Source organism: Aegilops tauschii, chromosome 5, assembly GCF_002575655.3.
Source record: "Aegilops tauschii subsp. strangulata cultivar AL8/78 chromosome 5, Aet v6.0, whole genome shotgun sequence".
Classification (NCBI taxonomy): Eukaryota; Viridiplantae; Streptophyta; class Magnoliopsida; order Poales; family Poaceae; genus Aegilops; species Aegilops tauschii.
The window spans coordinates 384,873,805-384,945,893 of record NC_053039.3 but is presented as its reverse complement, the minus strand read 5'-3'; the positions used below and the strand labels follow the sequence as shown (position 1 = coordinate 384,945,893).

The window sequence follows — 72,089 nt, the reverse complement described above, 5'->3', positions numbered from 1 at the left end:
CCATGTGTCGCCGCAATCTTTAGCCCTAGTCGTCTCTCCCTTTCTCTCCTCCACGCGGCTCTTAGATCCACCACCATCTCGCATGTTTCAAACTATAGCTGCCCTGCTACAGCTCACCGATAGGCGAAAAAAGAGGCGGCTGAGTTCCCTTGTCTCACCACTAGAAGGCCATAGGTCCTATCTTGCTCCGTCGGATGCTCTAGGAATGAGAGGGTGGGGGAACCCCGGATATGTGATTTTGGCGTGTAGATTGTAGGTTTCGGTTTTGCTTGGCAGCGCTATGGTGGCGGACGCACCGCCTTGTAGAATATAATTATGTCTCATCTTCTTTCTCACCCCAAAGTTGCTCCTCTAAAACGGCGTCAATGAGCTAGTAGCATTGTGTCCCAGTCGGTTCTTCATATCGACGATATTAGTGTTTGTTCCTCGGCATCGTTGCTTTGGGGAGGTGGCCACAACTTGGGATGACCTTTCGGTTCTCCAGGTACACCTCCTACCAGCGAGTCGCCGAGGAGCTTTACGAACTTGTGTTTCCTGGATCTAGGAGTCGAAATCTGGGGAGTTTTGTGGTGACATTCATCTTCGAATATAGCATCGCCGTCTTCTCCAAGCCATTGGTCCGTCTAATTGATGTCGTCGGTGTTTCCTGACAGAGTTCAATGACCTCGTGGCCACGTGTGTGGAAAAGACTCTTGTTCCAGTGTTGGGGTGAAACTCCAATCGCAACAACTATCGATGCACCATCTACATATGTAAGTTGGAGAAGGCGGGAGTTTCTCCATGTACCAGGATCTGATTTTTATTTCTTTCAAGTTCTCTTGTAATCTCGCCACCATTAGGTCAGGGTAGTACCGCGCCTAGGTCTTCCTATAAGACTATCGGGATGTTCATTATCCATGGGAAGCCTAGTTCAGCCTCAACACTGCCATCTTCAAGCTAGCTATCGTCACCTTTGTCATCATCGACCTCACTAGTCAGTCCGTCTCCTATCTCTGCCTTCTTTCTATGCTCCTTCCTCCACATCTCCTTCTCCTTGAGGCAATAAAGATCTAGTACAGGCAATTAAATTCAATTAAGCTACTTATGATTCTCAAAGGTTTTTAATGCCTCAAAAAATCATTTGTATAAATTATGTCGCAATACAAAACATAGGGTGTGACACCTTTCCACTGTTCTTAGATAAGTGACTGCCTCTTTTGTCGTGGTACAAAACATAAGGTGTGCCCCGATGAGACCTCCATCTAAGCCCATTGAACGCTCATTACTTGTCAACCGCCTGAGTGACCTTACCACAGTCGTCGTTGAGCAACCCCATGTTCACCATTATCTTTGTCGACCTGCCTGATCACCACTCCCCCCCCCCCCCCCCCCCCCCAACTCCTCGGCCCTTCCCTTTTCCTTTCCTTCTCTTCCGATTGCCGGTGCAAGCTCCTCATCTTGTCCTTTGATTACCATGACTTAGGTCACAAGTCCTTGTAAAACATGTGTCGAAATGTTCATTTTTTGCAAGAAATATTTTTCTTTGTGTTTACTAAGAGGCCACGAGTGATTCATCTTGCTCACTAGTTTGCATTGATGAGTAGTTCTTGCCAGAAACAACATGCCCAAGATGAGTTGTGATTAACTGAAAGACTCATGACTCATACTCAGGGAGTTGATTTTGAGCTGGGGTCTTATTAATTGCATTCGGTATGTGCATACAAACAATATGATTAGTAGGAGCTTCCATGTGCAACGAGCATGGTTTCTTGTTCTCCTCACATGCCATTTTATTTTCATGTGTGCAGAATCAAGAGGATTCCGTTTTACATCAATGTAAAGTGTGTGAGATCTTCGGCTTGGCTGTATCTTAATCGGTTCTCCACTTGACTCGCGTATAAATGTATAATATTTTCAACATGTGTGCGGTTTCCTACTGGAGCGGGCATACCTCATGCATCGTCGTAGCAACAAGCCTACACAGGCACCCAATCAAAAATAGTGTTCAAAGTCAACTTTACACTTAATCTGGCCGGGGACACTAGCATTTTCCTATTCCCATGTAATCAATGCACGCATTTTGGCTTCTCTCTCTAAAAGGTGTTGATTATTATTACGTACTCCTCCGTTCCATAATGTAGCGCATACGGACCAGGAACACCGCCCGACCCCCGCGTCGCTCCTATCGGGCGACTCGGGGGAGACCTAGCCCGCAGCCGCCAGCTACCCCTGTCGGCACACTCCTCTCCGCCGCTGCCGCAGGCTACGCAGCGGTGGTGGCGACCCCCATCTCCAAAGGTGGCTGGGGGGGATCTGCGGTGGACGCAGGTGGCCGCAGGTGACGGCGGCGTCGTCGTCGTTGGCGGCGATGCAGGAGTGCAGGGGAGGTGGCCCCTGCAGGTGGTGGTGGGGGCGCTGCCTCGCGGTGAAGCACCGGAGGCTGTCTTGCGCTGCTATCGCAGTTCGGTCGGCGGCTCGGTTCTGGCTGGATCCGACGCCCACGGGATCGGCGGCTGGCAGGCTGGTGGCACGGGCGGCGCCGATGTGGTCGCGCGGCATGCGGTGGTGGATGAGCAGGCGCGGGGAGGAGTGGTTGCTCTCATGGCTGTGGTCGCTGCTCGGTCTGCGGAGTCAGGTACGCCTGGATCTGGCCTTCCCGGGTAGCGGCGACTCGGCTCGATCTGCGGTGCCTGGTCTCTGCTTGAGGGGATGGGAGGTTGGGTGGTGGCGCAGGCTCCAGGTGGTCGGCAGAGGCCTTTCCTGGGCGTTGCGGGGACTTCCTGCTACCTCCGTTGTCGCCGGTGCTCGTGGTGGGTGGTGGTGTCGGCTGTGAGTGCAGGCTGGGAGTTGGCTGTAAGTGGTGACCGTGGCTGCAGGTTGCTGGTGGTGGTTTGGGGATGTGGTCGGTGGTGACTGCTTCGGCCAACGAAGGTGAATCGGGCCTTCTTCGGCGGCTCTGATTCGTCTGGTTTGGTTGGGGCATGGTGGCTGCAGCCTTTCAGCAGCGGGGTGGTAGCTCGCTTCTTCGTGCTCGGCTGTGCGCGGTAGAGGAGCAACCAAGTCACGCAACTGCTTCTTCGAGAGGTGTCCGATCAAGTGGGGCGAAAGCCTTGCTTCATCCGGAGCCGGGGACAGTGGCGCTCGTGGGCGTCGCTAACCTTCTCGGAGGCGTCGCTGTCATGTTGTTTAATCCTCCTCGTCGGCACCCCGGGGGAAACCCCTATTCCAGGTCTTCCTGGTACGAATGATGGCAGCGTAACCGGCGTCGTGGCCCTTCTAGAAGGCTTCATCTTTGGAGTTGCATGGTCGATGAGTGTTTGTTGCTCACTGCGGTGAAGGTGGTGGTGGTGCGGCCGCTTGGGGTCGACGGTGGTTGTTCGGTGGTGTTCATTGGGGTTCGGCGGCGGTGCTTTTGCCGTCGCAAGGCGGCCATCTGTTTCCCCTCGTGAAGGTGTCTCCCTGTGACGCCCCCGATTTGACCGTACACTAATCATGCACGCAAATGTGTACGATCAAGGTCAGGGACTCACGGGAAGATATCACAACACAACTCTACAACATAAATAAGTCATACAAGCATCATAATACAAGCCAGGGGCCTCGAGGGCTCGAATACAAGTGCTCGATCACAGACGAGTCAGCGGAAGCAACAATATCTGAGTACAGACATAAGTTAAACAAGTTTGCCTTAAGAAGGCTAGCACAAACTGGGATACAGATCGAACGAGGCGCAGGCCTCCTGCCTGGGATCCTCCTAACAACTCCAGGTCGTCGTCAGCGGGCTGCACGTAGTAGTAGGCACCTCCAGTGTCGTAGGTGTCTTCGTCGACGGTGGCGTCTGGCTCCTGGACTCCAACATCTGGTTGCGGCAACCAGATAGAAAGGAAAAGGGGGAAAAGAGGGAGAGAAGCAACCGTGAATACTCATCCAAAGTACTCGCAAGCAAGGAGCTAGACTACGTATGCATGGGTATATGTGTAAAAGGGCATATCAGTGGACTGAACTGCAGAATGCCAGAATAAGAGGGGGATAGCTAGTCCTGTCGAAGACTACGCTTCTGGTAGCCTCCATCTTGCAGCATGTAGAAGAGAGTAGATTGAAGTCCTCCAAGTAGCATCGTATAGCATAAACCTACCCGGCGATCCCCTCCTCGTCGCCCTGTTAGAGAGCGATCACCGGGTTATATCTGGCACTTGGAAGGGTGTGTTTTATTAAGTATCCATTTCTAGTTGTCATAAGGTCAAGGTACAACTCCGGGTCGTCCTTTTACCGAGGGACACGGCTATTCGAATAGATAAACTTCCCTGCAGGGGTGCACCACATAACCCAACACGCTCGATCCCATTTGGCCGGACACACTTTCCTGGGTCATGCCCGGCCTCGTAAGATCAACACGTCGCAGCCCCACCTAGGCTCAACAGAGAGGTCAGCACGCCGGTCTAAACCTATGCACGCAGGGGTCTGGGCCCATCGCCCTATGCACACCTGCACGTTGCGTACGCGGCCGGAAGCAGACCTAGCCTAGTGGCGTTCCAGTCCAATCCGGCGCGCGCCACTCAGTCGCTGACGTCACGAAGGCTTCGGCTGATACCACGACGCCGGGATACCCATAACTACTCCCGCGTAGATGGTTAGTGCGTATAGACCAAATGGCCAGACTCAGATCAAATACCAAGAACTCGTTAAGCGTGTTATGTATCCGCGAACGCCGACCAGGGCCAGGCCCACCTCTCTCCTAGGTGGTCTCAACCTGCCCTGTCGCTCCGCCATAAAGTAACAGTCGGGGGCCGTCAGGAACCCAGGCCCACCTCTACCGGGGTGGAGCCACCTGTCCTTTCAGCCCCCTCATCAGAATCACTTGCGGGTACTCCTCGAGCCGACCCGACTTTAGTCACCACATGTGTCATGTATAAATGTATATAGTATATACCCGTGATCACCTCCCAAAGTGATCACGGCCCAGTAGTATAGCATGGCAGACGGACAAGAGTGTAGGGCCACTGATGGAACACTAGCATCCTATACTAAGCAGTAGGATAGCAGGTAAGGGTAACAACTGTAGCAACAATGGCAGGCTATGCATCAGGATAGGATTAACGGAAAGCAGTAACATGCTACACTACTCTAATGCAAGCAGTATAGAGAAGAATAGGCGATATCTGGTGATCAAGGGGGGGGCTTGCCTGGTTGCTCAGACAAGAAGGAGGGGTCATCGGTGACGTAGTCGACCACAGGGGCATCAGCATCGTCACGGGGTCTACCGAAGAGAAGAGGGGGGAGAAACAGTAAATACATAGCAAGCAAGTGCATAACAGGACAACAGGCAGAGCTAGACGTGTTCTAACGCGGTATGAGGTGATACCGGTGAAGGGGGGAAACATCCGGGAAAATATCCCCGGTGTTTCACGTTTTCGGACAGACGAATCGGAGGTGAAATGTTGCAGGTTCAATAGGTTAGGGATGTGTGGTGGATGAACGGGCTGCGTATCCGGATTCGTCTCGTCGTTCTGAGCAACTTTCATGTATAAAACTTTTTCATCCGAGTTACGGTTTATTTTCTATGATTTTTCAAAGATTTAAACAAATCCTGGGATTCTGCATTTAATTTAATTCGAAATAATAAAAAGACAAATTGCTATGGGTACACAGGAGTGTACCCAGCAATGTGTGCATCTGTATGACATGTGGGGCCAGGGGCTGGGTTGACCCAGTCAATATTTTGACTAGTCCAATGTGAACAGCGTATGTGGGTCCCAATTGTCATTGACTCATTTTAATTAACAGGTTTTTGACTAAGTTTACTTAGCTTAATTAGGGGGTTTGGGGCTAAACTAATTAGGGCCTCCCTAATTAACAGGGGGTCGGGCCCATGTGCCAGTGGCCCAAATCGGCCTCTGGTGTGGCTGTGCCTGTACGTACGTACTCGTAGAGTACGACGCCGGCGGCCATGGTGTTGGCCGTGGGAAGGCTCGGCACAGGGGGCGCGAGCAGGCCCGGGCGGAGGTGGGCGCCGCCGGCTGAGGCGGGCGACTGGGGGCGCGGCCACATGCGTAGGGGGTGAGCGTGGGCGAGGAGGCGTGCAGGCAAGGGCGGTCTCCGGCGGGCGCGGCGAGGCGCGCACGCAGACGTCGTCGGCAGTGGAAGGGGGACTGGGCCTGGCGCGAGGCAGTAGCAGCAGCAGGCACACGGGAGGGAGGCAAGGCGCGGGCGGCGGGTTGGCCGGAGGTGGGTGACGGGCAGGGGAAGAGGTGGTCGGCGGATGGGGCAGCGGGAGCCCGCGCGGGGAGCGCGATGACGGCGGACGCGCACACGTACAGAGGAGGAGAGGGAGGAGGAGGGAGGTGGCGGCTCACGACGAATGTAGGGTACAGGCAACGTGTGCGGGGAGGAGGACGGGGAGGCATTCCGGCGAGGTGGAGCCGAGGAAGGAGCGGCGACGATGACGGGGTCCGGCAAGTCGGAGTGACGGTGGTGGTGCTCCGGTGACGGGGTGGTGGTCGGCAACGGCGTAGGGCGCTCGGGGCGGCGAGCACGGCGTCCTGCGAGGCGGGCGACAGGGGGGAGCGGCGCCGACGTCGGGGCCTCAGGCGGCGGTGGTCGGAGACGGGGGACAGGGGCGACGGGGCGCCGGCGGTGGGCACAGGGGCAAGGCGCCCCGATCCAGATCGCGGGGGGCGGCGGGGGGGAGGAGCGAGGGAGAGAGGGGAGTGGGGTAGTGGGGGCGACGGGGTGGATAGGGTTGCGGGGGTGAGGGTGGGCCGGCAGGCCGCTCGGCCACACGGCCAACTGGGCCAAGGCCCAGTCGGGGGGGCAGTTGTTTTTCTTTTCCTTTTTTGTTTGTTTTAGTTTTAGTTCTTTTTCCTTTTCTGTTTTATTTTAGTTACACTTTATTCTTAGTTCAGTAAAATATGACAATAGCTCCAAATTAGTGTGCCAAAACAACCCACTACCCTAAAAAGTTTTACCTCAAGATAAAATAGTTTATGATTTTATAAAATATCAAAGGCATTTATTTAATAGTTTTACCTACTGTTTTAATCATTTAAGTGCATTTAAACTTTTTATAAAAATGTTGTTTCTTCACCATAACTACCTACGCAATATTTGTCACGATCCGAACATTTTAGTTTTAACATCTGAAAACTTTTGTTGTTTGCTTTTATTTAAATTTTGAATTTGTTTCGGTTCTAAACCATCGAGAGTTTATCAATAGTAACGGGGTGACGTGGCATCGTTAACGAGGGATTACTGTAGCTTAATTATCCGGGCGTCACAATTCTCCTCCACTACAAGAAATCTCGTCCCGAGATTTAGGAGGTGAGGTAAGGGGGAAAGTTCTGGTTACGAAATTATAACGGATCTTCTCGAAGAAGTTAATCCCTTTCATTGATGTCTTCAATTCTTTATTCCTATGCATCATGATGATGTTGTCGTCCTTCCTTCGGGGAACTCCATCGTACTTACGAATAGGTAAGGGGCAGCTCTTCAACGATAGGATGTTATAAGGGAAAATCATCTGGGGGTTATCCCAAGAATGAACATATGAGTATCTCTCGAGTTGAACAAATGAAACACATCGAGAGCAGAGTAGGACAGTGCAATAAGAAGTTTCGAGCGGATAGGCAATCGTTCATTGCCTGAAACAGAGTGAAAAGGGGTTCAGAGCAACGGGAATAAGTATTGTGTCTGATGCCAGTATAGATCAGTAGGACGATGGTCCGTGAATTACATACGAGGCCACGCGCGATGAATAAATTTGGGAACAGGGGGTGCACAGGAGAGTCAGGTTTCGATCCTGTGGAACAGTGGGTTATGGGCCCACCATGTGGGTTAAAAGTAGGAAGGGCGGTGATAACTGCACGATCATGATAGCAAGGCATGGCAGAGGGTAGCCTGTCAGTTATATGTCAGCAACATCGTCGGTACCAAGGGCGAGGGACGAAGAGAACCATTTTCCTGCTCGTTGAAACGAGGCGGACCATTAGGCAAAGTTCTCGTCCATCGGTGGTTACCGAAATGTCACCAACAATAATAACAAGGTCTTACTGACAGAGTTGTACACCGAGGTGTTTACATAAGCAGGAGAATATTACTGCTTAGATCATATAGTTCACCAGAAAGGTTAAACCACACAATGGAAAGGAAAATATGATTATCAGATTAAACAGAAGAATGGAAAGGAAAATGTGTTTAAACACATATTTCAAGGTTATATCCTTCCCAAGGACAAGCTGAGCATGATATTCATGACAGGATATAATGTAGAAAACTCTTTAGGTAGGGGAGAGAAATTTCATGACATTACCCATACAACGGTGTTTGGATAATTGAGCAGGAAACATTTAGCATTGGGCTTCAAATGTTCCTGTTGAAAATCGGAGTACCATAGACATGCTTCGAGATAGCATTGACATGGTCAACAGGTGAAGATCAGACTTTGGAAACAAAAAGGATCCATCAGGAACAACTTATAGAATAAGTCTTACAATTTCCTCATGGAAGAACAGCTAACCTTGCTAAAAGGGAAAACTTATAACAATAGGTCCTCCCGCCAGGTGTGCTGGGTATCATCACCTTACCGGGTCATAAATAGGCCAATGTTATAACTCTTGGAAATATGTCCCAACCATCATATCTTACCGAGATTCAGATCTGATTGGTGTCAGGATAACTCAGACATAGGAGGCCTGAGAAGAAAGGTGCAACACAAATTGATGGGATGACATTGTAAGATTCTCGGGAAATGAACCATGGAAGCGAGTTCCGAACAAGGGTTCATAATTAAATCAAGGAGAGGTGAGGAGGTGACTGCTTGACTCAGCGACAATCCATTGAGATTACCAAAAGATGGATTTCCACCACTATGTGAACAAGGAGATAACATTTGCTAGATCGAATGACTTAATGATGTATGCTCGAGGAAAACATACACAGTTAAACATTGGTTGAAATGTGCACCCGAAATATGGGCTAGGTAGCACGATCAATGTCCGAATGATGATTCATTAAGCCATAGATGTAGAATGAAACTATAGACCAATAACTTCAAAGCAATAGGGTTGCTAGAAGTTTAGAATCTACACATCACAGACCATTTGTCGGTATTTCGTTTAGAAACAACACGGGGACCAAGAAAGAATGGTGATGGTGAGAAGTATCACTGTACCAAGAATTCTTAAGAGGTGGAGTAATGTTCACGACATTCTTGACATCAAAGATGGTAATACTCCACGGTAGAACATAACATAAGTTGGATAGTAGGGGAAATCAAGATACAACACAAAATATGAACAAGTTCGTGTTGGGGGGAGGTAAGGATGTTGTCGATGATAACATAATTCATCGAGGGGCAAGGATGGTATTTCTCATCCTGAATTTTCGACACACAACTTGGAAGAAGTCAAATTTGTTGACAATGATCACGACAAATTTGTCGAGAGGTTTTCAAGAAGATGTAATTGATCGACGATGACATTAAGTCAAAGGAATGATGAAAGCGAAAGGTTATTGGAACCACGGGTAGCACACAAACTCGGGGTCAAGTTTGTTGTTCGAGGTGAAACGATATGACGAGGAAAATCGACGTAAGCTTAGCATTATCGTCGAAAGTGGTGCTCCGGGAATAAGGACCAGGTAGCACAGTTAAAATCATCAAGATAATGATATAGCCAAACAGGCTAGGAATGACGCGATCGGGTACAAACTCGTAGGTAAGGAACATTACTAAAAGTTGTTGAACCGTAGTGCGGACTCGATTCAATTATCAGGGTACTCGAGTGATTAACCACTCAAAACTCAGGAAGAATAGTAACCCGTGAGAATGTAGTACTTGATGAAGAACTCATAAGAAGTTATGCGGTTCCGTGATAATCTCGAGATACCAGGGGGTAATGCTCGACGACAGATCAAAGTAGAGGTTGGACTAGGGTATTGCTCTGCAGAAGACAAGTGCTTAAACTTGCACGAGAAATGGTATTTAAAGGAGAACATGGTCGGAACCACGATTGCAAAAGGCCAGATCCCAGATATAAGATGAACTTATACCAAGGGAATAATTAATTTAAGAGAAGCTTTTAATGATAAGATCTACATCGTGTCCATGGGCATGAACACAAAGTTCAAGGTCGACTCCCACTTCTCCAATGCATATCCTTTTCATTTACTTCTCGCGTTCGATGAAGTTGTAGTGTTGAAATTTTATATGGCAAAATACCAGGAGAGTATGACTCGTGAAAACTTTCGAGTTCACACATATTAAGGAAGGCATAGGTTCAACCCATCAAGGCATCTTAGGAACATATACCACAAACTTCAGAGTAAATATTACAAGCTCGAAAGAAGAGCATTGTTCAAAAACAGATGATACAATTTACCAAATGCATTATATACCCATGGAAAGGCTCACAAGGTTATTCAATATGAAGGACACTGTCGGATAAAATCCAACAAAGGAACCGATGGTCCACTAGGGATCTGATGTGAGCATCGGTACTCAACCAGAGTAAGAAGAATGCAAGGAGATCTGATTATAGAAACAACTGACTAACTCAAAGTTCAAATGCAAAAGAATTATGATTTCCAAATCATGGGGTCAGAAGCAACGCTCTGATCAAGGATGGATAAGTTGAGTAGGCTTAGGGGTACAATCGATGGCAATTTGGTAGGTCGAGATCCAGCTCACGTTTAACATGACGTCTGAGCCGGAAGAATGAATTCTAGGATATGATTGAGGATTGCGAGCATTCGCAACAAATTGAATCAACGGACTCAAAATGATAATGACAAGAGATGCCAATAAGATTACGAGAATTTTGGGATTAACCATAATGCAAGCAAACAAGAATTTCAAGAGCAATAGGCTCCTAAGGATTTTCGGAAGATCGAATAGTATTTTGAAGACTATTGTGGAATACTTGAATCAACTGGGGATGACCGGATACTCGGTAAGTGCGAGAATTATTCGTAGGGGTATTCAGGTGACAAAGAACAGCAAGGCAGTAAGCTCATAGGATTCTCGGAACAACAAAGAGAATTTCGGGGTATCTTGTAATAACAAGATCAACTGGGAAACATTGTATGAATGGCGAGTATACGTGGTTATTCATAGGAGTTCATCGATGAAAGGGAATTGCAAAAGCGATGAACACAAGTCCTCGGGTTATCATCAGAGAGTATCTTCGGGGTCTTCACGTGCAGCCGACGATCATCAGTAACAAGGGGCTCTCCGGGTGAAAGTGATAACGAGATCCTAATGTTAGATTTAGTAAAATTCACTTAACCCGAATAGAAGAGAGATCAGAGTCCCAGAGTATAGGCAAGGAGTAAAGATACTAATACCACCCAATGGCAACGTGGGCCCGTAAGCCACACAGCCATGTTAGTAAAACAGTTTTCACTGACTAGACTCGACTTCGGCCAAGGAGTAAGGAAGGGGGATTCCTACAGGCAGTCGGCTCTGATACCAACTTGTGACGCCCCCGATTTGACCGTACACTAATCATGCACGCAAATGTGTACGATCAAGGTCAGGGACTCACGGGAAGATATCACAACACAACTCTACAACATAAATAAGTCATACAAGCATCATAATACAAGCCAGGGGCCTCGAGGGCTCGAATACAAGTGCTCGATCACAGACGAGTCAGCGGAAGCAACAATATCTGAGTACAGACATAAGTTAAACAAGTTTGCCTTAAGAAGGCTAGCACAAACTGGGATACAGATCGAACGAGGCGCAGGCCTCCTGCCTGGGATCCTCCTAACAACTCCAGGTCGTCGTCAGCGGGCTGCACGTAGTAGTAGGCACCTCCAGTGTCGTAGGTGTCTTCGTCGACGGTGGCGTCTGGCTCCTGGACTCCAACATCTGGTTGCGGCAACCAGATAGAAAGGAAAAGGGGGAAAAGAGGGAGAGAAGCAACCGTGAATACTCATCCAAAGTACTCGCAAGCAAGGAGCTAGACTACGTATGCATGGGTATATGTGTAAAAGGGCATATCAGTGGACTGAACTGCAGAATGCCAGAATAAGAGGGGGATAGCTAGTCCTGTCGAAGACTACGCTTCTGGTAGCCTCCATCTTGCAGCATGTAGAAGAGAGTAGATTGAAGTCCTCCAAGTAGCATCGTATAGCATAAACCTACCCGGCGATCCCCTCCTCGTCGCCCTGTTAGAGAGCGATCACCGGGTTATATCTGGCACTTGGAAGGGTGTGTTTTATTAAGTATCCATTTCTAGTTGTCATAAGGTCAAGGTACAACTCCGGGTCGTCCTTTTACCGAGGGACACGGCTATTCGAATAGATAAACTTCCCTGCAGGGGTGCACCACATAACCCAACACGCTCGATCCCATTTGGCCGGACACACTTTCCTGGGTCATGCCCGGCCTCGTAAGATCAACACGTCGCAGCCCCACCTAGGCTCAACAGAGAGGTCAGCACGCCGGTCTAAACCTATGCACGCAGGGGTCTGGGCCCATCGCCCTATGCACACCTGCACGTTGCGTACGCGGCCGGAAGCAGACCTAGCCTAGTGGCGTTCCAGTCCAATCCGGCGCGCGCCACTCAGTCGCTGACGTCACGAAGGCTTCGGCTGATACCACGACGCCGGGATACCCATAACTACTCCCGCGTAGATGGTTAGTGCGTATAGACCAAATGGCCAGACTCAGATCAAATACCAAGAACTCGTTAAGCGTGTTATGTATCCGCGAACGCCGACCAGGGCCAGGCCCACCTCTCTCCTAGGTGGTCTCAACCTGCCCTGTCGCTCCGCCATAAAGTAACAGTCGGGGGCCGTCAGGAACCCAGGCCCACCTCTACCGGGGTGGAGCCACCTGTCCTTTCATCCCCCTCATCAGAATCACTTGCGGGTACTCCTCGAGCCGACCCGACTTTAGTCACCACATGTGTCATGTATAAATGTATATAGTATATACCCGTGATCACCTCCCAAAGTGATCACGGCCCAGTAGTATAGCATGGCAGACGGACAAGAGTGTAGGGCCACTGATGGAACACTAGCATCCTATACTAAGCAGTAGGATAGCAGGTAAGGGTAACAACTGTAGCAACAATGGCAGGCTATGCATCAGGATAGGATTAACGGAAAGCAGTAACATGCTACACTACTCTAATGCAAGCAGTATAGAGAAGAATAGGCGATATCTGGTGATCAAGGGGGGGGCTTGCCTGGTTGCTCAGACAAGAAGGAGGGGTCATCGGTGACGTAGTCGACCACAGGGGCATCAGCATCGTCACGGGGTCTACCGAAGAGAAGAGGGGGGAGAAACAGTAAATACATAGCAAGCAAGTGCATAACAGGACAATAGGCAGAGCTAGACGTGTTCTAACGCGGTATGAGGTGATACCGGTGAAGGGGGGAAACATCCGGGAAAATATCCTCGGTGTTTCACGTTTTCGGAAAGACGAACCGGAGGTGAAATGTTGCAGGTTCAATAGGTTAGGGATGTGTGGTGGACGAACGGGCTGCGTATCCGGATTCGTCTCGTCGTTCTGAGCAACTTTCATGTACAAAACTTTTTCATCCGAGTTACGGTTTATTTTCTGTGATTTTTCAAAGATTTAAACAAATCCTGGGATTTCTGCATTTAATTTAATTCGAAATAATAAAAAGACAAATTGCTATGGGTACACAGGAGTGTACCCAGCAATGTGTGCATCTGTATGACATGTGGGGCCAGGGGCTGGGTTGACCCAGTCAATATTTTGACTAGTCCAATGTGAACAGCGTATGTGGGTCCCAATTGTCATTGACTCATTTTAATTAACAGGTTTTTGACTAAGTTTACTTAGCTTAATTAGGGGGTTTGGGGCTAAACTAATTAGGGCCTCCCTAATTAACAGGGGGGTCGGGCCCATGTGCCAGTGGCCCAAATCGGCCTCTGGTGTGGCTGTGCCCGTACGTACGTACTCGTAGAGTACGACGCCGGCAGCCATGGTGTTGGCCGTGGGAAGGCTCGGCACAGGGGGCGCGAGCAGGCCCGGGCGGAGGTGGGCGCCGCCGGCTGAGGCGGGCGACTGGGGGCGTGGCCACATGCGTAGGGGGTGAGCGTGGGCGAGGAGGCGTGCAGGCAAGGGCGGTCTCCGGCGGGCGCGGCGAGGCGCGCACGCAGACGTCGTCGGCAGTGGAAGGGGGACTGGGCCTGGCGCGAGGTAGTAGCAGCAGCAGGCACACGGGAGGGAGGCAAGGCGCGGGCGGCGGGTTGGCCGGAGGTGGGTGACGGGCAGGGGAAGAGGTGTTCGGCGGATGGGGCAGCGGGAGCCCGCGCGGGGAGCGCGATGACGGTGGACGCGCACACGTACAGAGGAGGAGAGGGAGGAGGAGGGAGGTGGCGGCTCACGACGAATGTAGGGTACAGGCAACGTGTGCGGGGAGGAGGACGGGGAGGCGTTCCGGCGAGGTGGAGCCGAGGAAGGAGCGGCAACGATGACGGGGTCCGGCAAGTCGGAGTGACGGTGGTGGTGCTCCGGTGACGGGGTGGTGGTCGGCAACGGCGTAGGGCGCTCGGGGCGGCGAGCACGGCGTCCTGCGAGGCGGGCGACAGGGGGGAGCGGCGCCGACGTCGGGGCCTCAGGCGGCGGTGGTCGGATACGGGGGACAGGGGCGACGGGGCACCGGCGGTGGGCACAGGGGCAAGGCGCCCCGATCCAGATCGCGGGGGCGGCGGGGGGGGGGGGGAGGAGCGAGGGAGAGAGGGGAGTGGGGTAGTGGGGGCGACGGGGTGGATAGGGTTGCGGGGGTGAGGGTGGGCCGGCAGGCCGCTCGGCCACACGGCCAACTGGGCCAAGGCCCAGTCAGGGGGGCAGTTGTTTTTCTTTTCCTTTTTTGTTTGTTTTAGTTTTAGTTCTTTTTCCTTTTCTGTTTTATTTTAGTTACACTTTATTCTTAGTTCAGTAAAATATGACAATAGCTCCAAATTAGTGTGCCAAAACAACCCACTACCCTAAAAAGTTTTACCTCAAGATAAAATAGTTTATGATTTTATAAATATCAAAGGCATTTATTTAATAGTTTTACCTACTGTTTTAATCATTTAAGTGCATTTAAACTTTTTATAAAAATGTTGTTTCTTCACCATAACTACCTACGCAATATTTGTCACGATCCGAACATTTTAGTTTTAACATCTGAAAACTTTTGTTGTTTGCTTTTATTTAAATTTTGAATTTGTTTCGGTTCTGAACCATCGAGAGTTTATCAATAGTAACGGGGTGACGTGGCATCGTTAACGAGGGATTACTGTAGCTTAATTATCCGGGCGTCACACTCCCCCTGGTGTTGTGCTCAAGACCCTCCCACGGTTGCCGATGTGTTGCGGCGAGCTTCGTGCTCTTGGTGATATCCAGGTTCATCTTTGCCCATTGATGGCGCAAGATGCCTCCCAAGCTTGCTAATCGTTCCGATTTCCCATAGCGGAGCACCCAGTCAAGGTTTGTGTTTAGTGCACTCGGTTGTTGTGGATGCTCCTGAGTTGTGTTGTGGGGCTTGGCAAAGTCCCGGTATTGTGATCCCTCGACGACACCCCACATATACTTGTGTCTTTCGTGGTGATGGTCTTTCTGTCTGTTAGCCAGGCGTGCCTTGTCTTGGGCGTCCTTTTTCTTTCTTCTTCCTTTACACTTGTTCTACGTGTACGGTTTTCGGTCCGGTTTTCCTCATAAACGGGACCAACTTGTTCAGGTTTTCGATCCCGTTTCCCTTATAAACTGGATCAGCCGCTTAAGGGGTGACTCTTGGCTTTGGTAGCTTTTTGAGCAATATATTCATGTGGGGATCCCTCCCCCCGGTGACCGTTCAAAAAAAAGGTGCGCATACAGATTTTTTAAAAGTCAAACCTCGCAAACTTTGACCAAGTTTGTGGAGGAAAATAGTTACATATAAAATGTCAAACGTTTATAATTAGATTCGCTTTCATATTTTAGATATTTGATATTGTAGATATAAATAGTTTTATCTATAAACTTTGAAAATTTGACTCAAAAAAATATATAAGCACTACATTATACAACGGGGGATATGTGTGTGTGGGGGGGGGGGGGTATTTGCTATCCATCAATTGGCTGAAAATCCGCTTCATGTCAATTGATTTTGCGCGAGGCCGAGTTAGGAGCGATTCGGAGCTAGGGATGATGCGACAATGGTGTCGCTGGTGGAGGCAGGTCGAAGGCTAGTGGTTTCAGGTGCGGAAAAGTCACCAGCAGGGAAATAGTGGCAGGGTTTAGAGGGGTGGCCGAAGCTCGGCGGTGGCATGGTGGACGAGGTGGCTTGGGCAGGGTGGCGTGATGAGACATGCGCGGTAGCGGGTGGTGGAGGCTAGAGGCACGAGACAGGGGTCGTGAGCAGGGAAAAGATATAGCTGCAGGAGGAAGAGGCACTCCAGCCGTTAGATTTCATTCAAATCCTAGGCCTGGAAAAATTTGACCGAGTTTAAATAAAAAATGAGATAAGAGCATCTACAGCTAGGTGCCCCAAACCCTCCTCAAACGTCCGAGTGACCCACTTGGTCACTGACCGGTCACGAATTTTTGACCCAGACGGACGCCTCAAACGAGCCTCAAACGCCCGGGCTGACCGACACCCTTCATATCCAGCCCAAATATGGGGCGGATATGGGGGCACTCGCGACGTCCGACCCAGCCCACGCTGGCCCACCCGACCCCACATATATTCGCCCCCATCCGCTCGCCGGACCAAACCCTAGCCACGTCACACTCCTCTCCCTCCACTCCCTTCGCCACCCAAGCTCACCTCCGGTGATTTCCGACCGTCTCCGGCATGGCGGGCAGCGGATCTGACTCCGACCAGTCCGGATCCGTCGACTGGGGTGTCATCCCGTGCGGGTTGGAGGAGGCAATGGCGGTACGTATTGCACTCCGTCGCTCCCCGGAGGACAGCGTCTGGCCGACGGACGGATCTGTCCGGCGCGACTCCATAGCGTCGGCTCAACGGGCGCTCGGGTCCTCTGGGTCTAGATCATCGCATTCCTGGCAGTTAGAAAATATCTCCTTCCTCATCACCGGTCGGGCAGATTATGAGCCCCACCGGGAACGGGCAGCCCGCCGTGGGAATGAGAGGATAAGGGCCGGCGAGCCCATATCGCGGCGGAAACGCCGGCGGCTGAGGCGGCTGATGCGCCAGCGTGGGCGGTCGTAGAGGAGGAAGCCATCTGCGCACGCATTGTGAAGAAACGGCAGCGGAGGAACGCGCACGCCCTCGCCCGAGAGCAGAATCGTGTTGTCCGTGCCATGGTCGGACTGCCACCGAAGGAGGAGAAGGAGGACAGCTCCGGTGACGACAGCTCCGGCGACGAGCAGATCTGGCTCGATCCGTACTGCGTCGTCCACCGGTACTTCCGTGAGAAAGACAACAAGGGCGACGGGAAGGGAAAGGGCAGCCGTGGATGATCTCTACCATAGCCAAACATGTCAAATTTTGGTAGTCCGGTGGCATGTTAGCAGTGATGAATTAGCCAGACGATGTGTGTAATACATCAACATAGTTGCATGAGTTTGTATGAATTTGAGATATGATAATTGAGGTGTCCGGATGTGGATTGCATTATTTAAGGCGTGACCGGTCAGTGTTGGGCGTTTGAGGGGGTTCAATTTGCACCTCACGATTGTAGATGCTCTAACTTGTGAATAGGTGGTCCTTTATTATTTGTGTGTGGATGCTTCTACGCAACACACGCACACGCAAAAACAATGTCAAAAGCTCGTTCCAAATGCCTCTGGTTTGGTGGTTCGAAACGTGTGTTGGCCGCGCGCTAGTCTGATGATCTGACGTGCGGCTGCTCTCTGAATGCTGCAACGATGCCTAATTTCTCACGGGGAACCCGGTGCGGCGTGACCTTTTGACTACGATCTGATGCGTTAGTTTCAGCAGGTGCGCACGGGAGAGGCTGTTCGCCCGTCGTTGTGCCGTGGGCATGTTTTTTCTTCGCTTTGAGCGCAACAATCGCTAATCCTCCTTCTTTTTTTAATTCATTCAACCGTCAATCCTCGTGGAGCCATCCGCATCCCTTCTCTCTTCCCCTTCACGAGCATCACCAATCCCACAAAATCACTAATTAAAAAGTACTCATTGCAAAGATCACTCTCACCTTTCCAGGTTACAACAAGTGGCGCGCTGTGCGTCACTTATCGCAATTTGGGAGTTTTTTTTTTTTTCGTAGATCCGTTTATTCAAAATGTTTTATCTCATAAACCGTGCGTCCAAATCTCGAATCGTTTTCACCGTTGGAATCCTTGTGTCAAGATCTTCAAAACTAGATGTCATATTGATAGGTTTTGACCAACTTTTTTTCATAAAAAAACCGCACGAAAAGACCAAACCGGAAGCACAGATTTTTTTCCTTTTCGAAAGAGGCACGCCCGTGCCTCTCGCGAAATCACAACCATGCCTCTCGCGGAAGAAAAAAGAAGAAGAGAAAACGCGTTTTTTTAGCATTTCCGAGAGGCACGGCCATGCCTCTCGCGAAAGAAAAAACAATAAAAAACGCATTTTTTTTCGTTTGCGAGAGGCACGGCTGTGACTCTCGCGAAAGAACAACTGGGCCTCTCGCGGAAGCAAAATCGTGACTCTCGCGAAAGAAGAAAAAAACAGAAAACACATTTTTTCCGTTCCGTGAGGCACGACCGTGACTTTCAAGGAAGCACAACTGTGCCTCCTTGCGGAAGTAAAATCATGACTCTCGGAAGAAAAAAAATAGAAAACGTGTTTTTTTTGTTTCCGAAAGGCACAGCCGTGACTCTCGTGAAAACAAAACCGTGACTCTCGCGAAAGAAATAAAAAAAACACGTTTTTCCGTGCAAAATTTTTTTCAATCTTTTTAATCCAAAAGTTAAGGAAGACCGGTGAAAAACCGAAACATAAAAAAAAATAAAAAGCCGAAAAAGTGTGCGAAAAAAAAAACAAATCCGGAGGGAGCGCCTAGAGCGCGACACGTGGCAGGCGGCTGAGAGCACGCCAAGTGGCGCTGATCGTTGTGAGGCTTTCGAAGGAGGGCTCGTTAACTAGTTGCTCTAATCCCATATATTATGTTTTTTTCTCGAGTGGAAGGGGCCCGAGCCCATAGCGCCGAGTCTCGCCGTGCCGCCGGGCCGTTATGTGGATCGTGCAACTGAATCGTGGTGGGCTTAAGTTGCTCCCTCTGCTTGGGCCGTGTGCGTGCCGTCGCGGCTGCTGAACTGCCGCGCCGTGCCGTGGGCACAGCCGGTACCGCGGGCCGACAGCCGCGCGCGCACTAGAGCGGGCGGGATCTGTCAACCCACCCGTTACATCACACGTCACCTGCGAAGGAAGACAGATTCCCTCCCCTGCGACGCTCCTTCCCCACCCCATGCTTAGTCTACGGAAAACTCATTCCCTTTCCTCCCACTTAAAATAAGATGATGATTAGCACCCCTCCTCTCACCGTTGCCGCGTTGCACAGCCCGTATGCTCGCTCCTCCTAGTCGAGTCGACCGCATGGGATCAAAAGAGGGGAGGGCATCGATGCGGGCGCGGCGGTGAAGTCCGGTCGAGGGAGGGGAGGGAATGGAAGCTACGCTGCGGACGGGGCCTCGGAGCAAGAGCCGGCCCGGTGTTGCGGGGATCCGGTCCCGGTACCCTACGACCAGCCCGGCCCGGGCGCCGAGACCCGCACGTGAGGCGCAGCCTGACGACTGTGTATGTATGCGGCGAGCTGGAGCTCTGTGACTGCGAGGCACCGCACCACACAACACCGGCTCCGGCCCACCACGGACGCTGGCCGGGCGGACCCACGTACATGGCATGTGACGCGCGCCAGGGCTGAACATCGAATCGAAGTGGGGTGGTCCATGCATGCATGCGGCGTCCAGGCGGTACGCACGCACCTTGGTGCGGTGCGGTGCGGTGCACGGTGGACCATGCAAGGCCATCCCGCCCGGTCCACCGCCCACATATTTTGCACCGCTAAATCACACTGACCTCTGCTTTCTTTTCAGGCTCCGTTCCACGGCGTCAAGGAGGAAGCATGATGGCGCCTTTGAATACCGTCACTAGTAACGGTTTCAGCTGGATTCCTCATTATGTTAGCCGAGTGTTGTGTGTTCATTGTACGTGGCACAAGTTGGTTAATGAGTCCATGTCCATGCGTGCATCCACCGGGAGGAGCTAGTAGCGTGGATCAAGAAGCAAGCAACAGAGTTTAAAGCAAGCAGCACGATCATGATGACCTAGCTAGTGGTCGCAAGGCAACCCACTTGCACTGGCGAGGGTCGAGGTACGGCGTCAGCCCATGGCTTGCTGCTCCACGCTTTCCAGGACAAAGATTTGAGGCGCGCAGCGAAAGTCATCCACCACCTCGACCTCGATCCATCCAACTGTTGGTTGAGTTCACCACTGGTGTAGATAACCCACCGGCACAAGGTGCCCCTACTTTCACACGCACGCACGCACGCACTTGCGTGCATACATACGTACCCCTCTCGCGTCAAACCTTAGCGGCAAAACCGAAGCAACAGTAGCGTACGTGGTCGACCGAGGACGGCCAGCTCGTGTGCAATCTGCTCGTGTACGCAGTGGCTACCGAATGCATGCATGCATGCACGGTTCAGTGCTAGCCTAGACCGTCACGCCAAGGAAGCGGTAGGGTACGCAGCGCACGGATCTGGAGCGGCTTAAGCTAGTCTGGAGCATAGCCTAACATGCATGCATGTTTTGGGCTTGGCATAATTACATGCATGCAATTAACCCAACGTCCCAGCCCCGGTCCATGCATGCACGGGCCGATGCACATGCACTCATCTGCTCTGCAAGCACTCCACTCCACATTGATTAGCCTAGCTTAAGTACGTACTACTACTCGCTTGCTTGAATCCTTGCTAGCGTAGCTTACTATTACTAGCGCTTGGCGCGCGCGGGTCACGACGCGGGGAAGGGGCCAAGGAGGACAAGGCCCGTACGTGCGCGCGCGCGCGGCCGTGTCATCTAATGTGACAAAGACACGCCGCGCAGACGATCGAGAGCGCGCGGCCGTGTGATCTAATGTGACAAAGACACGCCGCGCAGACGATCGATCGAGGGCGCGCGTCGAGACGGAGCGAGCGCGGCCTCCTGAGCCGGCGCCTCTTCGGCTTTCCTGTCTTTAAAGGCCTCCCAAAATATTCCGATCGAGGGTCAGCACCCCCCACAGAAAAGGAGAAGCCACCTCCTCTCCTGCTTCTTCGTCTTCCCCCCGACGCTCCTCTCAGTCTCGCCTCCAATCTGCTGCTTTGATAGTGTCTCTGAGCTCGTTCGTAGCTTGCCCGGCCGGCGGCGAGCTACATGGGCACGCGCGAGGAGGAGGCGCGTCCCTCGTAACGGCGGCGTCGGGGCGCGCGTTCGGCTCGGCGGTGATGCGTCCGGCCTCTTGCCCGGCCGGTGCATGTGGTAGCAGGATGCGGCGGGGGAGCTGGACGGGCGGCCATGGCCAAGAAGCGGAGGGGTGCAGCAGCAAGAAGAAGAAGCTGTTACTAGTGGTGTAGAGGTCGGTCGGCGGCGGCATACACGGGAAAGCCAGGCATTCATTTTCTCTCAAGTTCAACCACCTTTCTTTAGCTTCCCTCTCCATGGCAATGGCCAATGGCTGCCCTTACTACTTGTTATCTTCTCTCCCTCTCTCTCTCTCTCTCTCTCTCTCTCTCTCTCTCTCTCTCTCTCTCTCTCTCTCTGAGATTCTTTTAAGTTTAATTTGTAGCTAGTTCTTAATCTGGTAAAAGTTGGAAGAACAAAATGCACGGGCATCTGTATATCTGTATCCGTTTTCCTGATGTATCTCAGATCTCTCCGGCTAATTAACATGTTTCATTGGAATAGTTACTAACAGCAGCGACCAGGTACTGTACTATAGTACTGACTGGGCACCCAGCTATTGGAGTAGTAGTAATCTAGAGCTGCTGCCGCAAAATCAATTAATGTCGGGAACACTCCATTTCAAGAGGCAAATGACAGAAATGCGCATGGCCTGTACTCCACCTGCTGTTGGCATTTTGTTAATTTCAAGCTACTAGTTATACATGTACTCTCATTTGACAATGCATGTTAATCTTTTTGTGTCTTCGGTTAATGTCCTGCCGCCACAGTATTAGCAGCACAGTGCCGCCACAGTATTAGCACAGTGCTGCGTTGCTCGTTAGAGAGCCCTACGAGGATCCACGCACGCACGGCGTCAAGGATGAAACTGTTGTGACCAGATTTTGTGTGGCGCATTTTATCGCCGCTGCTTCGTCCTTGGAAGAATCATTTATGGTGCAACATAGTGCCCCTTTTTCTTTTTTTGGTGTCTCTGGTTTGGCCTCTGACGTGCCTTTAACGTGCGGCCTTCACTCTTGACTGTTCATCCATCAACCGATCGAGCACGTACCAGGCACGTACGCTTCGTTGTTTTTCAAGTTTGGGGGAGGTTCGTGATTGATTAGGCGGCTAGAACCGGACTAGATTAGCCGTTTGCACGTTGAATTATATTGCATTTTACTCTCTTTTTTGCGCCGTGTGTGTTGCATTTGACTCTGTTATTGTGGGCTTTTCGGCATGTTAGTTCTCCAGCTTTAAGGCACATGCTGATGATGGATGGACGGATAGATTCCGCTTTGTATGGGTACATTTGCTAGTGCCTACTTTTCCGTGCCTACACCATTTTTCAGTCACACACTAGGACTTTCATGCCTCTGAGTACTAAGAGATTTTCAGGCCCGTCGGTCAGGGATTGATTCTTATCCTGCAATCCCTATCTTTGTTCTTTCGAAATATATATGATCATGCATGCAAGCATCTAAGTATAAAACCGAATCAACTTGTTGAAATTGATGTGTGTCGTCAGAACTGCGGCGTGGTGAAGGCTACCTCCTCCTTCACAATCACACCGCCGGCCGTACGCGCCGTGCCGTGGCCCGGGTCAAACCACGGCGGCGATTACCAACCAACAGTGTCTCACTGACAAGTCAGAATTCGCGCGCGGGCCGCGGCCCTCGGGATCCGCCCTCTCCCTGAACAAACGTGCAGGCGGCCGGCGCCGCGAAATCGGTGCGCGCTGCCGCTGCATGCACACGCAGCGAGCGAGCGAGCTGCTGGCTTTGACTTGGCTGGCACCAAAGATGATGATACTCTACCCATGCATGGGTTCCGGGTTCGGTTGGTTCGATCACCCGCTGGCGCCCCGTGTGTCCGTGTCCTTTTGCACCGGCTGCTCGTTTTCTAGCATCGTCGTGCAATGTCCTTGTGGTTTGAAGTTTTCATGAGACGGGGGGTGGTTTTGATTTTAATTACTAGGGCGCGCGTAGCAGGTGACTCTCCAGAGTTTTGCGGCGTGCATCACGCGCCGCATTGACTTTCTGCCCCCGTCGGGTCGATCTGGCGTGCAGCAGTCAGAGGCTCCTGTCTCCCCGCCTCGGTGCAAATTAATCAAGGAAGGAGTATGAGCACTTCTCCAATGCCAATGCCGACTCTTAAAACGGCCACACTATTTATCTGTGAACTGGTCCAGACTAATCCGTGAACATGGATATAGGAGCCCAACAATATATGAACGAAATATGTATCCGTGGCAGATTGCAAAACGATCTACTGCATCCAGCGCCGTCAGATCTGGCAACCGCTCGATCCGCATCTACTCTGTCCGCAACTTCTACGCCCGAGCGCCCAGGCACGGCTGCGCGAGCACGCATTGACCGGCCATCAGCAGCTTCGATCGAACCACCTGTTCCCTTGCACCCCTCGAGCACCAGCGCCTCCTCAAGTCGCCGCCATAGCCTACTGCTCCGGCGAGCAGCTCCTTCCACGGCCAACACTCGCCGGTGCAGGAGCTCCATCACCATCTCCATGGGATTCCTGCCTCCCCTGCAGCCCATCGACAATCACGTCCTCCACACGTCTCGGCCATAGCAGCCGCTGCTGCCCGCTGTTTTGCTGGCCACGGCCATAGGCTCCGGCCAGCGCCGACTACAAGATAGGACACTCGCATCGATCTCCTTCATCTTTGAACAATAAGTTGCGTGCTCAACTAAAATGGATTCGCAATGAAGAGATCTACGAATTTCATATTGAAGTCCACGCGATTCGTAGCCTAAATCAACAAGTATGATGGATAATTGGGAGTTCTTAGTCTCTGTGTTATCAGTTTTCAGTTTTCAGATACAGGTTTCGTTGATTGGAGGTCGAAGACAACTCTTGGTGGGCTTCAGAGAGAGAAAAGAGTTGGGCTGAGCCCAATGATGGGCAGAGGCCTAGTTAGGAAAAGTTAATGTTCGCTAAAGAAAACATGTTTTGTGGGTCTTTTAGCTTCACTGGTGCATCATTTGTACTACACTAGCAAAAGGGCCCATGCGTTGCAACGGGTTAAAAAAATCACATGCATTAAACACAACAAATATGGCTGGAGAAGCTCCACCTGTGTCGCCCGTCTATTTTTCTTCCTGCATTGTTGATAGTGGCAATAGTGTCCACCTGATTACAATACGCCCAAGGCCATTGCCAACTTATACTGTTCTTAGGGATAAGATGAAACTATGTTTCTTAGGACAGAGAGTAGGGCATGAACAATAATGGCGAAAGCAAATGCACATAGTAGATAACCTTATAGAATGTATAGAAAGAGAGGCTAAAACAGAATGGTTCACAAAATGTACAATCTTAACTCTACTACAGACTATAGAAAAACCAAAGATAATCAGATGCATGTTCTTCCAAAATAACTTCAATTGGTTGCACTGCACTTAGATGAAATACAAACTAATAGCCGCATTTGTTCAGGACAAAATGTCAAGCATTCATAGCTGTCTTACGATTGTTATGGTCAAATACAAATCATGGTGAAGAACTATTATAACTTCTCTATAGCAATAGCAAGACACTATATAGATCTAACCCAATCAATCACATACATAGGAAAAAGCAATAAGGCAGAAAATACGCATCTCAAATCACAAGAAACACATCATTGTCACGGATATTGCTTTTGCAACCTTGGCACTTCGAATATATTGCTAATGGAGAGCCATGCTGAAGTTGAAATAGGGGCCCGTCCCCAACTCCTGGACTACAGCCTTCACAACATCCAGCATGGTGGAGCCGGACCGGAGCAAGTCCATGTCAGAGACACGCAGTGGCAACAGCCACAACCGACCATGCGCGGGTCGTGAGGTGTGGATGGAGACACATGAACCGAAGTGTTATATATAGATAGGCATGGGCATTCGGTTCTAACTCAACCGATCAATTCGGTCCCGGGTTTTGACAACTTTGGTTACTCCTCCCCGCAAAAAAAAACTTTGGTTACTCCTCCTCACAAGGGTAGCTATAGCTTGTTGGTATTGACATGCATATAGATATATCAACAACAACAGTTTTTATGAAACATGCAAATAAATTATATGCATCATACCTCTGTAAGTGACGACAATGGACAACAGCATAAAGTTTTGAACTAAAGCATATAGTAATCACATTATCTATGGCTGCTGCACGCCAATGTTTTAATAAGAACAACAACAAAAAAGCATTCTTATCACAAGAGTGCTAAATACAATACAACCTTACTTTCTTTTTATAGATTAAGATTACAAATGAATAGTCTAATTAGTTAAGATCCACAATCCTTGATAGCACAATCTTGGACAATAGCGCCCCAAACCCCTATTTACCTCTTACAGAATCGTTGCCCTACTGCAGCGCGCCGTGATGTGACTATTCTGGAGTGCAGCAAGGCCGAACATGCAGACACCGCAAGCGCCGCTCCTTCGGCGAGGCCTCAGCCCACGCACGCCGTGGTCGTCCAGTCCAGCAGGGTGCTTTTGCCGAGTCGGCTGTTGTGTCGGGCGCGTGTGTGATAGCTTGCTACATGCTACTGCTGCGTACGTGTGCTTGCTTGGTGGGTGTTTGCTGTGCTAGCTGTCATGCGCACTTGCGTTGTGCTGGATAGGAAAGGAGATGACTGCAAGTCATAGGCGCTTACTTGTCTTGTAAAACTACAGAAGTTTTCCATTTTTCATCACAGCTTTCCAAGCATTCTTATCAGAAGCAAGCGAAGCGTCAACATCCTGCAGCCAAAGTAGAATCTGTACTCAAGGCAAGGTAAATAAACAACAGTAGGTTGTCTGCACTTAATGCAAACTGAAGAACATGGGTTGATATTTCACCAATATATGAAGCCAACTGAAGAACATGGGTTGAGATTTCACCAATATACGAAGCCAACTTGTCTTCTAACACTAATAGAAAGAAACGAAAAAATTATGACTCCACGAACATATCATTAGGTTGACCTTGCCTTGACACTTTCAATACATAGTTAGAGCATAAAAACCTGAGCTTCAGGACTGTCCTCTGTAGCATGGTGAAGGCTTCAATAACACGTCCCAGGCCCAGGCAGGCGAGCGACAATAGTGTGGACGTGGCCCAGCCTCGCCCCGAAAGTAGCACAGATTGAGAAAAGCCTCCTTCCAAAGCAGCATCATACTCCTTCAATGATTCGATGTGAAGCAAACATCACTTACAATGAACCAGGGTTGCTCGGCTCCATTCCAATTCTATGTACTTGACATTGTCGAGGTTATCAAAATAAACATCATAACTTTGGAATTTTTGCTAAAGAAAGCCATTTTATATTTATAAGTACCTCTGAAATTATGCAATGGCCTCAGCTATCTGTCCAAGAGAATTGACCATGATGCAACAATACTCATGCAACGGTATGCATAAACTCTAGACTCCAACCTATGAGTGGAAGGTAAATCTAAATAAAGCTGAATACAACATAGTATTAAATTTTATGCAGATTAATCCACTTGCATTTGAAAGAAAGAAATTAAGACCAAGGAAAAAATTCAAACTTTAGCATTCAAATTTACATCACAAATACTAAAGTTTTCATTGCTGATTGACACTTTATCCCTTCCTCTTTCTTATCCACGGTCCATCTTCTACCTGCTACATCTCTCCCACCTCCTCCTCCAGGAGATACACTGACATTTTTTTAGGCACTAACTCTAATATAACACGACTTCGAGTAAAACCTTCAGCCCTGTGCATGAATCAAATACCATATTAGCTTAAAATTGGAATAGTAAATAACTACGAATTTCCCATGTTTATGCAAATCGAACATCAAATCTGCTCGTTCACAAAACATCTGTTTCATAGAGAGTTGCCTTATAAACCTCTGCTCTGGAATTACATAGAGAGTTACCTTGAACCTGAATTGCGGCTTACAGTTACAATATGCGCGGCAAAAGTTATTAAGAAAATTGCGTTATTTACTTGCTCGCACCAACTTAAACTGCCAGTTGCTGTAGCTATTTTCAAAAAGGAAAGAAGATGGCAAAATAATACAAAGTTCCATCCTATAACCATAAGTAAACTCGGTCGTAAATCAAAGATAACTACTACAGGAGCTGATCCACGCTTTCATCCTCATATGTGACAGTCTCTTATAATTAACCAGTTCCCCATATTATAACAACCATTGCATTATAATATTGTAACACTAATGAACAAAAGAAATCATTTTATCGGAAACAGGGAGCAATTATAACAATACTGCAAATAGTGGACTATCCATGTATTCATCTTGACATAAAACATCTAATAATCTTGAAAAGCTAAATATAGGATGCATAAGCTACTCGATGGGGGCATAGCTACTCCATGACCTGATCCACCCTTTCAACATCAGAGTGTTATGTACCACAATCACAACCAGCAGTAGGAAAATAAGGCCAAAGACATATTACTGTAGATTGCAGAGAACCAAATACCATGATTTCAATCCTCCTTGTCTACATACATCAAGTGGAAAACCGGCCTACGAAGTTGCGGCGAACCGTAGAACACTGTCGGACGAGTTTAGTTCACTCCTGGCCCTACAGCATGTAACATTTTGATCTCTCTAAGCTTCAGTTTGGGAAGATCAGTGATAACAAAAACTGATACCCACCATCATCATGAACTACTGGAACAACACGCCAAAGAAGTGGTTCCCCTCAGACCTATTTTTTTTCTTAGCATGAAACTGAACAATCCTGAAAGCCTGAAACGTGAATAATTACGTACAAAATTAGAACTGAATTTATGCAAGATAGTGTGAATTCTGGATGACCCATGTGAATCAATAGCGGAATCCATGTGAAATTCTCAAGGGAACTAACTAACTTACTGGTGCAAATCCCCTTGGCGCGTCACTTGGACCCGATAGAGCTGCAATCAGGACAAAAGGGAGAGAAGCGCTAGTCACAATTCTGCATTTATCGACAGGTCCATTGGAGGAACAAGAAAAAACTCAGGGGAAAGGGGACTGACCAGGAAACAAATTGGGCCTGGAGTCGTCGGAATTGCACGAGCTTGGCCTCGAGGATGAGCCGCCGCAGCTTCTTGAGGTCGCAAAAAGAGGGAGTCGAAAGAGACAGAGGCCGGGCCTGCAGGTCGCCATTGAGGTCCTGCCTGGGGCAGATTCCGGTCGAGGACCCTTCCTTCTTATGATAGCCAAGTCAAATCCGGGTCGGTCACTCCATGGCTTTGTGTTGGAGAAGAACACAGACCCTAACTCGATCCAGGACTCCCATCTCGATCCAAATCAGAGAAGCACGGGAACAAGAGGTTGGAGATTGATGAGGCTGTGGGTGGCGCCGAAGAAGATTAGGGGCAGATGTGGAGGGGAAGGAGGACGGATGGCGGATGGCTGGAGAAGAAGACCGGCTGGCGGCGGCGGACGGCCGGAGAAGAAGACCGAGGGCGGCGGCGGGCAGAGGCGGCGAAGAGAGCATACATCGAAGGAAGCCATCCGTCACTTTGAAAAGGACAGCGGGCTGAATATACTAAAGTACAGGGCGTTGTTTGCAAAAACGAAACGCTTTTCCCTGGCTACTCGGGCCAAGGCCCAACTGGATCGCAGCCCAGCTAAGCGACCAAGAAAGAACGTAGCGGTCAGAGACAAAATTTAGTACCACCTCGAATATGTTTTAAATTCAAACTGAAAGCGTAAAATCACGGGAAGAAGCGTATTGCGACGGTGAACCCGACAAAGTCAATCCGTGCTTTATTATTAGGGAAAGATTTTAAGAACTAATATCATGCTAACTTTTGACCCAAGAAAGATTGATGTAGAAATATACCCTCGGTAACTTCTATGTAAATATCATGATAATTTATATACAATTGATCTGATAATTTACGTACAAACACCACGATAAATTTGACATAGAAAGTTTTTACTGAAAACAAACCCCGGTAACTCTATGCAAATAGCACGGTAATACACACTGTAGACATGATAACTTACGCAAAAACACCGCGGTAATTTTGAACCAGGGAAAAAAAGTTATTAGAAACATACCCCGCAGACCTGATAATTTTACCTACAAACATCGTGGTAATTTTGACCCGAGGAAAAAAGTGGTTGAAAAACATAACCACGTTAACTTATGTGTAAATAATATGATAATTTACGCTCCGCGGACTTGATAACATACATACAAACACCACAATAACTTTGACCCCAAGGGGTGTATTACAAATGTGCCACCGATAATCCCTATGTAAATAACGTGGTAATATAAGCATCGCTTAACTGATAACTTACATACAAAACATGATGATAACTTCCTGACCCGGAAAACTTTTTGTTGACAAACATATGCTCGCTAATTTATGTGTAAATAGTACGGTAATATATGTGTCACATACCTGATAATTTACGTACAGAACACCGCGGTTCCATTGACCAAACATGAAAAAGTTGTTTAAAAACACACCCTTGGTAACTTATGTGAAAATAGCATGGTAATATATGAATAAGCACCGCGGTAACATTTTTTTCGAAGGGCAAAAGTTATTGAAAAACATACACTCGATAACTTGTGTGTAAGTGCCATGATAATATACGAACTGCAGATCTGATAACTTGGCTATAAACACCACGGTAACATTGACCAAAAGGGGGAAAGGTGGTTGAAAAACATACCCTTGGTAAATTGTGTGCAAATAACATGTTAATACACAAACCGAAGAACTGATAACTTATGTACAAAGACCGTGGGCAATTTTTTTTCCGGGGAAACACCGCGTTAATTTTCGACCTATGAGAAAAGAATTATTGGAAAATTTACCCTAGTAACTTATGTGAAAATTGCATGATAATAGACGAAGTGAAACTTGATAACTGTATAAACATCGCGGTAATTTGAAACATGGGATGTAGTATGTCAAATTTCATTTTTGTCCTCTTTTTGTATGCTATCAGGCTTCCTCTCAAAACCATAACCTACACTCAAAACGCCATGGTAACTTTCACGAAGGGGAAGGGGGTTGATCAAACATAACCCCACCCCCACCCCCGCGCACTTTAAATTCTGTGCAAAATTGATATGTCTCCGTCGTATCTACTTTTCCAAACACTTTTGCCCTTGTTTTGAACTCTAAATTGCATGATTTGAATGGAACTAACCCGGACCGACGCTGTTTTCAGCAGAATTGCCATGGTGTTATTTATGTGCAGAAACAAAAGTTCTCGGAATGACCTGAAACTCCACGGAACATATTTTTGAAAAATATTAAAAATACTGGAAGAAGAATCCACGTTAGGGAGCCTCCACCTGTCCACGAGGGTTGGGGGCGCGCCCCCTGCCTCGTGGGCCCCCTGGAGCTCCACCGACCTCAACTCCAACTCCATATATTCGTGTTCGGGGAGAAAAAAATCAGAGAGAAGGATTCATCGCGTTTTACGATACGGAGCCGCCGCCAAGCCCTAAAACCTCTCGGGAGGGCTGATCTGGAGTCCGTTCGGGGCTCCGGAGAGGGGAATCCGTCGATGTCGTCATCATCAACCATCCTCCATCACCAATTTCATGATGCTCACCGCCGTGCGTGAGTAATTCCATCGTAGGCTTGCTGGACGGTGATGGGTTGGATGAGATTTATCATGTAATCGAGTTAGTTTTGTTAGGGTTTGATCCCTAGTATCCACTATGTTCTGAGATTGATGTTGCTATGACTTTGCTATGCTTAATGCTTGTCACTAGGGCCCGAGTGCCATGATTTCATATCTGAACCTATTATGTTTTCATGAATATATGTGAGTTCTTGATCCTATCTTGCAAGTCTATAGTCACCTACTATGTGTTATGATCCGGCAACCCCGAAGTGACAATAGTCGGGACCACTCCCGGTGATGACCGTAGTTTGAAGAGTTCATGTATTCACTATGTGTTAATGCTTTGGTCCGGTACTCTATTAAAAGGAGGCCTTAATATCCCTTAGTTTCCATTAGGACCCCGCTGCCACGGGAGGGTAGGACAAAAGATGTCATGCAAGTTCTTTTCCATAAGCACATATGACTATATTCGGAATACATGCCTACATTACATTGATGAATTGGAGCTAGTTCTGTGTCACCCTATGTTATGACTGTTACATGATGAACCGCATCCGGCATAATTCTCCATCACCGATCCAATGCCTACGAGCTTTTCACATATTGTTCTCCGCTTATTTACTTTTCCGTTGCTACTGTTACAATCACTACAAAACCCAAAAATATTACTTTTGCTACCGTTACTTCCATATTACTTTGCTACTAAATACTTTGCTGCAGATACTAAGTTATCCAGGTGTGGCTGAATTGACAACTCAGTTGCTAATACTTGAGAATATTCTTTGGCTCCCCTTGTGTCGAATCAATAAATTTGGGTTGAATACTCTACCCTCGAAAACTGTTGCGATCCCCTATACTTGTGGGTTATCAAGACTATTTTCTGGCGCCGTCGCCGGGGAGCATAGCTCTATTCTTTGAGTCACTTGGGATTTATATCTGCTGGTCACTATGAAGAACTTGAAAGACGAGAAAACAAAAATTTATCCCTCAACTACGAGGGGAGGTAAGGAACTGCCATCTAGCTCTGCACTTGATTCACCTTCTGTTTTGAGTAAGCTTGCGACACCTAAACCTGCTTCTGCTATTCATTCTGATATGTCGCATATTATTGATGATGCCACTTCTGCTATGCATGATACTTATGATGAAACTACTTCTATGCTTGATACTACTGTGCCACTTGGTGAATTTCTTGATGAACAACTTGCTAGGGCTACAGAGAATGAAATTATTGAAACTGATAATATTGAAGATAGTGATGATGAAGACTCTCCCCCTAATAAATATGAATTGCCTGTTGTGCCTGAGGGCTATGTTCTGGATGAAGAAGCTGCTAGAGCTATTCTTGCTTGCAATGATAGAAGTGATCTTAAGAAGTTATTAGCTAAATGGAAGCAACAATCTCTTAATGCTAGAATGAAACCTGACCCTGCTTTTGCTACTTCACCTATCTTTGTTACTGATAAGGATTATGAATTTTCTATTGATCCTGATATAATTACTTTGGTTGAGTCTGATCCTTTCTATGGCTATGAATCTGAAACTGTTGTGGCACATCTTACTAAATTAAATGATATAACCACCCTGTTCACTAATGATGAGAGAACTCGCTATTTTTACATTCTTAAAATATTTCCGTTCTCATTAAAGGGTGATGCTAAGATATGGTTTAATTCTCTTGATCCTGGTTGTGTGCGTAGTCCCCAGGGTATGATTTATTACTTCTCTGCTAAATATTTCCCTGCTCATAAGAAACAAGCTGCTTTAAGGGATATATATAATTTTGTGCAAATTGAAGGACAGAGTCTCCCACATGCTTGGGGGAGGCTTCTCCAACTACTTAATTCTTTGCCTGATCATCCACTTAAGAAAAATGAAATACTTGATATCTTTTATAATGGACTAACCGATGCTTCTAGAGATTACCTGGATAGTTGTGCTGGTTCTATTTTCAGGGAAAGAACACCGGATGAAGCTGAAATTCTATTGAATAATATGTTGACAAATGAAAATAATTGGACACTTCCTGAGCCAACCCCTGATCCTATTCCTAAACCAACTCCGAAGAAAAGAGGTGTTCTATTTCTCAGTCCTGAAGATATGCAAGAGGCAAAGAAATCTATGAAAGAAAAAGGTATTAAAGCTGAAGATGTTAAGAATTTACCTCCTATTGAAGAAATACATGGTCTTAATTTACCGCATGTTGAAGAAACATATGATCTTAATCCGTCACCTATTGAAGAAGCTCATGGTCTTGATAACCCGACACAGGTAGTAAAGGTAAATCCTCTCTATAGATTTGATGGAGGTGATATCCCTCAATATAAGTCTGCTAGACAATGCTTAGATGAGTTTGACAACTTTATTGTTAAACAAGAAAACTTCAATGCTTATTTCGGTAGACAATTAAAAAAATGCTTATATGATTGAACACTTGGGTGATTATATGGCTAATGTTAAAAGTGAACTTAAACTCATTAGTAAACATGCTTCTATGGTTACCACTCAAGTAGAACAAGTACTTAAAGCTCAGAATGATTTGCTCAATGAATTGAATAATAAGAATAATGACTATGCTGTCAGAGTGGCTACTAGAACTGGTAAAATGACTCAGGAACCTTTGTATCCTGAAGGCCACCCTAAGAGAATTGAGCAAGATTCTCAGAGAAATAATAGTGATGCACCCAGTTCTTCTAAACAGAAGAAAAAGAAAAATGATAGGACTTTGCATGCTTCTAGTGAACCTATTGCTGAAACACCTGAGAATCCTAATGATATTTCTATTTCTGATGCTGAAACACAATCTGGTAATGAACATGAAACTAGTGATAATGTTAATGATGATGTTCATGTTGATGCTCAATCTAGCAATGATAATGATGTAGAAATCGAACCTGCTGTTGATCTTGATAACCCACAATCAAAGAATCAACGTTATGATAAGAGAGATTTTGTTGCTAGGAAACAAAGTAAAGAAAGAGAACCATGGGTTCAGAAACCCATGCCTTTTCCTCCCAAACCATCCAAGAAAAAGGATGATGAAGATTCTGAGCGCTTTGCTGAAATGATTAGACCTATCTTTTTACGTATGCGATTAACTGATATGCTCAAAACAAATCCTTATGCTAAGTATATGAAGGATATTATTACAAACAAAAGAAAGATACCGGAAGCTGAAATTTCCACCATGCTTGATAATTACACTTTCAAGGGTGGAATACCTAAGAAGTTAGGAGATCCAGGAGTACCCACTATACCATGCTCCATTAAAAGAAATTATATTAAAACTGATTTGTGTGATCTTGGAGCCGGTGTTAGTGTTATGCCTCTCTCTTTATATCGTAGACTTGATTTGAATAAGTTGACACCTACTGAAATATCTTTGCAAATGGCTGATAAATCAACTTCTATACCTGTCGGTATTTGTGAGGATGTGCCTGTTGTGGTTGCAAACGTTACTATTTTAACGGACTTTGTTATTCTTGATATTCCCGAGGACGATAGTATATCTATTATTCTTGGAAGACCCTTTTTGAATACTGCAGGGGCTGTTATTGATTGCAACAAAGGCAATGTCACTTTTCATGTTAATGGCAATGAGCATACAGTACACTTTCCGAGGAAACAACCTCAAGTCCACAGTATCAATTCTATTGGAAAAATTCCATCGATTATTTTTGGAGGTTTTGAATTTCCTCTTCCTACTGTCAAGAAGAAATATGATATTCTTATTATTGGGGATGTGCATATCCCCATAGAGGTAACATAGTGTTATTCGAAATTTCTCCGGTTCCATGTTATTTGGAATGAGTTTGTTAACAAGACTTGATCAACCTTGTTAGTGGATTCCTTTTGATGAGCATGAGATGCTTGAAGTTAGAAGGCACAACCTTCTGTACCCTCTCTCTACTTTCTGTTATTTAGGTGAAATAAAGTAAAAATAGTATTTTTCTGTCTGTTTTCTGAATTATCCGTGCAGTATAAAAATACCCCAAAAATAAAAGTTCTCCAAATGCCCTGAAATTGAAATATGATTTTTTTCTAGAATATTTGAGAATATCTGGCACTGAGAACAGAGCAGGGGGAGCAAGCACCTGGCCACGAGGGTCCAGGGCGCGCCCCCTGCCTCGTGGGCCCACGGTGGCTCCCCTCCCCTTATTCCAGCCACCACACACTTCTTATTCCTCCCAAAAAAATCACTATCCAGCTCAAGCATGAGTTCTAGCTCATTTTGCTGCCATTTTTGATCTCCTTGCTCAAAGCACCTCTCACAAAACTGCTTTATGGGATTGTTCCTTGGTATGTGACTCCTCCATTGGTCCAATTAGTTTTTGTTCTAGTGCTTTATTCATTGCAAATTTGTGCTGCCTAGGTGACCATGTTCTTGAGCTTGCATGTCAAATTTATATGGTTCCAAGTAGTTCTAATGCATGATATAGGCTCTAGGCACTTGTAGGAGTAGTTGCTATCAATTTTGTTGAGCTTGGTTCACTTTTATTTGAAGCTACTAAAAATTTCAGAATTTTTCAGAAAATAATGAAGAGATTTTTGAGGGGCTCATCGAGCCGAAGCTCAAAGGAAAAGGAAAGTGAGGAAGTATAGAGGCCCAAATATAATCTGCCTTGCACCGCGGAGGTTCGGCCGTGTGAATGGCCTTCTGATGATTTCTTGAGAGCAGCCGGGATTTATGATTATTTTTATGAATTGGCTGAGAATGCAGGCCTCACCGACTTCCTCCGCGACCAACGCGAACAGTATCTCTTACTCACCAATACTTTTGTGCAAAACTTCTACTATTATCCTAAGGAATCACCTCCTTCAGTAGAGTTTCATTTATATGATGTGGTTAAGAAGATGTCACTAGATGAATTTTGCAAGGTTTGCAAAATACCTTTCGAGGGTAGCTTAGAGGAACCACATCGTAAAGATGTGGACGGGTTTATTGATACTATTACTGTAGGGGAAACTAGGAAGGTTTCCGATGCAAGAATCACTAGCATACATTTTCCTGTTTTACGCTACTTTGCAATATTTGCTAGTCGTTGTTCAATTGGTCACGGAAACTGTGGAAACCTTAGTGTTCCTGATATTATTACCTTGTTCCATGGTTTATTCCGCGATGACTCTGTTAGTATGGGCGGTATTATTGCCAAACGGTTAAGTCTGAACCGTACAAAGGGCCCCATCTTTGGAGGTGTCTATGCTTCACGCCTTGCTGCATATTATAACATACCCATTAGGCACTATGAAAAAGAAGAAAAATTGCTGCCCACTGTTTATTTAGATTATAAGAGTATGGTAGCGCATGATTTTATTGTTAAGAATAGGGAAGGGGCGCTTAAATACAAATTGTTCTTTGATAAACATCACCCTGAAACTATTACCTTGCCTGCTCCTTCCTTGTTTGATTTATCAGCATGCCCGTATCTCGTTCCGCTGGCGGCCATTCACGCCTACGGGAACCCTGCGTCATCCACAGAGCCAGAGCCGGAACCACAATTTGATCCTCCACGACAGTCTAATTATCAGTGGGATCCAGAGATGATTGCCAACCAGTGGCAATCAGGGGCTTCTTCATCTCAATACGACCCCGGTTATAACTTTGGATATCCGCCAGGCCATCCGTGGCAATAAACCAACTTAGGCCAAAAGCCTAAGCTTGGGGGAGTACGTATTTCTCACCGACATTATATTTATGTCCACACACTCATTGCTAGTTGTCGGTGCTCATACTCTTTCATTGTATTATCCATGCTAGTTTATTTTCTTTTTACGCTTTCTTCTTGTGTGTTTAATAAACCTTAAGAAAAACAAAAAAAATAGTTGTAGCTTTAAGCTAGTTTACTTTCATGCTGTAGTAATAATTAAAAAGAAAACCCAAAAATATTTCCCGTTCTTCTTTTGCTTGTTGGGAGCTTTCCCGTGTAAATAGTTTTATTTCTTTTCTTTTCTTTGGGGGTCGATAGGAGAAGACCATAATTGAAATTGTTGAAGTGGCTCTTATATGCATTATTGTTGATTTAACCAAGATCCCATATTGCCTTGTCTTCTCCTATTTATTGAATGCTCGCAGATTCCAGCTTAGTCCAATGCACATGCACTGTTATTATTATTCACATCATTCGGTCGTGCAAGTGAAAGGCAATTATGACGATATATGATGGACTGATTGAGATGGGAGAAGCTGGTATGAACTCGACCTCTCTTGTTTTTGTAAATATGATTAATTCATCATTCCTGATTCAGCCTATTATGAATAAACATGTTTGCAATGACAATTAGAGATTATAGTTGCTCGTGCCATGCTTGATTAACTATGAGTTATAATGGTTTACCTTGCGTGCCAACATGCTATTAAAATGGTTGTGATGTGGTATGATGGGGTGGTATCCTCCTTTGAATGATTCACGTGACTTGACTTGGCACATGTTCACACATGTAGTTGAAACAAATCAGCATAGCCTTCACGTATTTTATGTTCATGGTGGATTATATCCTACTCATGCTTGTACTCAATGTTTATTAATTTTAATGCATGTTCATGACTGTTGTCGCTCTCTAGTTGGTCGCTTCCCAGTCTTTTGCTAGCCTTCACTTGTACTAAGCGGGAATACTGCTTGTGCATCCAATCCCTTAAACCCCAAAGTTATTCATATGAGTCCACTATACCTTCCTATATGCGGTATCTACCTGCCGTTCCAAGTAAATTTGTATGTGCCAAACTCCAAACCTTCAAATGAAATTCTGTTTTGTATGCTCGAATAGCTCATGTAGCAACTAGGGATGTCCTTATCTTCCATGTTAGGCGGGTTATTCTCAAGAGGAGTGGACTCCGCTCCTCACTCATGAGAAAATGGCTAGTCACCGGGATGCCCACTCCCATGCTTTATGCAAATCAAATCAAAATAATTGCAAACAAAACTCCCCCTGGGACTGTTGTTAGTTGGAGGCACTCGTTGTTTCGAGCAAGCCATGGATTGATGCTTGTGGTGGAGGGGGAGTATAAACTTTACCATTCTGTTTGGGAACCGCCTATAATGTGTGTAGCATGGAAGATATCGCCATCTCTTGGTTGTTATGTTGACAATGAAAGTATGCCGCTCAAAATATTATTCATCTCTATTTCAAAATCGAGCTCTGACACCTCTACAAATCTCTGCCTCCCTCTGCGAAGGGCCTATCTATTTACCTTTATGTTGAGTCATCACCCTCTTATTAAAAAGCACCACCTGGAGAGCACTACTGTCATTTGCATCCATTACTATTAATTTATATTGGGTATGACTATGACTGGATCTCTTTTACCATGAATTACAATGTCTAGTCAGTCCTTGATCTTTAAAGGTGCTCTGCATTTATGTTTTGCGGTCTCAGAAAGGGCTAGCGAGATACCATCTTGTTATATCATATTGTGATTGTTTTGAGAAAGTGTTGTCATCCGAGATTTATTATTATTGCTCGCTAGTTGATTATGTCATTGATATGAGTAAACATGAGACCTAAGAGTTATTGTGAATATGGTTAGTTCATAATTTTGCTGAAAACTTGAATGTTGGCTTTACATATTTACAACAACAAGAGCAAACAGAGTTTGTAAAAGTTTTTCTTTATCACTTCCAGTTTATCAACTGAATTGCTTGAGGACAAGCAAAGGTTTAAGCTTGGGGAGTTGATACGTCTCCGTCGTATCTACTTTTCCAAACACATTTTCCCTTGTTTTGGACTCTAACTTGCATGATTTGAATGGAACTAACCCGGACTGACGCTATTTTCAGCAGAATTGCCATGGTGTTATTTATGTGCAAAAACAAAAGTTCTCGGAATGACCTGAAACTCCACGGAACATATTTTTGGAAAATATTAAAAATACTGGAAGAAGAATCCACGTCAGGGGGGCCTCCACCTGTCCACGAGGGTGGGGGGCGCGCCTGCCCCCCTGGGCGCGCCCCCTGCCTCGTGGCCCCCCTGGAGCTCCACAGACCTCAACTCCAACTCCATATATTCGTGTTCGGGGAGAAAAAAATCAGAGAGAAGGATTCATCGCGTTTTACGATACGGAGCCGCCGCCAAGCCCTAAAACCTCTCGGGAGGGCTGATCTGGAGTCCGTTCGGGGCTCCGGAGAGGGGAATTCGTCGCCGTCGTCATCATCAACCATCCTCCATCACCAATTTCATGATGCTCACCGCCGTGCGTGAGTAATTCCATCGTTGGCTTGCTGGACGGTGATGGGTTGGATGAGATTTATCATGTAATCGAGTTAGTTTTGTTAGGGTTTGATCCCTAGTATCCACTATGTTCTGAGATTGATGTTGCTATGACTTTGCTATGCTTAATGCTTGTCACTAGGGCGCGAGTGCCATGATTTCAGATCTGAACCTATTATGTTTTCATGAATATATGTGAGTTCTTGATCCTATCTTGCAAGTCTATAGTCACCTACTATGTGTTATGATCCGGCAACCCTGAAGTGACAATAGTCGGGACCACTCCCGGTGATGACCGTAGTTTGAGGAGTTCATGTATTCACTATGTGTTAATGCTTTGGTCTGGTACTCTATTAAAAGGAGGCCTTAATATCCCTTAGTTTCCATTAGGACCCCGCTGCCACAGGAGGGTAGGACAAAAGATGTCATGCAAGTTCTTTTCCATAAGCACGTATGACTATATTCGGAATACATGCCTACATTACATTGATGAATTGGAGCTAGTTCTGTGTCACCCTATGTTATGACTGTTACATGATGAACCGCATCCGGCATAATTCTCCATCACCGATCCAATGCCTACAAGCTTTTCACATATTGTTCTCTGCTTATTTACTTTTCCGTTGCTACTGTTACAATCACTACAAAACCCAAAAATATTACTTTTGCTACCGTTACTTCCATATTACTTTGCTACTAAATACTTTGCTGCAGATACTAAGTTATCCAGGTGTGGCTGAATTGACAACTCAGTTGCTAATACTTGAGGATATTCTTTGGCTCCCCTTGTGTCGAATCAATAAATTTGGGTTGAATACTCTACCCTCGAAAACTGTTGCGATCCCCTATACTTGTGGGTTATCAAAAATTACGATGTTGCACATGTTAAAGTTATTGTGATTTTCACGTTGTAGTTACCGGCCTTCTCATGATATAGGTACCAGCTTTACCATGTCATTTTTTTAACCAGGGGTGTTAATGTTTGAAGTTATCAGCATGCACATGTCATAGTTATCATGCTGCTCGGCCAAAGTTATCAAGCCCAAAATTAAGCTTTTCATTGACATGGTAGAAAGAAGAAGGGTTCAAATTCCGTTGTTTGCATACTATAGACAACAAGTTAAGATGGGTGAGTTGGTTATTAGGTATAGCAGGCACGCATTAGACCTGAGTTCAATTCCCCTTTTAAGTACTTTATTATTTCTTTTTCTTCCCATCTAAATTAACTAGCATAAAACCGGGAGAGATAAAAACCGTTTTGAAAATAAAAATCGGTGGAAGCCTCCTACGATCGAGCGAGTTCAAATGCTCGTTCGATCGCGAGCGGAACAAGGCCCTCTCTCTCTCTCTCTCTATATATATATATATATATATATATATATATATATATATATATATATAACGAGCGGATCGGGTTGGTAATTTTGCTAACTGGCACACATGTGCCAGTTATCGCTGTCCATATATGAACATAAATGGTCTGCCCTCAGTTCTGTAGCACAGCACGGCAACACGCCCTACTATACAATGTGGTGATTATCAAGTTGAAACAGTGAGTGATACAATAATTGATCAATATGTAGAGCAACAAGAAACAAAACTTACAATCTCAATATTTGCGAGCCTGGTGATCACCTTCTCTCTATTTATGCAATCGCACCGCAAAACTTCATGGCGGAGTTGGAGATGGTGTGTCACCAATGGGCTAGCGATTTCACATTTCGATCATGGATCACGTGCATGTCTTAGGGCGTGAAATGTTTTTGCTCATGAAACAAAGCATGCACGTTTTTCAAACATCGAGCCCCCTTGCCTCATGCCTATAGAGTCCGCAAATATGACCTTCCACGCATCACACAACAAATCATCATCCATCACCGAGTACCCCCCTATGCTGCTCTAAAAACAACAAGAAGGTAAAAAAACTCAATGTCATTTGACCGAACACCTGTTGGGCGTGGTGTTCGCCATGGATGGCGTCAGTAGGGGAGTAGAGGGTACTCGGTTGCAGAGGGATACTGGATGGACGACAGTGTAGTCCAAGGCGAGCAGGCGTGTGGGTTGGGGATGCAGAGCAACGGTGGTCCAGAAGAAAAGGGTGTGGATGTAGAGCAACAGGGAGCTGGTGCGAAGTGCAAGAAAAGTGGTTCGGGAGGGGAATTTGAGAGGGTCGACGGTGTCGGTGTCCTACATCACGGAGGTCCGGACGCTTGCAAACCTCCCCACAGTTTGCGTCCGGTATACGGGAATTCGGACAAGCGGACGCGTCCGCGGACAAATATGGGTCAACGTTTTATGGCAAACAACATCCATACATCCCGGCCCAAACGTATGCGGGCATTTTGAGAGTCCGCATTGAAGATTCCCTTGATATAATCTGGCTGAACCGTTAGGAATTCGTGCCCTCTAGAGAGCATCATGGTTCAATTGTGCTATCTTCAAAATTTGATTATACTCTCCCCACCATCACTCTCCCGAGCGGCACGGGTGGTAACATAGCCCACCACCATTGGCCACCTTCTCTCCCTCCTACCCCCTTACCATCACCAGAGGAGGCCGTCGGGCGAAGCCCGGGCGGCCGATGATGGCGGAGGGGCTCTCCCAACGTTTGAAGGCGAGTGAGGTAGAGTGCGCATGAGGGCGTCTTGTTGCCGTGTCGAGCTGTGTCTGGATGCAACAATGGGTGCTCATCGATGGGAGTGTGGTTGCGCGATGATACGTCTCCAACGTATCTATAATTTTTGATTGTTCCATGCTATATTATATTCTGTTTTGGACATTATTGGGCTTTATTATACACTTTTATATTATTTTTGGGACTAACCTATTAACCGGAGGCCCAACACAGAATTGCTGTTTTTGCCTATTTCAGAGTTTCGCAGAAAAAGAATATCAAACGGAGTCCAAACGGAATGAAACCTTCGGGAACGTGATTTTCGGAACAAACGTGATCCAGAGGACTTGGACCCTACGTCAAGACATCAACCAGGAGGGCACGAGGTAGGGGGGCGCGCCTACCCCCCGGGCGCGCCCTCCACCCTCGTGGGGCCCCTGTTGCTCCACCGACGTACTCCTTCCTCCTATATATACCTACGTACCCCCAAACTACCAGATACGGAGCCAAAAACCTAATTCCACCGCCGCAACCTTATGTACCCATGAGATCCCATCTTGGGGCCTGTTCTGGAGCTCCGCCGGAGGGGCATCGATCATGGAGGGCTTCTACATCAACACCATAGCCTCTCCGATGATGTGTGAGTAGTTCACCTCAGACCTTCGGGTCCATAGTTATTAGCTAGATGGCTTCCTCTCTTTTTGGATCTCAATACAATGTTCTCCCCCTCTCTCGTGGAGATCTATTCGATGTAATCTTCTTTTGCGGTGTGTTTGTTGAGATCGATGAATTGTGGGTTTATGATCAAGATGATCTATGAACAATATTTGAATCTTCTGAATTCTTTTATGTATGATTGGTTATCTTTGCAAGTCTCTTCGAATTATCAGTTTGGTTTGGCCTACTAGATTGATCTTTCTTGTAATGGGAGAAGTGCTTAGCTTTGGGTTCAATCTTGCGGTGTCCTTTCCCAATGACAGTAGGGGCAGCAAGGCACGTATTGTATTTTTGCCATCGAGGATAACAAGATGGGGTTTATACCATATTGCATGAGTTTATCCCTCTACATCATGTCATCTTGCTTAAAGTGTTACTCTGTTCTTATGAACTTAATACTCTAGATGCATGCTGGATAGCGGTCGATGTGTGGAGTAATAGTAGTAGATGCAGGCAGGAGTCGGTCTACTTGTTTCGGATGTGATGCCTATATACATGATCATACCTAGATATTCTCATAACTATGCTCAATTCTGTCAATTGCTCAACAGTAATTCGTTCACCCACCGTAAATACTTATGCTCTTGAGAGAAGCCACTAGTGAAACCTATGGCCCCGGGTCTATTTTCCATCATATTAATCTTCCTTCAACAAGTTATTCCTTGCGCCGTTTTTTATTTTGTTTTCTTTACTTTGCATCTTTATCATAAAAATACCAAAAATATTATCTTATCATATCTATCAGATCTCACTCTCGTAAGTGACCGTGTAGGGATTGACAACCCCTTATCGCGTTGGTTGCGAGGATTTATTTGTTTGTGTAGGTGCGAGGGACTCGTGCGTGGCCTCCTACTGGATTGATACCTTGGTTCTCAAAAATTGAGGGAAATACTTACGCTACTTTGCTGCATCACCCTTTCCTCTTCAAGGGAAAACCAATGCAGTGCTCAAGAGGTAGCATGCGACCTCGAGAGGTTGCGGGTGTGTGTTTAGTTTGGATGGGGCCGGGAGTGCAACCCGATGTTGTGGCTGGATCCTGGTCCACCTTTTCGGGCAGTCATCATGCTCACTCTGGCGGCGATGGTGCTGGGCAAAGGACGTGCACTGAGGCAAGGGGTGGAGTCATGGAGGCAGCACGTTGGCGAGGTGAAGGTTTGGCTACCTGGGCTGTTGTCTCGTGGCTGCGCTCCGCTATGGCAGACTGCGTACCCAGGGGCTTGATGTTCCTTCGGCAGGGGCGTGGAGGCCGGATCTAGCACAACAGGCTAGCGGTCGTGCTACGGGTACGGTTTGCATGATAGTGAGAGGAGGTTGGGGCGGCGACCCTCGATTGTGGGCGACGATGACATGGGTCGTCAGGGCGGCTAGGTTGGGTGGATCTCGCACCTTGCATACTCATATTGTCCTAGCATGCTTTGTGATATGCACTCCATGGTGTGAGGTGTTGCAGTGGGCCATTGTCGTGTAGTGCTTGGTGGTCGACAACGGCGGCGTCTTGCAAACTCCTAGATCTACAAGCTCTTTTCATGGGTGAGCAGTGATTACGGGTAAAATTCATGCCCCTGACTGTTGGGAACGTTGCATGGGAAACAAAAAATTTCCTATGCTCACCAAGATCCAATCTAGGAGATGACCATATACGAGAGGAGAGATTGGATCTACATACCCTTGTAGATCGCTAAGCGGAAGCGTTAAGAAACGCGGTTGATGTAGTCGAATGTCTTCGCGATCCAATCATGATCCGTCCCGTGAACTCCGATCTAGTGCCGAACGGACGGCACCTCCGCATTCAACACATGTACGGCTTGATGACGCCTACACCTCCTCGATCCAGCGAGTGATGGTGAAGCAGTAGCTCGAGTCCTCCGGCAGTACGACGGCATGGTGGCGGTGGTGGTGGAGAAAGCTCGGCAGAGCTTCGCCAAATACTACAAAGAAGAAGATGGCTACTAGGGAGAGGAAGAGCAGAGACGTGGCACGTATAGACGCGTATGGGTGCGGCTGCCTTCTCTCCCCTCCTCTATATATAGGGGGAAGGGTGGAGGGAGGGGCGCCCTTAGATCCCATCTAGGGGTGGCGGCCACCAAGGGGAAACCCTAGACGGGTTTGGGCGCCTCCTCCTAGGTGCCTTGCCCCCCAAGGCAAGTGGAGGAAACCCTAGGGAGGCGCCTCACCTCCTCAAGCAATATGGGAAGGGGGCTGGGGGGCGCACAACCCCTCCTCTAGGACCATGAGACCCCCAACACTTGTCGGGGCCTCCCGAAACCCCTTTCGGTCATGCTGGTCATCACCCGGTACCCCCGGAACACTTCCGGACTCCAATACCCTTCGTCCAATATATCAATCTTCACCTCCGGACCATTCTAGAGTTCCTCGTCACATCTGGGATCTCATCCGGGACTCCGAACAACCTTCAGTAACCACCATAATGACTCAACTATACTTATATCGTCACGAAACGTTAAGTGGGTAGACCCTGCGGGTTCGAGAACTATGCAAACATGACCGAGACACCTCTAGGTCAATAACAAATAGCGGGACGTGGATGTCCATATTGGTTCCCACTATTCTACGAAGATCTTATCAATCGAACCTCGATGTCAAGGATTTAGTTAATCTCGTATGCAGATCTCTTTGTCCATCGGTTGTTACTTGCCCGAGATTCAATCATTGATATCTCCATACCTAGTTCAATCTCGTTACCGGCAAGTCTCTTTCGTTCCGTAATACAAGATCCCGTGGCTAACTCATTAGTCACATTGCTTGCAAGCTCATTGATACGTCTCCAACGTATCTATATTTTTTGATTGTTCCATGCTGTTATATTATCAATCTTGAATGTTTTATAATCATTTTATAGTCATTTTATATCATTTTTTGGTACTAACCTATTGACATAGTGCCAAGTGCCAGTTGATGTTTTCTGCATGTTTTTTACATCGCAGGAAATCAATATCAGACGGAGTCCAAATGCAACGGAACTTTAAGGAGATTTTTTATGGACTAGAAGGAACGTAATGGGCCCTGGCTGCGCCTAGGGGGTGCCCCGAGGGAGGCACAACCCACCAGGGCATGCCAGGAGGCCCAGGCGCACCCTGGTGGGTTGTGCCCACCTCGGGTGCCCCCCGGACCGCCTCTTTGCTCTATAAATACCCCAATATTCCCAAAACCCTAGGGGAGTCGACGAAATATTGATCCAGCCGCCGCAGAGTCTAGAACCACCAGATCCAATCTAGACACCATCTCGGATGGGGTTCACCACCTCCATTGGTGCCTCTCCAATGATGCGTGAGTAGTTCTTTGTAGACCTACGGATCCGTAGTTAGTAGCTAGATGGCTTCCTCTCTCTCGCTGAATTCTCAATACAATGGTCTCTTGGAGATCCATATGATGTAACTCTTTTTGCGGTGTGTTTGTTGGGATCTGATGAACTTTGAGTTTATGATCAGTTATATCTTTTTATATCCATGAATGTTATTTGAGTTTGTTTGATCTCTTATATGCATGATCTCTTATAGCCTCATATTTCTTCTCTGATATTTGGGTTTTGTTTGGCCAACTCAATCTATTTATCTTGCAATGGGAAGAGGTGCTTTGTAGTGGGTTCGATCTTACGGTGCTTGATCCCAGTGCCAGAAGGGGAAACGACACGTATGTATCATTGCTACTAAGGATAAAACGATGGGGTCTATCTCTACATAGGTAGATCTTGTCTACATCATGTCATCGTTCTTATTGCATTACTCCATTTCTCCATGAACTTAATACACTAGATGCATGCTGGATAGCGGTCGATGTGTGGAGTAATAGTAGTAGATGCAAGCAGGAGTCGGTCTACTAATCTTGGATGTGGTGCCTATATAATGATCATTGCCTGGATATCGTCATGATTACTTGAAGTTCTATCAATTGTCCAACAGTAATTTGTTTACCCGCCGTTTGTTATTTTTCTCGAGAGAAGCCACAAGTGAAATCTACGGCCCCCGGGTCCTCTTTCTCATATATTTGCCTTTGCGATCTATTTTATTTGCTCTTTTTATTCAGATCTATTAAACCAAAAATACAAAAATACTTTGCTGCACTTTATTTCATTTGCGATCTATTTATTCAATCTATTACAACTTTCTCTCGTCAACACGCAATTTCTGGCGCCGTTACCTGATACGTCTCCAACGTATCTATAATTTTAATTTGATTGTTCCATGCTATTATATTATCCATCTAGGATGTTTTATATGCATTTATATGCTATTTTATATGATTTTTGGTACTAACCTATTAACCTAGAGCCCAGAGCCAGTTTCTATTTTCCCCTTGTTTTTGAGTATCGCAGAAAAGGAAAACCAAACGGAGTCCAATTGACCTGAAATTTCACGGAGATCGTTTTTGGACTAGAAGAAGCCCATGGAGCACCAGAGATGGGCCAGAAGAGTCCCGAGGTACCCCACGAGGGTGGGGGGCACGCCCTACCCCCTGGGCGCGCCCCCGACCTCGTGGCCGCCTCGGAGACCCCCCTGACTTGTTCCCGATGCCAAAACCTCTTATATATACAGAAACCCCCAGAACATAACCTAGATCGGGAGTTCCGCCACCGCAAGCCTCCGTAGCCACCAAAAACCAATCGGGACCCTGTTCCGGTACCCTGCCGGAGGGGGGATCCCTCACCGGTGGCCATCTTCATCATCCCAGTGCTCTCCCTGACGAGGAGGGAGTAGTTCACCCTCGGGGCCGAGGGTATGTACCAGTAGCTATGTGTTTGATCTCTCTCTCGTGTTCTTGATTCGGCACGATCTTGATGTATTGCGAGCTTTGCTATTATAGTTGGATCTTATGATGTTTCTCCCCCTCTACTCTCTTGTGCTGAATTGAGTTTTCCCTTTGAAGTTATCTTATCGGATTGAGTCTTTAAGGATTTGAGAACACTTGATGTATGTCTTGCATGTGCTTATCTATGGTGACAATGGGATATTCACGCGATCCACTTGATGTATGTTTTGGTGATCAACTTGCGGGTTCCGTGACCTTGTGAACTTATGCATAGGGGTTTGCACATGTTTTCGTCTTGACTCTCTGGTAGAAACTTTAGGGCACTCTTTGAGGTTCTATGTGTTGGTTGAATAGATGAATCTGAGATTGTGTGATGCATATCGTATAATCATACCCATGGATACTTGAGGTGACATTGGAGTATCTAGGTGACATTAGGGTTTTGGTTGATTTGTGTCTTAAGGTGTTATTCTAGTATGAACTCTAGGATAGATCGAACGGAAAGAATAACTTCATGTTATTTTACTACGGACTCTTGAATAGATCGATCAGAAAGAATAACTTTGAGGTGGTTTCATACCCTACAATAATCTCTTCGTTTGTTCTCCGCTATTAGTAACTTTGGAGTGACTCTTTGTTGCATGTTGAGGGATAGTTATATGATCCAGTTATGTTATTATTGTTGAGAAAACTTGCCTTAGTGAAAGTATGAACCCTAGGCCTTGTTTCTACACATTGCAATACCGTTCGTGCTCACTTTTATTATTAGTTACCTTGCTGTTTTCATATTTTCAGATTACAAAAACCTATATCTACCATCCATATTGCACTTGTATCACCATCTCTTCGCCGAACTAGTGCACCTATACAATTTACCATTGCATTGGGTGGGTTGGGGACACAAGAGACTCTTTGTTATTTGGTTGCAGGGTTGTTTGAGAGAGACCATCTTCAACCTACGCCTCCCATGGATTGATAAACCTTAGGTCATCCACTTGAGAGAAATTTGCTACTGTGCTACAAACCTCTGAACTTGGAGGCCCAACAACGTCTACAAGAAGAAGGTTGTGTAGTAGACATCAAGCTCTTTTCTGGCGCCGTTGCCGGGGAGGTTAGCGCTTGAAGGTATATCTTTAGATCTTGCAATCGAATCTTTTTATTTCTTATTTTATCACTAGTTTAGTTTATAAAAGAAAACTACAAAAAAATGGAATTAAGGTTGCCTCATATGCTTCATCCTTTTAATGTCTTTCGTGAAAATGATGGGAAGGAAAATTGTTCTCAAGTACTAGAAGAAGAATTACATAAAAATGCTTGGCATAAAATATGTGAATGATGAACATGATTGCAATGTTGTTAGTATGAATTCTTTGAATACCCATGATGCTAATGATATGCAAAGCCACAAGCTTGGGGATGCTATGTTTGATGAAGATGATATGTTTAGTCCCCCAAGTTTTGATGAGCAAATTTATTATGATGAAAGCATGCCTCCTATTTATGATGATTATTGTGATGACACGTATGCTATAAAGAATAAAGGTAACCATGAAACTTGTCATCATGATTTTAATTTTCAATTGGATTATGCTTCACATGATAGTTATTTTGTAGTTTGCTCCCACTACTATTCATGAGAACAAATTTGCTTATGTGGAGAGTAATAAAATTTCTATGCAAGTAGATCATGAAAAGAATACTTTATGTGCTGGTTATATTGTTGAATTTATTCATGATGCTACTGAAAATTATTATGAGGGAGGAACATATGCTTGTAGGAATTGCAATAATATCAAGTTTCCTTTCTATGTGCTTAAAGTTTTGAAGTTATGCTTGTTTTGCCTTCCTATGCTAGTTGATTTTTGTTCCCATAAGTTGTTTGCTCACAAAATCCCTATGCATAGGAAGTGGGTTAGACTTAAATGTGCTAGTCATATTCTTCATGATGCTCTCTTTATGTTTCAATTCTTATCTTTTATGTGAGCATCATTGAAATCATCATGCCTAGCTAGGGGCGTTAAACGATAGCGCTTGTTGGGAGGCAACCCAATTTTATTTTTGTTCTTTGCTTTTTGCTACTGTTTAGTAATAAATAATTCATCTAGCCTCTGGTTAGATGTGGTTTTATGTTTTAATTAGTGTTTGTGCCAAGTAGAACCTTTGGGAAGACTTGGGTGAAGTCTATGCGATCTTGCTGTAAAAAACAGAAACTTTTGCGCTCACGAGATTAGCTGCCATTTTTTTACTGGAGAGTGATTTTAGGTTGATTCTTTTTTCAGATGATTAATAGACAAATTCCTCAGGTCCACCAATTTATTTAAGAATTTTTGGAATTCCAGAAGTATTCGAATGATACAGATTACTATAGACTGTTCTGTTTTTGACAGATTCTGTTTTCTATGTGTAGTTTGCTTATTTTGATGAATCTATGAGTAGTATCGGAGGGTATGAACCATATAGAAGTTGGAATACAGTAGATATTACACCAATATGAATTTAGAATGAGTTCACAACAGTACTTAAGTGGTGGTTTTATTTTCTTATACTAACGGAGCTTACGAGTTTTCTGTTGAGTTTTGTGTTGTGAAGTTTTCAAGTTTTGGGTAATGATTCGATGGACTATGGAATAAGGAGTGGCAAGAGCCTAAGCTTGGGGATACCCAAGGCACCCCAAGGTAATATTCAAGGACAACCAAGAGCCTAAGCTTGGGGATGCCCTGGATGGCATCCCCTCTTTCGTCTTCGTTCATCGGTATAACTTTACTTGGAGCTATATTTTTATTCACCACATGATATGTGTTTTGCTTGGAGCGTCATTTTATTTTATTTTGTTTTGCTTGCTGTTTGAATAAAATACCAAGATATGAAATTCTTAAATTTTAGAGAGTCTTCACATAGTTACATAATTATTCGACTACTCATTGATCTTCACTTATATCTTTCGGAGTAGTTTGTCATTTGCTCTAGTTCTTCACTTATTATCTTTTTAGAGCACGGTGGTGGTTTTATTTTATAGAAATTATTGATCTCTCATGCTTCACTTATATTATTTTGTGTGTCTTTTAGAACAGCATGGTAATTTGCTTTGGTTATAAAATTAGTCCTAATATGATGGGCATTCAAGATGGGTATAATAAAAACTTTCATATAGAATGCGTTGAATACTATGAGAAGTTTGATGCTTGATGATTGTTTTGAGATATGAAGATGGTGATATTAGAGTCGCGCTAGTTGAGTAATTGTGAAATTGAGAAATACTTGTGTTGAGGTTTGGAAGTTCTATAGCATGCACATATGGTAACCGTTGTGTGAAAAATTTGAAGCATGAGCTGTTCTTTGATTGCCTTCCTTATGAGTGGCGGTCAGGGATGAGTGATGGTCTTTTCCTACCAATCTATCCCCCTAGGAGCATGCGCGTAGTGCTTGGTTTTGATGACTTGTAGATTTTTGTAATAAGTATGTGAGTTCTTTATGACTAATGTTGAGTCCATGGATTATACGAACTCTCACCCTTCCATCATTGCTAGCCTCTTCGGTACCGTGCATTGCCCTTTCTCACCATGAGAAGTTGGTGCAAACTTTGCCGGTGCATCCAAACCCCGTGATATGATACGCTCTATCACAAACAAACCTCCTTATATCTTCCTCAAAACAGCCACCATACCCACCTATTATGGAATTTCCATAGCCATTCTGTTGAGGATATAGACCTTAGAGTCACCCGCCAGGAGGGGCTGGGTTACTCATAATGGTCATCGCCAGAAGCCCGGCGCCAACCTTGAAGACGGTGGGCCAAAGATGGGCTTAAGACCCGGATATGGCTTAAGGCCCGTAGTTACAATCATCATTATGGTAGAACTTGTAGTGTAAGACAAGAATAGTTGAGAGTCCGAGCCGGACACTCTTATGAGCCGGCCGGGACTCTGAGAGCCGCTGGGCGTCAACCTCCCTATATAAAGGGACGACCCGGCAGCGGTTTAGGGGCAGGAAAGATCTCATCGAGAGCCAGGCATAGCAGTTAAGCTCCCTGGTCATCAAAACCCTAATCAATACCACCTCAACTGGACGTAGGCTTTTACCTTCACCGTAAGGGGCCGAACCAGTATAAACCCTCGTGTTCCTTGTCCCGTTAACCCCTTCAAGCTTCCTAGCGGCGATGGCTCCACGACTAAGTCCTAGCTTGAGGACATCTGCCGTGACAATTCCACGACAGTTGGCGCCCACCATGGGGCCAACGCACGGTGGATTTGAGTTCTTGAAGGGTAGCTTCGAAGGGCTCAAGGGATACGCTGTGGGCCGGATGACCAAGAGTCGTCGCGGCAAGCTCTACATCGACGATGCAAGCTGGGGCCCCGACGCCGGCTCAATTGAGTACGGATACCGGGTCCCCTTCGGCGGAATTCATGTTTTCATTGGCAAGATTGGTGAGCCGGATCTCTGCGCCGATCTCATCGAGACGGCTCAGTGCGCACAACCCGCCCGGGCCCTGCCTGCCTTGAAGCATGCTTTTGTGGGATGTGTCCACGGAGGGCACTCCGGTAGATCTGGATCTGGTGAGGAGACGGCCGCCGGCTCGGACGGCGAGTCGTCCACAGATGAGTCAAACTCGTTGTATCAACTTCAAGATGGTAAGCTCATGGGTTGTTCCGATGGTGACAGCATTCCGGACCCGTTTGAGCCGCCGAGCCGGGTCGGAATCTTCATGGCCGGTGCGCAGCCTGTTCAGAACCCTGCTGCTGCGGGAGGAAACCCGGTGCCCTCGCCGGCTCAGGTGCTGATGGATCTCACGGACAAGATGACGGCTTTGTTGACCGCCGCGGGTGACCCGGCGGATCAAGCCCAGCATGACGCGGAGGTGGCGCAGTTAAAGTTAGATCTGATGAAAGCCAAAGAGGATCTGGCAGCGGAAGGGATCAGGATGGCTGCGGAGAGGGCGGCTCTCGACGCCGAAACTCAGTTGATTCAGGCGCAGTCCTTCCGGCTCACGATGGATCAGAACGCGTCCAATGAGGTCATGAGAAGGAGGCATCAAAAGGCCCGATCTCGACTCCCTCCGGTTTACGATCCTCGAAACCTCTTCAACACGCCAGGTGCAGGGTCTAGTAACCCGCCAGGGATCATAGTGCCCGGGTTTGGGACCCCTGTTCAGCCACAAGTGATGGGGCCTCCCCGGGTGAACCCTGCCCCGCCTCAGTATGTGCCAATACCACCGGGTCATTATGCTAACCCGCTGGAGAACATGGTCGCCGCAGCAGGACGGCTGGCGGCCCTCCCAATTGACGGCGACTCTCCGACGGCTATTGAAACCCGCCGGGTCAGGGAACTCCTTCAGACAGCGTTGGCACAGCAAGAGGCGTACTCTTACAGCCGGGACAGGATCCACTCGACCCCTCGTCCAGGCCGGAGCCCGAGTTACAGCAGACACATGGTCTCAGCGACCGGCTCAAGTAATGTCCGACGCCATGACCCGCCCCCTGGCCATGGCCCGGCTCATAACGGAGCTTTTCACGCAGCAGACCAAGACAAAGCGCGGCAAGAGGCGAAGCAGGTGCCTCAGTTGACGGCTTACCAGACCCCCCTGGCTTATCCGACGACTTCCGTCGACGTGGGTATCCCTACGAGGACTGGAGGTGTCCCTTGCTTAGTACCAGCTCTCCGCAATGAACGTCTACCCAAAGACTTCAAAGGCCCTAGGAAGGTGCCTAATTACACGGCTGACTTACAACCCGCAGCCTGGATCGAAAGCTACGAGATGGCCATGGAACTACTGGAGGTCAGTGAAGCGGCGATGGCCAAGTACTTCACCATGATGCTAGATGGGACCGCCCGCACTTGGTTGGAAGGGCTACCGCCGAATTCCATTGGATCTTGGGTTGAGCTGAAGGCCCGGTTCATACAAAACTTCAAAGACACCTGTAGGCAGTCTATGTCAATAGTGGATTTGACTAACTGTAAACAACAGGAGGGTGAGTCTACGACACACTGGGTTCGCCGGGTCAAGGAGATCATACATTCATCGGATAAGATGGATGCCGGCTCTGCAGTCTTGATGTTGGAGCAAAATTGTCGTTTTCTTCCCCTGAAGATGAAACTCGGGCGGCTTAAGCGCGACTGCAATGATATGGGTATGCTGATGGCGGCTCTCGTCAAGTACGCCGATTCTGATAGTACCAAGGACCCCGCTTCAGATGATGAAAGGACAGGGAAGGGAAAGAAGAACGGCAATGGCAAGGGTCCTCAGCATAACCCGGGGAACCAAGGAGGCGGCCAGCGTAAGGCCGACGGCGGCCTAGAGTTCGTGGCCAACGCCAGCTCACAGGGCAATAGCCAGAGACGCAAGGGGAGGCCCCCTCCCCGAGCCGGCGGGTCAGGCCCGACGCTGGAACAGCTGTTGAATGAGCCCTGTCCGAGGCATGGCTCTAGAGAGAAGCCAACTACCCATCTGTGGAAGGATTGTGCAATCATGAAGGCCTTTAAGAATTCCAACGCCTTTAACGGCAACAATGGCCGGGCGGTGGCTCAGGCGCCGGCGGCTTTCATGGCCCGGGCGGCGGCTCAAATTCCAATCCTCAGAACGGTCAAGGGGGCTTTAATCAACAGTCTGGCCAGGGTCATCAACAGCAGCAGGGGGGTTATCAGACCAATCCAAAGCAGCTTAGCGGTGGACGGTATCATGTATTTACCACCAGCCTGTGTAAGCGAGATCAGAAGCTTCATAAGAGGACTGTAAATGCTGTTGAGCAGGCGGTTCCACGATATTTACGGTGGTCTGAGCAGCATATAGTATGGAGGAGGGAGGATCACCCTCCCCGGGTGGATAATCCGGGTCACCTGGCCTTGGTAGTAGCTCCTCAGGTGGGAGGATATAAGTTCACTAAGGTGCTCATGGATGGAGGCAGCAGCATCAACATCCTCTATTATGAGACTTTCCGTCGTATGGGGTTGATTGATAAGAACCTCAGCCAGTCAAACACTATTTTCCATGGTGTAGTACCTGGTAAGTCGGCTTATCCAGTCGGCAAGATCGAGTTGGAAGTGGCCTTTGGAGACGAGCACAACTACAGGGTGGAAAAATTGACCTTTGAGGTGGTCAAGATAAGAAGTCCGTACCATGCCATATTTGGGCGGCCGGCTTACGCCAAGTTCATGGCACGGCCGTGTTACGTGTATTTACAGCTCAAGATGCCGGGTCTCAATGGGACCATTACGGTTCATGGCAGCCGGAAGGTGGCCTTGGAGTGTGAGGAAGGCGATGCAGCTTATGCAGAATCTGTTTGTGCAACAGAGGAGTTAAAATTCTACAAAGACAATGTTGACCCAACAGATATGACCTCTCTGAAAAAGCCGACTACAGAGCAGGAGCCGGCAATGAAATTTAAGTCGGCTGATGAAACTAAACTTGTTGATTTCGTTCGAGGTGATTCATCTCAGCAGTTTAGCATCAGTGCCAATCTGGATCCAAAATAGGAAGGCGCGCTCATCGAGTTCATCCGTGAGAATAGGGACATTTTTGCATGGAAAGCTTCTGACATGCCAGGTGTACCTAGAGAACTCGCTGAGCACACTCTCAATGTTGATCCAAAATTTAAGCCGGTCAGGCAATTCCTTCGGCGGTTTAATGAAGAGAGGCGGAAAGCTATTGGTGAAGAGGTGGCCCGGCTCTTGGCGGCCGGGTTTATTGTTGAAGTCTTTCACCCAGAGTGGTTAGCTAACCCGGTGCTCGTACTCAAGAAGAACGGCACCTGGCGGATGTGTGTGGACTACACGGACTTGAACAAAGCGTGTCCGGCTGATCCTTTCGCCCTTCCCCGTATTGATCAAATCATTGATGCTACGGCGGGTTGTGAGCGCCTAAGTTTCTTGGATGCTTACTCTGGATATCATCAGATTAAAATGGCAGTTAAGGACCAGGAGAAGACGGCGTTCATCACTCCCTTTGGAGCCTTCTGCTATGTGTCTATGCCCTTCAGACTCAAGAGTGCGCAAGCAACTTATCAGCGTTGCGTGCAGAACTGTCTTCATCATCAGATTGGGCGCAATGTTCATGCTTATGTGGATGATATTGTGGTTAAATCCAGGAAGGAGGAAACCTTGATAGATGATCTGAGGGAAACCTTTGATAATCTCCGGGTCTACAAGATGATGCTTAACCCGGACAAGTGTGTTTTTGGTGTTCCTGCAGGCAAGCTCTTGGGTTTCTTGGTTTCTAATAGAGGCATTGAAGCTAACCCGGAGAAGATCAAAGCCATCACCTCCCTGGCTAAGCCGGCGTGTATAAATGACGTCCAACGCTTGGCGGGTCGCATCGCTGCTTTAAGCCGGTTTATAAGCCGTTTGGGTGAGAAGGCTATGCCGTTATATCAGTTGATGAAGAAAACTGATGACTTTGTCTGGAATGATGCAGCTAATACTGCTTTTGAGGATTTGAAGAAGCAGCTGGCAGAGCCCCCAGTCCTTGCTGCTCCGGTTGATAAGGAGCCTTTATTACTGTATGTGGCGGCTAACACACGAGCCGTCAGTGTGGCTGTGGTGGTGGAGCGCAAGGAGGAGGGTAAGGAGCATCCGGTTCAGCGGCCGGTTTATTATGTCAGCGAAGTGCTCATCGAGTCCAAACAGCGGTATCCGCATTGGCAGAAGCTTGTTTATGGTGTGTTCATGGCAAGCCGGAAGCTTAAACATTATTTCCAGGGTCATCCCATCACCGTGGTCAGTTCTGCCCCTCTTGGTGATATCATTCAAAACAGAGAGGCCACAGGGAGAGTGGCTAAGTGGGCTATAGAGCTCGGACCTCATGGTCTGAAATACGTGCCACGCACTGCTGTTAAATCTTAGGCCTTGGTGGATTTCATCAATGATTGGACAGAGTCACAAGTGCCTGAGCAAAAGCCGGATAACACATACTGGACTATTCACTTCGATGGATCCAGGCAATTGGAGGGCTCGGGGGCTGGAGTTGTGTTGGCTTCCCCTAAGGGTGACAAGTTCCATTATGTGCTACAGTTGATGTTTCCTTGCACTAACAATGCGGCTGAGTACGAGGCCTTACTCCACGGTCTTCGGATGGCTAAGGAGATGAGCTTGAGCCGGGTAAGGTGCTTCGGCGACTCAGACTTGGTGGCTCAACAAGTAGCAGGAAGGTGGGACTCCAAGGACCCTCTCATGGCGGCTTATCGCCATGCAGTTGATGCCATTGCTGGGCACTTTCAGGGTTACCAAGTAGAGCACATCGATCGCAGGAAGAACGAGGCAGCTGATGCTTTAAGCCGGCTGGGCTCTCAGCGAAAACCGGTGCCGCCTAATACTTTCCTGGATGTCCTGCATAACCCTTCTGTTAAGTTGCCCACAGAGGAAGACTTGGCTGTCCCTGACCCGGAGGCACGGCTGGTGGCGGCTCTCCACATCATCCCGGACTGGACAGTGCCCTATCTGGCTTACATGACCCGGGGAGATATGCCTGAGGACGAAACTTTGGCGAGGCAAATAACCCGGCGGTCTAAGTCAATGGTTGTTATCAATGGTGAGTTGCATCGCCGCAGTGTTACGGGAGCATTCCAGCGATGTGTCTCCCCTGAGGAAGGTCAAGACATCTTGCGTGAAATTCACGAAGGGGATTGTGGCCATCACGCCGGCTCAAAGTCTCTTGTGGCCAAGGCTTTTCGTCATGGTTTTTATTGGCTGACGGCTCATGCTGATGCGGAGGACTTGGTCAGTAAATGTGATGGCTGCCAAAGGTTCTCGCGACGGGCTCATGTGCCGGCTCAGAAGTTGAGGATGATCCCAATTACTTGGCCCTTTGCGGTCTGGGGGCTTGATATGGTTGGGCCTTTTAAATGGTCCAAGGATAAGAAGACCCACCTCTTGGTGGCAGTAGAAAAATTTACAAAGTGGGTTGAAGCCGAACCAGTTAGCAAGTGTGATGCAGCCACGGCGGTTCAATTTATGAAAAAGATGATTTTTCGCTTTGGCTTTCCGCACAGCATTATAACTGACAATGGTACCAATCTATCCAAAGGCGCCATGGAGGAGTTTTGTCAACGAGAGCATATCCGACTTGATGTTTCATCAGTGGCTCATCCTCAATCCAATGGTCAAGCTGAGAGGGCTAATCAGGAGATCTTGAAGGGTATCAAGCCCCGGCTTTTGGTCCCTTTGCAACGGTCGCCGGGTTGTTGGGTGGAGGAGTTGCCCTCCATGTTATGGAGCATCAACACTACTCCTAACAGGTCTACAGGTTTCACGCCTTTCTTCATGGTTTATGGGGCAGAAGCAGTCCTCCCCAGTGACATCCGTCATGACTCGCCTGTTCAAACATGGGTCGTATTCGAACCAAAGAGAACATAGCTGTCGATACCCATTTGATTGGCAAAATGCCGAGCTCATTGGGAGGTTACCTTTGGTCACATTTGAATCATAGTTTAACCCCTCTGAGAACCGACGTGGATCGTATTCGAATCAGCGTCGTTAAACAATTTCTTAAAATCACTTGGGGGCTTCCTGTTCAAACATGGGTCGTATTCGAACCAAAGAGAACATAGCTGTCGGTACCCTCTTGATTGGCATCGCCACACCCACTGGGGGCTATATGATCGTATCCGAATCTTAGCTTAAACCCCTTTGGGCCGGGTCTCTGGTCGTATTCGAACCGGAAGCCCCTAAGTTCTTCTGCTTTATCACAAGTTCACTCTGATTATGTCAAGATGTGTACGGCCGGGTCTCACTTTGCCGGCTTAAAATGTTAGTTGAACACCATGGGTGTCATTAAAACAAGTGACTCAGAGTTGAGGTACCAACCTTATTGCCCGGGTTATCTAAGCCGGAAGTGTGCTTGCAGGCTGGTAAGTGTGTTGTTACGGTTATATCAAGGACAGAATTGAGGACCAGTCTTTTGGGATTCATATTTCGGGTTATATGCATACAACTATGATTCTCCGTGCGGTAAGCCGCCTCGAGACTTGTGATTTGTCTTTCTATGCAGGATAGTTAAAGACAACTATTTAAGCTTAAGGAACATGACTGATCAACTATGACCCGGAGACATATAAGGAAGCAACTTTCATAGAATTCAGCATTCAACACATGCACGATGGCACGGCACAGTTAAAGTGTTGATCCTATTCTATTACAAGACTCATTGAGTCCAAAAGGGTGAAGCATTGTTTCACATAAACCGCCCACAGAGTTACGACGCTTGTTGGGTTGAGGTTTCCGGCTCATCCCTCTCTGCTCCTCCGGCTGTTCCCAAGACCTGGAACGTTGACGACTTCCAGTCAATGCCGATCAGAGCTTCAAATTGAGCTTCCTCGTCAATTAACCCGGCCGGGTCAATTTCCGGCGCAAAGGTGTGATTACGAGCCGGCGGGACTAAGCCGATGGCTTCGTAACGCGGAGTGGGGATCCTCTGATTCTCGGCATCGTAACCCGGCTGGTACTTGGTCAGATCCGTGTCATTTCCAATCAGAGTGGCCACCGGGCGTACGATCTTCACGCAGGCTGCGAAGTCCTTTTGGTCGAAGGCGGTGCCGTCTTCCTTCAAGCTGGGATAGCCAAGGGCAATGTCCGCTGGGTCTAATTCTGGAAGGAACGCCTTGGCCCGGCTCAGAGCAACTATGGCTCCGGCTCTTGCGGAGGCCCGTCGCAGCTCCTGGACACGCTGAGGAAGAACGGCAAGCCGGCGAAGTACTTCCGCCAGGTGAGTCGGCACCTCATTGGATAGGGCCACCACGGCCAAGGCGCGCTGTGACCCGGTGTAGAGTTGCTCCACCAGGGTGTACACGGCCTTCAGCTTGGTCACCACACTTTAGTTGAGGTTGGCGCTTCTGGGACCTGTTTAACAGAGTAAGGTAAGCCGCTGGCAATGATGGATTATGAGACATAAAGGTTATAAACTGGACGAGAGCCGGTGGAATGACTTACCGAAGATTGCGGCGACCATCTGTGACACGTGGCGCTTTAAACCGGCGAGTTCGGTGGTTCTTTCTGTCAGAGCCTTTTCCGCCTGTTCGGCCCGGTTCACCAGAGTAGCCTTCTCTTCGGCCCAAGCTTTCCGTTCAGCGTCAAAGTCTGTCTTCAGCTTTTCTTGCGCAGCAATACTGGACACAAATTTGGCATTGGCCTTCCGGGTCTCAGTTTCTTGCGTCTTCAGGCGGGTCTTTAAATCGGAGATGTCAGCCTCAAACTTCTTGCAAGCAGCCTGCATAATATCTGGGTTATAGCATGAACAGTTACTATGAAAATTTAAAGTCCCAAGTGTTTTCCAAGCAAAGACACTTGGCACTTGGGGGCTAATGTATATCGAACGTTCCTATCTACACGTTACCAGTTCATGGAAGTAAGCCGGAACTTAAGTCTACAACATATTCAATCATAAGTCGTCGACTTGGGGGCTAGTATGGTAAACATAACTATGCAGTAAGCAAGAAGAGTGGTACCTCAGACTTCTGCTGAATCTGATTCACCATGTCGATCTCTAAGTCCCGGCTCTTGTGCACCTAACTGACATAGCCGGAGACGATCTCTCCGATGTTCAGATTGGTGTAGTCGGTGAGGTCCAGATTAGCCCGGCGGCGCCCTAGCAACTCCTCCTTGCTGGAGCACTTGGCCAGCGCAGTAGGTCTCCCCGGCTCAACAAACTCCGTCCGGGTGATTACCACGTCCGGGTCATTGACCGGGTGAGCCAGACTGGAGGTCTCCGGGTTAGCAGAAGCTTCTTGAGGTTCTTGAGCTGAAGGGGCAGAGGCAACTGGCGGTTCTTGAGCTGCAACCTCCGGTTCAGGCAAGTCCGGCTCTTCGACCGGCTTGTTCTTCTTCGCCCGCTTGCTGAGCTTTGCCTGGGCACTGAAAGGACAAAAAGGTTAGTACAAAAGTATGAGTAAAGATAAGCACAACAAGAGATGATTATCATTACCCGGGTACGGTCTTGAAGGCCGGCAGGTTTGATTGCATCGAGTCACCGGAAGAGGGTGAGGTTTCCTGATAGTTTGAATCGGAGGAATTGAGCGGTTGACGTAAAACACCCGCCAAAGGATGAAAAGGGTACAAGTTGGAGATAACCTCGGTTCGGCGTTTCCTCGATGTGTCAGGTAAGCCGGAGGAAAGGTCAGCGTCCTTGTTGGTCCGAGTGTGTCGCCGGCTCTCATGAGTCTGTCGCTTCAAAAGAAATTGAGGATCTTGATAAGCTAAAGGATGTGAAAATCTTACTTTCCGGGTTACTCTTCGGACTTTCAGCCTTGGCAAGGGCTCCGAGTCGGAGGAAAGTGACATTACCTCTTCAACCACCGGGTTACTTGCTCCGGTGTCATCCTGTTGATGAACAATGTTGATAAGGTGGACAGAAATAAATAACAAATACAACAAGAGCTTACAGGTTCAGGGGTTACCTCTGACTCGGAGCTGTCGCTTAGTTGCAGCAGCTCGGAAACAGTAGGCCTACTTCCCTTCTTGCGGGGAGCGGCTCTCTTGGCGGCTTTCTTCGCCTTCCTGGCCTTCTTGGCCGCTTCATGGTCATACTTGACCTTCCAGAATTTATCATCAGCCTGAAAAATACAATGACGATTTCTTAAGGATCAGATGAAAGTTATCTACAGAAGAGAATAAGATGTTCAGATCAGCGGCTTACCGCTGGGGCCGGGTTGGTCTTGCAGAAGGGGCTTAAGCCGGTCCTCCCGTAGTCTGCCAAGCTCTCGTTCAAGAGAGCCTTGGTCATGTCCTCAGCAACGTCTTCAGGGAGATCGTTGCGGCTGTGTCTCAGGGGGTCATCCTTTCGGCCAGTGTACTCACACATTAAGCCGGGGCAGCGGCTCAATGGGATCACCCGCCAGGAGATCCAGACTCGGACCAGGTCAATTCCATTGAGACCATTGCCCAGGAGAGCCTTGATCTTGTTAATGGTGGGGAGCAGAGGTTGGCGCTCCGCTTGAGTTAGCTTGTCTGACAAAGGGTGTGTTGGTTCCAGACGCGAGGGGCGAAAGCCGGGCAGCGGGCTCTCGTCAGCCGGCGACGTGTCTTGGCAGTAGAACCACGTCTGGTTCCAGTCCTTTGGGTGGCTTGGCGGCTCGGCGTAAGGGAAGAGGCAGTCTCTCCGTCGCTGAATGGAGATTCCGCCGAGTTCCAAACTTGGCCAGTTGGCGCACTCGTTCTGGCGGTTCAGGTAGAAGAGGTCTCTGAAAAGCAGCAGGCTGGGCTCTTCTCCAAGGTAGACTTCGCAGAACACTTGGAAGTTGCATATATTGGACACAGAATTGGGTCCTATGTCTTGTGGCCGCAGATCAAAGAAGTTCAGCACGTCTCTAAAAAACTTTGAGCCGGGCGGTGCGAAGCCCCGGCTCATGTGATCTGCAAAAATCACTACCTCCCCGTCTTTTGGCTGTGGTCTCTCCTCTGACGGGTCAGGGGCATGGTAGGACATGACGTCCTTCTTAGGCAGGTAACCCGACTTTACAAAATCCGCTAAGGTCTCGTCGGTGACATTGGACCTCATCCAATTGCAAGTGATGGATGCTTTAGGAGCTTTGGGAGGCATGGTGAAAGTCGGAAGCCTATGATAAAAGGAAAAATGCCCGGTTTAATTATAAGCCGGAGGAAATTTATAGTTCAATGTTAAAGTGGCGGCTTATGGAGGGGACTAATGACATATATCTAGGTGCGTCGGGTTATCTAAGCCGCCCGAGGTATTGAGAATAATTCAATTGTCTACGACCTTGTCACAGATGAGCCGGAAAATTTTATGGCGCATGGTCTCCTTTGAGCCGGAAGGTTCTACGGCGCGTGGCTTTTTTAAGCTGGAAATGTAAACCGCCATGACTCAACGGGTGCAGTTTTTTTACTAAGTGTGGTGAAAACAGGTTTCACATGTTGCAGTAAATAATTTGGATCAAAATGGTCGGTTAAAAGGAAAGTTTCTAGACCTAAAAACAGATGCAAAGGGAGTTCTTGGGCTCGAATGGAGCCTTTATGCAGTGAAAGGAGATCTATTTGCATTTGAAATGGGTGATAAACAGCCGCCGCGTTGTTTATATACTATCTTAAGATCAGAAAGAGGCAGTAAAAATGAAAACTACCAAGAACTCATGGGCGACGGCGAAGAACGCGGAAGAACAGCAGGAGCTTAACATAGATCTATTCTACGAGGAGTAAGGAACTTACAGATGCAGATGTGCTGCGAGAGTTCGCCGCGTTTCTCTGGACGGTTCAGGGTGATGCAGCGGCCAAGGTCGATGAGGACGCGGAGCTCTGTTGCGGCGGCGGCGGCGGAGTTCGAGTGGCACGGGAGCAGCGAGAGGAAGAGGACGACAGAAGGGGGAGAATGGAAAGACCTGAGGGTCGGGCTATTTATAAGGCCAGACTCATAAGTGGGCGCGAGAAACGAGGAGGCCACGGCGCGGTTATCTCGCCCGAGAGGCGCCTCGATTTTCGGGATGACAGTAAAGGTAAGATCCGTTGCGGATCTGGTGGAATAAAAAATGGACTTAATGGAATATGACGTCACGGCGGATCACCCGGAGTCCAGAGGATGACGTCACGCCGGGTTATGGCCTTAACACAATTGTAAGCCGGAGATTTTCTGTCGAAAGAATTGAAGATTGACATGAGCCGGCTCAAATCAATCTAGGGCCTAATGTTGAGGATATAGACCTTAGAGTCACCCGCCAGGAGGGGCCGGGTTACTCATAATGGTCATCGCCAAAAGCCCGGCGCCAACCTTGAAGACGGTGGGCCAAAGATGGGCTTAAGACCCGGATATGGCTTAAGGCCCGTAGTTACAATCATGATTATGGTAGAACTTGTAGTGTAAGACAAGAATAGTTGAGAGTCCGAGCCAGACACTCTTATGAGCCGGCCGGGACTCTGAGAGCCGCTGGGCGTCAACCTCCCTATATAAAGGGACGACCCGGCAGCGGTTTAGGGGCAGGAAAGATCTCATCGAGAGCCAGGCATAGCAGTTAAGCTCCCTGGTCATCGAAACCCTAATCAATACCACCTCAACTGGACGTAGGCTTTTACCTTCACCGTAAGGGGCCGAACCAGTATAAACCCTCGTGTTCCTTGTCCCGTTAACCCCTTCAAGCTTCCTAGCGGCGATGGCTCCACGACTAAGTCCTAGCTTGAGGACATCTGCCGTGACAATTCCATGACACATTCCGAGATATATTGCCATGCAACTTTCCACCGTTCCGTTTATTATGACACGCATCATCATTGTCATATTGCCTTGCATGATCATGTAGTTGACATCGTATTTGTGGCAAAGCCACCTTCATAATTCTTTCATACATTTCACTCCTGATTCATTGCACATCCCGGTACACCGCCGGAGGCATTCACATAGAGTCATATTTTGTTCTAAGTATCGAGTTGTAATTCTTGAGTTGTAAGTAAACAAAAGTGTGATGATCTTCATTATTAGAGCATTGTCCCATGTGAGAAAAGGATGATGGAGACTATGATTCCCCCACAAGTCGGGATGAGACTCCGGACGAAGAAGAAAAGAAAAAAAAGAAGAGAAAGGCCAAATAAAAAAAGGAAGGCCCAAAAAAATGAGAGAAAAAGAGAGAAGGGACAATGCTACTATCCTTTTACCACACTTGTGCTTCAAAGTAGCACCATGATCTTCATGAAAGAGAGTCTCCTATGTTGTCACTTTCATATACTAGTGGGAATTTTCATTATAGAACTTGGCTTGTATATTCCAACAATGGGCTTCCTCAAATGCCCTAGGTCTTTGTGAGCAAGCAAGTTGGATGCACACCCACTTAGTTTCTTTTGTTGAGCTTTCATACATTTATAGCTCTAGTGCACCCGTTGCATGGCAATCCCTACTCCTTGCATTGACATCAATTGATGGGCATCTCCATAGCCCGTTGATTAGCCGCGTTGATGTGAGACTTTCTCTTTTTTGTCTTCTCCACACAACCCCCATCATTTATATTCTATTCCACCCATAGTGCTATGTCCATGGCTCACGCTCATGTATTGCGTGAAAGTTGAAAAAGTTTGAGAATACTAAAGTATGAAACAATTGCTTGGCTTGTCATCGGTGTTGTGCATGATGAGAGCATTTTGTGTGACAAAAATGAAGCATGGCCAAACTATATGATTTTATAGGGATGAACTTTCTTTGGCTATGTTATTTTGAGAGGACATAATTGCTTGGTTAGTATGCTTGAAGTATTATTATTTTTATGTCAATATTAAACTTTTTTCTTCAATCTTATGGATCTGAATATTCTTGCCACAATAAAGAAGATTACATTGAAAATTATGTTAGGTAGCATTCCACATCAAAAATTCTGTTTTTATCATTTACCTACTCGAGGATGAGCATGAATTAAGCTTGGGGATGCTTGATACGTCTCCAACGTATCTATAATTTTTGATTGTTCCATGCTATTATATTATCCATCTAGGATGTTTTATATTCAATTATATGCTATTTTATATGATTTTTGGGACTAACCTATTAACCTAGAGCCCAGTGCCAGTTTCTGTTTTTCCTTGTTTTTGAGTATCACAGAAAAGGAAAACCAAACTGTTGGGGATATAACTATTAGGTATGACCCGCCCAGGAGGGGCCAGGTTATACCTATGGCGATTCATGAAGCCCAAGACAGCTTTGGAAGATGGTGGTTCAGATAAGGGCCCAAAGCCCAATGGAGACTTAAGGCCCGTAGAGATAAACCGCCATATGTACATAACTTGTATTGTAAGGCAGGGATAGTTAGAGACCGAGCCGGCCACTGTTTATGAGCCGGCCGGGATTCTGTGAGCCGCTGGGCGTCGACCTCCGTATATAAAGGGACGACCCGGCGGCGGTTCAGGGCAAGTAACATCAGATCGAAAGCTAGGTCAGCAGATTCACTCCCTAGTAATCGAAAGATAAGCAATACCACCTCAAACTGGATTAGGCCTTTACCTTCACCGCAAGGGGCCGAACCAGTATAAACCCTCGTGTGCTTTGTCCCGTTTTAACCCCTTTAAGCTTCCTAGTTGCGATGGCTCAACGACTAAGTCCTTTCACTAGGACATCTGCCATGACAATTCCACGACAGTTGGCGCCCACCATGGGGCCTGCGCACGGTGGATTTGAGTTCTTGAAGGGCAACTTCGAAGGGCTCAAGGGATACGCTGTGGGCCGGATGACCAAGAGTCATCGCGGCAAGCTCTACATCGACGACACAGGCTGGGGCCCCGACACCGGCTCAATTGAGTACGGGTACCGGGTCCCCTTCGGCAGAATCCACGTCTTCATCGGCCAGATCGGTGAGCCAGGCCCTGAGCCGGACATCTGCACCGACATCGTCGAAACGGCTCAGCGTGCGAGACCCGCCCGGGCTCAGCCTGCCATGAAGCGTGCTTTCGTGGGATGCGTCCATGGAGGGGAATTTTCTGAAGGATCTGCGTCTAACGGTGAGACGGCCATCTACTCTGATGGTGAGTCGTCCACGGGTGAGACAGATTCATTGTATCAATTGCAAGACGGCAGGCTTGGGGGCTGTTCCGATGGCAACAGTATTCCGGACCCCTTTGAACCGCCGAGCAGAGTGGGGATCTTCATGGCTGGCACGCAGCCCGTTCAAAACTCTACGGCTGCGGTAGCGATAACCTCCAGGTCAGCGGCAGCCGGGGTAGGAGGCCCTGCGCAAGAGGTGGCACAAGCCAAAGAAAACCTAGCAGTGGAGGACGTCAGGCTAGCCAAAGAGCGGGCAGCTTTGGATGCTCGAGCACAACAGATTCAATCAGAGGCTTTCCAGCTTACGATGGATCGGAACGCTTCAAATGAGGTCATGAGGAGAAGGCACCAGAAGGCTCAATCCCGTCTGCCTCCGACTTATGATCCTAGAAACCTCTTCTGCACACCCGGTGTAGGCCCCAGTAACCCGCCGGAGGTAACCGGGTTGCAACGCCCGGGGCTGGGACGCCGGTTCAACCACGGGTGATGGAACCTCCTCGTATGAATACTGCTCCACCTCATTATGTACCAACACCACTGGGTCATTATTCTAACCCTTTGGAGAACATGATCGCTGCGGAGGCACGATTGGCGGCTCTTCCAGTGGAGGGTGACTCTCCGGCAGCGATTGTAACACGGAGGGTCAAAGAACTTCTTCAGACGGCTCTGGAGCAGCAGGTGGCATACTCTTATAGTCGAGACATGATTCACTCAACCCCTCGCCCAAGCTGGAGCCCAAGTTATAGCAGGCATATAGATTCAGCAGCCGTTTCAAGCAACGCTCGGCACCGTGACCAGCCGCGCGGGCATGGCCCGGCGCGTGATGGAGCTCTTAATTTGGTTGATCCGGACAAGATACGCCAAGAGGCTGAGCGGGCGGCTCAGCAGGCGGCTCAGCGGGCAGCTTACCAGTCTTTTCCGGTTTATCCGACGACTTCTATTGAGGAAGGCGTGACCACGAGGACTGGAGGTGTCCCTTGCTTGGTGCCGACTCTGTGTAATGAGCGTTTGCCCAAGGATTTTAAGGGCCCTCGAAAGAGTGCCTAATTACATGGCCGATTTACAGCCCGGAGCATGGATTGAAAGATATGAGATGGCCATGGAACTATTGGTGGTCAGTGATGCTGCAGTGGCCAAGTACTTCACCATGATGTTGGATGGAACGGCCCGCACTTGGTTAAAGGGGTTGCCACCTAATTCCATTGGTTCATGGGCAGAGTTAAAGGCCCGGTTTATTCAGAACTTCAAAGACACCTGCAGGCAGCCCATGTCAATTGTGGATCTGACTAATTGCAAGCAAGAGGAGGGTGAGTCCACGACCCATTGGGTGCGCCGGGTCAAAGCCATAATACATTCATCTGATAAGATGGATGCCGGTTCTGCAGTCTTAATGTTGGAGAAAAATTGCCGTTTTACGCCTCTGAAATAGAAGCTGGGGCGGCTCAAGCGCGATTTTAATGACATGGGCTAGCTGATGGCGGCTCTAGTCAAGTACGCCGACTCTGATAGTACCAAGGATCCCGAGTCTGATGATGAGAAGACAGGGAAGGAAAAGAAGAACGACAACGCCAAGGTTCACCAGCATAACTCGGTGAATCAAGGAGGCAATAATAAACGTAAGGCTGACGGTAGCTTGGAGTTTGTGGCTAACGCCAATGCGCAGGGTAACAATCAACAACGTAAGGGGAGACCACCACCTCGGTCCGGCGGGTCAGGTCCCACTCTTGAGCAGTTGCTAAATGAACCCTGTCCAAGGCACGGTACTCGCGAAAAGCCAGCCACTCACCTATGGAAGGACTGTACGATCATGAAGTCTTTCAAGAACGCTAACATGTTTGACGGCAACCATGGGCCGGGCGGCGGCTCAAGTGGCGGTGGTTTTCATGGCCCGGGCGGCGGTTCAAACTCCAACTTTCAAGGCTCTCAAGGAAAGCAAGGTGGCTATAAGCAGCAATCCGGCCAGGGAGGTCAGCAGCAGCAGCAGTCTGGATATCAGAGCAATCCAAAGCAGTTGAATAGTGGACAGTATCATGTGTTCACCACCAGTTTGTGCAAACGAGACAAGAAGCTTCATAAGAGGGCTGTGAACGCTGTTGAGCCGGCAGTTCCTCGTTATTTAAGATGGTTTGAGCAGCCTATTCTATGGAGTAGGGAAGATCACCCTCACTGGGTTGACAATCCGGGTCACTTGGCCTTGGTAGTGGTGCCTCAGGTTGGTGGATATAAATTCACTAAGGTGCTCATAGACGGAGGCAGTAGCATCAACATCCTCTATTATGAGACGTTCCGTCGCATGGGATTGACTGATAAAAATCTTAAGACGTCCAATACTGTTTTCCATGGAGTGGTGCCTGGTAAGTCGGTGTACCCAGTGGGTAAGATTAAACTAGAAGTAGCCTTTGGAGATGAGCATGAATCTAGGGCTGAAAAGTTAACCTTTGAGGTGGTCAAAGTCAAGAGCCCATATCACGCCCTGTTTGGACGGCCGGCTTACGCCAAGTTCATGGCACGACCATGTTATGTTTATCTGCAGCTCAAGATGTCGGGTCATAAGGGCACCATCACAGTGCATGGGAGTCGAAAGATAGCCTTGGAATGTGAGGAAGGCAATGCAGCTTACGCTGAATCTGTTTGTGCAACAGAGGAGTTGAAATTCTACAAGGACAATGTTGACCCGACGGACATGACGTCTTTGAAGAAGCCAACCACAGAACATGAGCCGGTGCTGAAGTTTAAGTCAGATGATGATACCAATCTTGTTGATTTTGTTCCAGGTGACTCATCTAAGCAGTTCAGTATCAGTGCTAATCTGGATCCCAAATAGGAAAGCGCACTCATCGAGTTCATCCGTGAGAACCGGGACATCTTTGCATGGAAACCTTCTGACATGCCGGGTGTCCCGAGAGAACTCGCTGAGCACACTCTTAATATCGATCCAAAGTTTAAGCCGGTCAGGTAGTTTCTTTGGCGGTTCAATGAGGAGAGGCGTAAGGCCATTGATGAGGAAGTGGCCCGGCTCTTGGCGGCCGGGTTCATTATTGAAGTTTTCCATCCAGAGTGGTTGGCTAACCCGGTGCTCGTGCTTAAAAAGAACGGCACCTGGCGTATGTGTGTGGATTACACGGATTTAAATAAGGCTTGTCCGGCTGACCCTTTTGCTCTCCCTCGTATTGATCAGATCATTGATGCTACGGCGTGTTGTGAGCGTTTGAGTTTTTTGGATGCTTATTCTAGTTATCATCAGATCAAGATGGCAGTTAAGGACCAGGAGAAGACGGCTTTTATTACTCCGTTTGGAGCCTTCTGCTATGTGTCTATGCCTTTTGGGCTTAAGAGTGCCCAGGCGACTTATCAGCGATGTGTGCAGAATTGTCTTCACAGTCAGATTGGGCGCAATGTTCATGCTTATGTGGACGACATTGTGGTGAAGTCCAGAGAGAAGGAGACCTTGATAGATGATCTGAAGGAAACCTTTGATAACCTCCGGGTCTACAAGATGATGCTTAACCCGGCCAAGTGTGTTTTTGGAGTACCAGCGGGCAAGCTTTTGGGTTTTCTAGTTTCTAACAGAGGCATCGAGGCTAACCCGGAGAAGATCAAGGCAATCACTTCTTTGGCTAAGCCGGCGTGTATCAATGATGTTCAGCGTTTGGCGGGTCGTATTGCTGCTTTAAGCCGGTTAGGTGAGAAGGCCATACCGCTGTATCAGATGATGAAAAAGACAGACGCCTTTGTCTGGAGTGATGCTGCTAACACTGCCTTTGAAGATTTGAAGAGACAGCTCGCTGAGCCCCCGGTCCTTGCTGCTCCTATTGATAAGGAGCCATTATTGTTATATGTGGCTGCTAACACGCGTGCCGTCAGTGTGGCCATTGTCGTAGAGCGCAAGGAGGCGGGCAAGGAATATCCGGTTCAACGGCTGGTTTACTACGTCAGTGAGGTGCTTATTGAGTCCAAGCAAAGATATCCACACTGGCAGAAGCTCGTTTATGGGGTGTTCATGGCAAGCCAGAAACTTAAGCAGTGTTTTCAGGGTCATCCCATCACTGTGGTAAGTTCTGCTCCTTCAGGAGATATCATTCAAAATAGAGAAGGCACAGGACGAGTCGCCAAGTGGGCCATTGAACTTGGGCCTCATGGTTTAAAGTATGTGCCACGCACTGCTATTAAGTCTCAAGCACTGATGGACTTCATCAACGATTGGACAGAGCTGCAGATGCCTGAAGAGAAGTCGGACAACACATATTGGACTATTCATTTTGACGGGTCCAGGCAATTGGAGGGCTCGGGGGCTAGAGTTGTTTTAGCTTCCCCTCGTGGTGACAAATTTTGTTATGTGCTACGGTTGATGTTTCCCTGTACTAACAATGTAGCTGAGTATGAGGCCTTGCTCCATGGTCTTCGGATGGCTAAGGAGATGAGCTTAAGCCAGGTACAATGCTTTGGCGACTCAGATTTGGTGGCTCAACAAGTATCGGGCTAGTGGGATTCCAAGGATCCTCTCATGGCGGCTTATCGCCGTGAAGTTGATGCCATTGCTGGATATTTCAAGGGTTACCAAGTGGAGCACATTGATCGCAGAAAGAATGAGGCCGCTGATGCTTTGAGCCGGCTGGGGTCTCAGCGTAAGCCGGTGCCGCCTAATACTTTCTTAGATGTTCTGCATAACCCTTCTGTCAAGTTGCCTACAGAGGAAGACTTGGCTGTTCCAGACCCGGAAGCTCAATTGGTAGCGGCTCTTCACGTCATCCCAGATTGGACAGTGCCATATTTGGCTTATATGACCCGGGGTGAGTTGCCTGATGATGAAACCTTTGCTAGACAGATAACGCGGCGGTCCAAGTCAATGACAATTGCCAATGGTGAGTTGCATCATCGCAGTGTCACGGGGGCGTTTCAACGTTGTGTCTCTCCTGAGGAAGGTCAAGAAATTCTTCGTGAGATCCATGAAGGTGATTGTGGCCATCATGCCGGTTCAAAATCTCTTGTGGCCAAAACTTTCCGTCATGGATTTTATTGGCTGACGGCTCACGCTGATGCGGAGGATCTAGTCAGTAAATGTGATGGTTGCCAGAAATTTTCACGACGGGCTCACGTGCCGGCTCAAGAATTGAGGATGATTCCAATTACTTGGCCATTTGCGGTCTGGGGGCTCGATATGGTTGGGCCTTTCAAAAGGTCCAAAGATAAAAAGACTCACCTTCTGGTGGCAGTTGATAAATTCACAAAGTGGGTTGAGGCAGAGCCGGTTAGTAAGTGTGATGCAGCCATGGCGGTTCAATTTATGAAAAATGTGATCTTTCATTTTGGCTTTCCACACAGTATCATAACTGACAATGGTACTAATCTGTCCAAGGGCGCCATGGAGGAGTTTTGTCAATGTGAGCATATCCGGCTTGATGTTTCATCAGTAGCTCACCCCCAATCCAATGGTCAAGCTGAAAGGGCCAATCAGGAAATCTTGAAAGGCATCAAGCCCCGGCTTATGGTTCCTTACAACGGACGCCGGGTTGTTGGGTGGAGGAGTTACCCTCTGTGATATGGATCATCAATACTACCCCTAACAGGTCTACAGGTTATACGCCTTTCTTCATGGTTTACAGAGCAGAGGCGGTTTTACCTAGTGACATCCGTCATGACTCGCCCCGCGTGGCGGCTTACGTTGAAGCTGATAATGAACAAGCCCGTCAGGATGCACTTGACCTGTTAGATGAAAAGCGTGACTTGGCAGCAGCCTGCTCGGCGATTTACCAACAGGACCTGCGTCGTTATCACAGCCGCCAGGTTAAGACCAGAACCTTTCAAGAAGGTGACTTGGTGCTCCGGCTCATCCATGATCAAACTGATGCACACAAGTTATCCCCACCTTGGGAAGGGCCTTTTGTGGTCAGCAAGAACTTGAACAATGGATCATACAACCTTACCGATGTTCGAGAGCACAAAGACTCATGTAAGTCGGAGGAGGAGACCCGCCGGCCGTGGAATATCTCTCATCTTCGGCCTTACTATACTTGAGCCACCGGCTCTCATGATGTACATATTTTGACGATGTATATATTATGATAAGTAATAAAGCAGGACCTCTGTCCTTTTCATCCTCAATGATCATATGTCTTCATCATCATAAATTTAAAATGGCCAACCGGGGGCTGATCGTATTCAAATCCAGCTTAACCCTTTGGTCCGGCTCATGATCGTATTCGAAATCTAGCCGTTAAACCTCATGATCACTAGGGGGCTTCCTATTCAAACATAGGTCGTATTCGAACCAAAGAGAACATAGCTATCGATACCCTCTTGATCGGCACAATGCCAAACTCACTAGGGGGCTTCTTGATCGTATTTGAATCATAGCTTAACCCCTTTTGGGTCCGACTTTGATCGTATTCGAATCAGAGTCGTTAAAAAACTCTCAAGGTCATTTGGGGGCTTCCTGTTCAAACATAGGTCGTATTCGAAGCAAAGAGAACATAGCT

At 47.6% G+C, this 72,089-nt stretch overlaps 1 long non-coding RNA gene across 5 annotated transcripts; it reads right to left on the bottom strand.

Moving 5' to 3' along the window:
* Positions 1 to 25,438: 25,438 nt before the first annotated feature.
* On the bottom strand, positions 25,439 to 28,802 carry LOC109751000 (uncharacterized). Of its 5 annotated transcripts, none has more exons than XR_002230023.4 (7): positions 28,297 to 28,799; positions 28,154 to 28,194; positions 27,935 to 28,027; positions 26,618 to 27,860; positions 26,306 to 26,535; positions 26,139 to 26,210; positions 25,439 to 26,039 (listed from the first exon to the last, which is right to left on the bottom strand). It is a non-coding gene; the product is annotated as an uncharacterized lncRNA (long non-coding RNA). The 5 variants fall into 5 exon arrangements; XR_005757562.3 differs by having other exon boundaries at positions 26,306 to 26,528; XR_012184956.1 differs by having other exon boundaries at positions 26,306 to 26,460.
* Positions 28,803 to 72,089: the final 43,287 nt, after the last annotated feature.